Below are 72089 nucleotides of genomic sequence, written 5' to 3' on the forward strand. Positions count from 1 at the left end.
TTTTGGTCTTTAGGACTATAAAATAAACCACCTTTCGTTCCTCTAGGATAACCCACAAACACGCGAACTTCTGTACGAGATTCTAACTTATCAGCATTTGCTTTCAGCACATGTGCTGGACTCCCCCAAATCTGAATATGTCTTAGACTGGGCTTTCGCTTATTCCATAATTCTGTGGGAGTAGAGGATACTGATTTAGAAGGTGCCAAGTTCAGAATGTGCGCTGCTATTTCCAGAGCGTATCCCAAAACGAATTTGGTAATTCTGAACAACTCATCATCGATCTAACCATCTCCATAAGAGTCTTATTCCTTCGTTCTGCCACACCATTCTGTTAGGGTGTACCAGGCGCGGACAACTGGGATTGAATCCCGGCTTCTGATAAGTAATTTCTAAACTCTCCTAAGAGATATTCGCCACCACGATCAGACCGTAGTGTCTTGATACTTTTACCAAGACGGTTCTCCACATCAGCCTTGTACTCTTTGAACTTATCAAAGCACTCAGACTTGTGGCGCATCAAGTAAATGTATCCATATCTCGAATAATCGTCTATAAAGGAGACAAAGTATTTGAAGCCACCTCTTACCTGGATAGACATAGGACCACACAAATCAGAATGAACTAGTTCTAACACATCTTTGGCTCTATACCCCTTGGCCTTAAAAGGTCTCTTGGTCATTTTACCTTCTAAGCAAGATTCACAAGTTGAAAAGTTTTCCATGAACCCAAGAGTCCATCGGCTATAAGCCTTTAAATCCAACTTAAATTAATATGTCCAAGCGTTAGATGCCAAAGATATGTCTGGTTCATTTCCGAAGGTTCCTTTCTCTTATTAGAGTTAGAAGATGTGTTATTAATTTTCATATTTTGCATTGTGAGAGAAATTAGATTTAAAGTATATAAATTGCCAACTAATGCACCAGAACAGATAATAACCCTTTTTCTCTTTATAACCACATTGTCATTAAAAGAAACAGAATATCCATCCAAATACAGTTTAGAAACTGAAATTAAATTCTTTCTAAAATTGGGTACATAAAAACAATTTCTTAAAACCAAAATTCTATTCCTATCAAAAGATAAGTAGACGTCTCCCACTGCAACAGCCTCCACCTTAGTAGCATTGCTCATGTAGATGGTTATTCTCCTTCAAATAGTCGTTAGGTTTCCTGGAACCCCTGCAAAGAGTTGCAGACATGATCGGTGGCTCCCGTATCTACACACCAGGTGCTAGTAGATAACACCGCTAAACATGTTTCAACTACTAGAGCATGAGATATACTTTTATTGTTCTCTTTCCTACGAGGGCAGTCCGCCTTCCAATGTCCAGTCTACTTACAGATGAAGCACTTGCCCTTTGTCTTTTTCATTCCAGCTTTTTGTCCTGTACCTTGAGGTTTATTCACCTTCTTTGTTGAAACAGCCTGTTTCTTTTTCTTCTTGCCTTTCGACTTAGAAGTAGAACCATTTTCAGCATAGTGAATCTGAGAATTATGACGAAATAGCCCTTCTGCTGCCTGAAGTTCTATCAGTAGTTCTGCTAATGAATACATCCTTTTATTCATATTATAGTTCAGGTGGAAATGCTCAAAACTTCTGGATAGCGTTTGGAGAATCATATCGATCTGAGTTTCCCCATCAATTTTTCCTCCAAAGATTTGTATTTCATTTAAATAAGCCATCATCTTTAGGATATGATCCCTTACGGGAGTTCCCTCTGTCATGGTGACTGTCATTAACTTTCTCATAGATTCTTGCCTAGCGACCCGATCCTGGTGACCAAAGAGAACCTTGAGATTGTTCATTATATCATAAGTTGTTGGTAAATCATGATGCTAATGTTGCAGCACATTTAACGTTGAAGCCAAAATGTAACACCGCGTCATCTCATCTCCCTTTACCCATTTCCTATGATTCTCAATCTCCTCTTGGGTAGACTCACCATTAGGCGCATTAGGGCACTCCTCTGACAGTACAAACTTATAGCCCTCAGCAGTTAGAACAATGTCCAGGTTTCTTTTCCAATCTATATAATTGGGACTAGTAAATTTGTTCTCTTTCAGTATGATAGCCAGTGGGTTGAAAGTCATCCTAAGAATCACAAAATAAACTTTGGTCAAGACTCTAAATTTAAAATAATATTGATTCCTCAAACAATACTATTTAAATTAACCAACACCTCAAACACCATGAATTTTGCATGCCACGATAGTGTGGACGTATACAAAATTGAGCATTTGTAAGAGGAGGGGTTTACCCATTAATTATCTTGTCAACCTATGACAAATAATTAATAGTTGGTTTTCCTTTGGTCACACAAATAATAGCAGTGACTCTGACGGGGAGGATACTATTAGACGTGCCTAAGTGTATACCATTACTTGATACTTAGTCCATTAAATAAGATTGTGCCCCTTCCGATGGGGAAGATCACACACTCCTAATTAATTTCCTATAGTCATCCAAAAATGAAAGTTTGATCTAGTGATCCACAAACAAACTCATCTAATATGGAGGAAGGCACTCAGAGCCAATGCACAAGTTTGTTTGCATCACTTACAAACCAGTAATGGAGACCGTGGAATTTAAAAAATAAAATCCCTCTCCCACTTAGTTATTTATGGTGAGGAATTTTAACCTAGTAAGCACACATCACACACATAACAGTAAATAAAAGCAATAAATATGGAAATTAATTTTCCAACTATTATGGCTTCTTCCCATCACTGTCCTTTGCGTACTGTCATCCCTAGGGATCATGCCGTCGGGTCCATCGAGCTTCCTTTTCCACTGCGCCTCTGGTCTTCCAATAGCACCACACCTCGCAAGGATATGATCCGCGACAAAAATAGAATTTTACATATATCGATCCTATATTCAATAAATGAATGTACATGTAATCTAGATCGAAACAAAAATGTAAAATCCTAATAACTAATACAGCTCCTACTGTATTTAATATTACAATCATGCACACATAATAAAAATGCCCTTGACATGTCCAAGGGTCCAATCACACACAATATCTATATGCCAAAATAGTTGGAGTCTGTAACCACAAAGTTAGCACATCCTACTATTATCCTGCCTAAATTATGTATGACATGTGCATAATCTAGTTGAATTCTAAACACACGGAGGCAAACCCTAGCTCTGATATCAATTGTTGGTTGGTCCTAGGAAGATTGTACCGGTTCCACTGTACAAAAATTTTGTACAAGTGTTGAACCTTTCCTAAACAACATATTATGTTCTTTAAAAATTAAATTAGGAATTGCAAACGGAACTTAATATTATTGATTCCAAATTTAACTTATCTGTTCTTAATGGTTTAGACTTGGATCGCAAGCGGAACTTAACACTATTGATCCAAATCCACCTATGTTATAAATTCAATTAAATATTAATTTCTAAAATTGACTTCCAGGACTGCATGACGAGGCACTAGTCCTTCTTGGGTATGGGATCATCCACCACCGCCTAGACAAATCCTTTTAAGGGTATTTAATATTTAATTTCCTTATATAACTCTAAGTTTAACCAAAAAGAACAATCGAATCACAAATTCAAAAAACAAAAAAAAACACAAACTTGAATCACAAATTCGAAACTCTAGAATCATATGCCTCTTGTGTTTGGAATTCATACAAAGAAGAACTAGCATGATGCAGAAAATAATTACAAGTTATACCCCTTCTTTGTATGCTAATAACCTCGAGATCTTTTGCCGTATTCCTTGCCTACTCTTGGACGTCGTGTGGGCGACGATCCTCCAAGATGAACACCACGTAAAACTCCTCCTCCTTCTCAAATATTTGGCCACCACCACCACCAAGGAGCAAAAGAGAGCTTGTGCATAGTGTTGGAGGATCGGTTGGAGGATCGGTGGCCGGCTTTAAGGGGGGTTGGATAGACGGCACCCCCAAATCGTTAGCTTCCTACACTATTGTTAGCTTGTGCAGCGGAATACAAATAAAAACAAACAAGCTAAACTAAATACAAGACAAAGAAAGGAAATGCAAACCAAACCGCTAACACGTTCGTTTACGTGGTTCGGAGATAACTTGCTCCTACTCCACGGCGTGTCCGTAAGGTGGACGATCCCTCAATCCGTCGGTGGATTAGTCCCCGGCAAACTCCGGCTAGCTCAACCTCCTTGTGGGTGGAGAAACCTCACCACAACACTCACCAACAACACTTGGACACAAGGGAACTTTGAGCACTTTGGTGACTACTAATTAGGCTTTAACCAAGTCTAATTTCGTCAGGTTGACCGGCCATCCCAAGCTCCCTCTTATAGAGCTTGGGGAAATTAGCCTTGCTGATTTGCCCGTTACCAGTTGACTGATCCTTGCACCAGTAGACCGGTGCCAACCCAACGTCTCTCTCAACGGCTAACTATCAGTCGACTGGTCCCTGGACCAGTCGACTGGTCCCAGCCGTTTTGGGCACAGAGAGCTTCTGTGCTCACCACCAGTCGACTGGTCCCAGTACCAGTTGACTGGTACAACCCTAAACTTAGGGTTTCCCATCCTGAGTACATTTCTCTCGCACTCGGACCCTCACGACTCACTTGACTCTTCTTTGCAGCCTTGACCTCTTGCCTTCAAGCCTACTTCCTTTGGCTCTCGTCCCTCGGATGCATCCAAGCCCGCGGCTCGTCTCCAATGCCATCCTTCGCGTATGCCTCGAAGTCGCTTCCCTCGGCCCTTGTCCTTGCTGCCTTGTCCACGATCCCTCAGATGCATTCAAGCCCGCGGCTTGTCCTCAATGTCATCCTTCATCGGACCCGAAGCCGTCAACCTGAGTCACATGTGTCACCTGCAGTCCTGCACAACTCAAGTACACATATCAAATAACGAGGGTAAACCTAACTTAAACCCTTTGCCCAAACACCAAAACACATGGTCCCGCGGACCATTGGGATTGCTCCAACAGACTGGTCGTTGCTGTCTTAGCGAACAGAATGCTTCTGTTCGCTCTCAGTTGATTGCATAGTCGACTGGACCAGTCGACTGTCACTTCCAACAGTTGACTGGTCCCGGTTACACACTCACACTCATCCTCTCCAGAGTCTCCCTTGAAGCCCTCTTTCTCGGCCTTCGTCTCTCATATACACCCGAGCCCACGACTCCTCTCCATGTCATCCTTCACGTTGCCTTGAAGTCTGCTTCCTTCGGCTTCACTCCGTTGCTTCTCATCCGCGGCCCCTCGGATGCCCATCCTTCACCGATCTCATGGACCCGAGCCATAGGATGAGCTTCCCAAGCTTAGCCGCACCAAGCTCCTCATGCGTGTTTCACCAAGTTCTGCATGATTCAAACACATATCAAACCAATATGAAACCTAACTTAAATTCTTTGACATACACATCAAAATAATGATCGAACTCCGATCAATCCGGGGTCAATTGCACCAATAGATGTAACCTAAAAAGTCTGATTAAAGGGATACTCTTTGTCACAGGGCCCCTCGGTCATACAATCATTAGATTATACAAGTCATTTCCTAACATTAATTTGGGAAAAACCTTCTAACCTCTAATTAGATATTAGTTTGCAGAGAATCGATCTTCTTGCAAGAGGATCGTTCTAGAAAGTCTGCTTAAAGGGAAACACTCTATTTCGAGGCCCCACGATCATACAATCTACGCTTCTCCTCTACAAGGTGACCAATCCACCACAATCCATAAGCATACACCGCACACACATTTAGTCAAACCTGTATAAGGCACAATACATAAGAATAAGTCATAAATATATCATTGAACAATAAAATAAGCATATACATAGTTCATACACCAACATCACATCAAAACTACTCCCTACATCCTAAGAATCGAAGGTCTACTTCATGGAGAAGGAATAACAAACTAAAGACATGAATAATAACATTCTTACAACCGAAATACAAGAAATGAAAAGAAAAAAAATACTTAGCGATTCTTCAGAAGTAGACAAATCATTGATGGCATGAAGAAGGAGGCTCTAGGGTTTCCCTTAGAGGGGGAAACCCTCTCCCTAGGAAGAGGACAAAGTCCTCTTGTCCCCCATCCCCAATCAAATGGGGTGGATCCCCTTATTTAGGGGTCGAAATCGGACGCGTGACACAGAATGTGCCGCTTGGCACGAGCACCTGTCACTACAAAAAAAAACTCATATAGGAGCAGTTGTTTTGACTTCCAAGAGCGGTTTTCAATCACTTCTACACTTTTATCACCGGTTACAAAACTGCTCCTCTTGTTGTCGTCCCTATATCCTATAGGAGTGATTTTCATAACCATTGGTACAAGTTGGAAAACCACTACTATTATTCTTTGTAAGTACGGTTTAAAACCGATTTTATATGTTGTGCACATAACAATGATTTTAAACCACTTCTATAGCTATAAATTCAGGAGTGGTTTAAATCGTTCTGAAATCATTTAGGTGTAAGAATAATTTTAAACCGCTCCTATACACTATAGATATGAGCGATTTCAAAACATTACTTATGCTAGAAATTTAGGTGCAGTTTCAAATCACGGTTAAATGTCTTATATATAAGAGCACACCAAAACATTGTTAAAGTAAAAAATTTAAGAGCGGTTCAAACCGCTCTGAAACACGTTGGGTATTAGAACGGTTTTAAATTGCTCTTACACATCATGCATATAAGAGCGATTTTGAAACTCTATTAATCCTAAAAATTGAGGTGTGATTTCAAATCACACTTAAATGTGATAAGGAGCATGTCAAAACACTGGTAAAGGAAGAGATTTAAGAGTGATTCAAACCGTTCTAAAATCTATTTAATGCAAAAATAATTTTAAATCGCTCCTACATATCATAAATATAAAAGCGATTCAAAATGCATGGTAAAATATAGAGCTGATTTTAAACCGCTCTAGAACTTATTGGATATAAAAAAAATTTTAAACCACTTACAAATCATAAATATAAGAGCGATTTTAAAATACTGACAAAAAAAAAATAAACTGGGTTTAAAAGTAGCTATTATTGATTAAAATGGGTGGAAATAATTTTACAATATTAATACTTGAAAAGTACAATTGCTGGCTCTGGACTGAAAAATTGGATAAAAATATTTTTGTAATAGAAGAGGCCTATGATAGGATTCAATCCTGCTTTCTGTAACAGAAGACAAATGATGAATAATCAACTAGATTTGAGATAAGATAATTGGGCATATAAAGCGACTATCGTTGAAAGAGGTTTCTAATTACAAAATCCCTTCCAAAAAAATGAAGTTGAGAGAAATAAAATGCCAATTCTTGTGAGGCTGATGCCGCTGATTCGATCTCTAGTTTTTCCTTCCCTCCACTTACTTCTTGGGCAGCAAAGTTTGGTGGATGTTTGACACGAAAATCGTCGCACAGGCTAGGAGCTTGCCAAGTTCCTTATCGTTCTTCACAACCAACTGAATGATGCAGTTCGTATTATCCCTGATAGCGTTTTCATCCAACTCCAACACCTGGACCAAAAAGAAATGTAAACTTCTGTAGAGAAGGGGATCAGTGAAACAACAAAAAAAAAAAGACGATTTACCTCAGAAGTGAGGTACTCGAGCACGACAGAGAGAGAGACCGACGCGCCGAAACTAACACGCTGAGCGTATCGGCCGACTTTAAAGTAGCGAGCGATGCACCCCACAGGGAACTGGAGGCCTGCCTTTTGCAACGGAAACGGTCCAGAGAATCCGGCCTACTGTCGAAACTATTCAGCAAGAGAAAAAAAAAGGCCCTAAAATGGATAGCAGATGGGTAAAGTTGGATAGGACTTTATTAATACCTCGTATGCCCAGCACCATCCCACCATCCCATGGATTGCTAGCGTGGAATATTGAAAGGCATGATGTGCGAAATATAAAAATCTGATGGTCATGATGGACTTTCACATGACAGTAATATTCTGCGCTCTCTTTCCAATTAAGCTGCTTAATTATGAGGGAATTGTGCATGGTAATTTTATTACAGAAGGAATGAATGATAATTTTATTGTAGCAATAAAATTTTATAATTCACTCTCTTTACAACAGTTAAGGGATATTTTATATATTAATGAAAATAAAAATATAAAAAGAAAAATTGATACAATTATAATTAAAATTAAAATTTGAACAATATATTTATTCATTAAAATTTATTTATTTTTTAAACTTTCCAACATAATTTATTTAAATAATAATATATTTGGTTATTAAATATTTTTAATTAACTAAATAAAATAAAATTTGTCTAATAAATTATAAAAAATACTAGTTAAATTGAGTTAATATATTATAATTACCTGTCAAAATTATATTTAACAATATTATTGATTAAATATAACTTTCATCGATAAATATTTAAAATTATAAGTCATATTTAACCATAGAAAATAAGTACAATTAGGCTAAAATTCATCTTGACGAGTAATTCTAAATATTTACAGGTCGAATTCATTTTGGATAGAAAAAAAAATTACCAGTAAATTTAACTTTTCTCATAGTTTCTTGAAAAATAAGGGGCAATCATGGAGAATGAAAAACAGATATGAAACATAGAAATGCATAAATTCTTGAGAAGATGGAAAGAAATAAGAGATCATTTAAGTAAATTAAAGGCATCCATTAACAGCAAGAGGTAATTAACTCATCTATTTTATTTTTATTTTTTATACGTTTCTTTATATTATTAATAAATACTTAAAAATTAAATAAAAAAAACTTTTTAACCATCAACAAGATAAATAATAAGATGTCTAAGACGTAATTTAGAATGTGAGATTCAGTTGTGATATATTATTAGAGATTTTTCTCCTTAATAGATAGTAAATCTGAGAATGTTAATTCTCAAAATAGATTTTTAATATATTTTTTAAATTTATTTTACTGTTCTATACAAAATTGTCGTACGTTGACGAAAAATTTGGATGAAAAATTTTGAAGAGCGAGACTTGGATTAAAAAAACAAATCTAAGACACGTTTTTTTTTATATATAAATGCTCAATCAAAGAGATTGTTCATATCATTAAACACCTTTCTTGTACACGTTTTTTTTTACCCTTGTAATTCATCCATCGACAAGATAAATAAATATTCAATGATTAAATAATAAAAATTTTATATTTAATATTTCAATCCACAAAGTCCATATATAGGATTAATAAGCATTTATCTTTCAAAACAATAGCAAAAATACTTCAATTGCTAATATAAAATCAATGAAAATATTTCAAATTCAATAGATAACTAAACGTGCGCGCTAATATTAAATTTTTTTTTTTAAAATTCCATCGAATTTTTATCTGAATTTGATAGTAAGAAAGTTCTACAATCACTTTCATGCAGTGGTGGATCTAGAGGGGAGCGGGGGTGTGCTTGAGCACCCCTTTGCTCCCAAAAATTCTACCAATATGCTACAGTCCAAGGCGCAGCGAGAAAGAAGACAAGTTCCAGCTCCCTTCTTTGAGCACCCTTTTCCTTTTTTGTCTGAATCCGTCACTGCTTTCATGTGCATTTAATTGAGAACTTGTATGTTGTTACATAATATCTATCAAGATAGCTGTCATCTAGAAAATAAATTTAATTTAATATATGATTCTTCAATATAAGTATTATTAAACATTAGTATTTAATATATTGACTACTTGTGTAGTCAATAATTTAGGCCCACGAGATCTCCAATAGTTCCAGATATTATACTTTGGATGATGTTGGTAAAATTTTAGATATGATGTTTAAAATATTCAATAGAAGTCATTAGTAAACTATTCTTAGAAGTTATAGAAATAAAAATATTTTACAATAGCATTTTACATAGAACTACCGTTAAAATTATCAAATATAAGTAATTACAAGATTATTTCAAACAGTTATATTAATAAGAGATGTTTTTATAAATCGACGTAAAACTATGCAATAGGTACAATTTCAAAAACAATCCTAAAATAATAGAGCAATAAAAGTGGTTTATAGTAGCATTTTACACATGTTAAAAACATTCAATATGAGCAATTTGTAAATTGTTCTTAGAAGTTAGAGCAATAGAAATGATTAATCACAATGTTTGACACATAATCGTCATTAAAAGTACCCAATATTAGCAGTTTTAAGATTATTTCTAATAGTTATATTAATAAAAGCAGTTTACAATAGTGATTTATGTAAATTAGCGCTAAAACTATGCAATAAATGTAGTTTGAAAACCAATTCTAAAACATCAACGTAATATAAGCGGTTTGTAGCAGTACTTTACACAAACTTCTATTAAAAGAATTCAATATAAGTAGTTTGAAAATTGCTCCTAGAAGTTAGAACAATAGAAATGGTTAATAACAATGTTTGACATAGAACCACTACTAAAAGTATCCAATATCAGTAGTTTCAAGATTGTCTTTCATAGTTGTATCATTAAGGGCAGTTTACAACAAAGCTGTGATATCGCTTGTAGGATCGAGGCACGTGAGAGGGGGGTGAATCATGTGTATTTTAAAACTTGTTTCTTTTTCAACACTTAAAAGAGAAGTTAAGTGCAAAGTGTACAGTGGATAAACAGAAACAAAAGAACACAAATAAGATGAACACAGAAGTTACTTGGTTCAGAGTCTTTGATGACTCCTACTCCAAGACCCATGATTCCTTGGATCGTTCGACGGACAATCCACTATAAACCTCTTCCAGAACTATCGGAAGAGGAAATTGAATATAAGTACAAAAAATAAGAAAGTGTAATAGGCTACACTTTCCTTTTGCAAGTATGAAAGATGTACAAGAATATTAAATCATTACCAACACTATGGAATATGAATGGGCTCGTGTGCCGGTGTCAGTTTACAACAGTGGTCGAATGTTTCAGAGCTATAGCATAATAGCATAGCATAGTCGAAGTAGCAGAAGAGTTGTTGAAGCTTGTAGAAGGGATGGATTCATTGTGCTGCTCGACCACTTCTTTTAAAGAGTGTTGAGAGGGTGTCCAAGCTTATCGAAGGCCCCTCCAACCTAAGTTTAATTCCTTAAACCTCGGTCATGATAAACAACACTTCGGCTTCTATCCACTTGAGGGTGTCTTCCAAGCACTCCAAGGCACCTCCAAGCATGCATCAGGGGGCACCTCCAGTGCACTCCAGGGCGCCTCCCCGCAACGCAAACTTTATCTCCTTGAGGGCACCTACAACAGGTTCAGGGTGCCTCCGAGCCTACTCCGAGACACCTCCAATCAGCTTTGAGGTGCCTCGGACACTGTTCATCTGAGGTTAATTTTTACTACTTTAGTCCTACAAAATATGTTAGTCCAAAAATAAAGTGCAACCTATAAAATAAAGTTACCGCAATAATAAAATAATATTATTAATTAAATCCTATCTTTTCAAAATCAGGATCTAGTCATGGTTTCAATTTAAGTTTCCAAAATAGACCAAAGCTGGGCCAGCTCCTAAAGTCATAACTTAGGACTCATCCTCACTAGATCACTCTCCTCAATGACTTCTCTTAATTACCATGTAGAATTACTTGACTCTCTTTTGACCTACTAGATCTTCCCACCAGTTATCAGATCCGTAGAACCAACTAGACTTCGGCTAGTTGTCAAGTCCTACGGACCTAGCTAGACTTCCCACCAGATATTGAGTCACTCCTTGACCTATCGGAGGATCACACCAGCTATCAGGTCCAATAGACCTAGCTAGATTTTAATCTGGTGTTAGGTCCTCCAGACCTATCAAATCCTATACACTTGGTAACGAATTTAGATCACACACCACACCTAACTTTAATCCATTTATTATTTATTAAAACTTAGGTTTAACCATTGGTACTAACTAAACCAACTATTTTAAGTTAAAATGTACTACTATAGCTAAAATGATACGAATTGATATAAATTTCACAACAAGAGAAAATATCTCTTCAAAATCAATATTATCTTGTTGAGTATATCCTTTACCAACTAGATGACTTTGTATTGATTAATCGATCCATCGCCTTTCCTCTTAATTTTGAGAATCCACTTATTCTCAATAACTTTTTGGCTTGGAGAAAGATCGACTAATATCTAAACTTAATTCTTATGCATAGACTTCATTTCTTCATCTATTATAACTTTCCACTTTTCTTTAATTGGGAATCTTAAGACTTCCATGACTATTAAGATTTTTCATTGTCAACTAGAAGAATCATTAATGTCTCATTCTCAATATCAAATATTTTTTGAGTAATCATCTTACAACTACTTTTTTGTAGGTTGAACTATTAAGAAATCATTTCATTAAGGGATAAATCACTCCCACTGAGTTGACTAGATTCAGACTTCCCTTGTGATACCTATTTCGTTGATAAAAGCACCATCCTCCTCAAATAATATATGGAATAGTTTTATCAATGTCATCTTTTGTTGGAAACTTAGTTTTAAGAAAAATTACATTTCTCAACTCTATTTTAGAAATTGATACATCTTATTGCACCAATGAAAACATAACCCTTGGAAGTATGAGTATACCTTAGAAAGATAAACTTTTTATCTCTGGGTCATAATTTTTCATATTTGTTAGTATCATCATAAACATAGGTAGCTGACCCCCCCCCCCAAAAAAAAAACTCTCAGATTACTTAAATCTGGTTTTCTACCTGTCCAACGTTCATATGGTATAGATGGAACAGATTTAAAAGACACTCGGTTAAGTATATAGGTTGTTGCTAATAATGCATCTCCCTAATAGAAAATGGGCAAATTAGTTTTGAGCCATCATAAGTCTAACCATATCAAGAAGAGTTTAATTTTTTTTTTAGTAACCCCATTTTACTATAGAGTTCGTAGGATTGTCATCTGCCAAATAATTCTTTTATCATTATACATTGTCTTAAACTAATCAGACAAATATTCACCCTCATGGTCAGTACATAAGGTTTTAACTTTATGATTAATTGATTCTCAACTTCATTCAAATAACGTTTGAATCAATCTAATGCTTCAGATTTATAAGAAATCAAATACACATGACCAAAATACGTGAAGTCATCAATAAATGTAATAAAATAGGAACCTCCATGTCTAGCCTTTACATTTATCAAACTATAAATATATGAATGAATTAATTGCAATAGAGATTCATCTCTAATAGCCTTATTAAATGGTTTCCTAGTTGCCTTTTCATCAAGACTAAGATAATCTTAGCATATGTGCCTAATGGGCCCTCTTTAGCTAATCTATTCATTCATTTTTATTGCATATGCCATAATCTGGCATATCAAACTTCATCATTAACTTCAGTATCACTAATAAGAGCAATGTTTGAAAAATAACTATCAATTTCATAATTATTATCCAGTTCTACATCAAGAACCATGAAACTATTTGTTAAAAAATCATATCCAATTAATACAGAGTTAATATGAAGTTCTACACACTGGTTGTAAAAGTTTATGCAATATCTCAAATCAAGAAGACAATTAATAGAAATTAAATTTTGTCAAATCTCAGCAGCATAAAGGACATCATGTAGAAACAACATACGTCTACCACATATGTTGAGTTTGTAAGTGTCAACTCCTTTGACTTTAATCCTTGCATTGTTTCTCACATATATCTATATATTACTAGCTAGTACCTAACGATACTTAATGAATATAGGTAGCTTATGAGATACTAGGTATATTACTTATGAATCTATAATTCACAAAGGATAATAATCAGTTAACAATATTGTTTTAACAGCATAATGCTCATGAATGGAAGTTAAACATGGAGCTACCTTTTTTGGCTCAGAACATTTCCAAGCGAAGTGACCCTTCTTGGCACAGTTAAAGAAAGTCAGCTTATTTTAAGTTTCTCTCCATACTTCTTCCCTTCAAATTTCTTATTGTTTGGGCCAAGTCCTGTAGCAGCAAAATACCTGCTCCCTTTCCCTTTCTCTTTCCCTTTCTTGAACCATTTTTTCTTAGTCTTAGACACAACAAAACATTCAGCTACAAAAGTTTGTTTAGAAATCCTTGTAGATTCAATTCTTACCTCCTCCAGTTCAAAATGGTCTAAGAGATCAATAAAAGTCTTGATACTTTCATTGTGAGTTAGATTTTATTTCATCATCTTCCAAGAATCAGAAAAAGAATGGTTTACTCTTTGAACTTGTTGTTTATCAGTCAACTCATGACCAATAGCCTTTAACTCTTAAATTATATTTGTCATTTCTCTCACATGTTGAGTCATGGTAACATTCGGGTGTTTCTTGTAGCTGACAAACTTAATAGTCAGCTATCAAATCTTGCTTATATTGGTACAATTAGCCTATAGGATTTTGATGTTTGACAATGTACCTAAGTCTAGTCAATTTGACTAAGGATTGATCCAAATAGAACTTGTTTGGAAAAGAGAAGTCTAATTAGGACTAAATGACTAGCAAGGGTGAGTCCTAACTGGAGGTTAGGTAGGTGAGAAGTCTACTAAGTGGCTAGTCCTAATTGGAGGCTAGGCAAGGGTAAGTCCTAACCAAGGGTTAGACAAGTGAGAAGTCTACTAAGTGACTAATTCTAACTGGAGGTTAGGTAAGGGGAAGTCCTAGTGAGTAAAGTCAGGTAGTGAAAGTCATAATGAGTGAAGCTAGGACCTAATGAGTGAAGCTATGTGGTGGAAGTTTTGATGAGTGAAGTCGGACAGTGGAAGTCCTAGTGAGTAAACCTAGGCACTAGTGAGTGAAACTAGGTGATGAAAGTCCTGGTGAGTGAAGCTAGGTAGTAAAAGTTCTAGTGAGTGAAGCTAGGTAGTGAAAGTTCTATTAAGTGAAGCTAGGCAGTAGAAAACCATAGAGGGAGGTAACTCTAGGCAATGAGAAGTCTTGGAGGAAGTGAACTTTAACACTGCTTCACCTTACTATTTTATATCTAACTCAGTGTTGCTAGTAAGTCTTAGTCGATCAGGTTGATCAAATACTAAGCAAGACTAGAGAAAGCCCAAATAATTATGGAGGATCAGATGTTTGGCAGGTAAGTCAGGTAAACAACTAGAGGAGAGAGATCTAGTGAGGACAAGTCCCAGTGGGACTATAGGCGCTGATCCAACTTAGATCCATTTTGAAAATCTAAGTTAATACCAAGACTAGATCCTAGTCATGTCAGACAATATCTAATTCATAATTTTATTTAATGTGCTAGCTCTATTTTGTATGTTATTTTTGTTATTAGACTAACTTGTTTTTGCAAGACTTAAATAAAAAAAGTTAATCTCAGATGCACAGTGCTCGAGGTGCCTCGAAGTTGATTGGAGGTGCCATGGATAGGATGGAGGCGCTCTCTCGCAGATAAGTTTTGACCGATGGAGGAGCCTTGGAGGTGATTGGAGGCACATTGGATATGATAGAGGCACCTCAGAGTTGTTGGAGGATAATGGCCAATGTTTGCGATTGGATCAGCGCCATTAGAGGCACCTCAAGGCATTTGAGGCACCACCAATTACCTATAAAAGGCAGTCTCAGCCAGCAACTAATATACACCTTTTCTGCAAGCTTGCACAATCATCGATATCTTGCCATGCCATCTTCATGCTACTATTCTTCTATAACTCTGATATGCCCAACTACTATAGATGGATCAACACTGATAACCGAGCGCAGCCAAATTCTCGTCTTCGTGTTGGGTAACATTTTCAATTAATTTAATTATTTCATAAGGAAGTGTAGGTTTGTTACACTTCTTTTATTTCTATATTCGATTGTGATTATTAGTGGATTACCCATCGAGAAAGGTCTAAAGGACTTAGGTCTTAGAGTAGGAGTCGTCTAAGGCTCCGAACCAAGTAAATATCTCCGTGTTCTTTTCTTTCTTCAATTTCTTACTTATTTGTTTTCTGTTGTGCACTTGTTTTAAAATCGAGAAAAAACAAGAGATTTTAAAATACACATAATTCCCCCCCCCCCCCCCCTCACGTGTAATTGATCCTAAAGCTTATACTCACTCCACTATATTTCTGTCCAAGGGAAACTCACACAGCATGAGCTAATGAAAATTGTTCATACTCATACACTAGCTCATAAACTATAAAACAAATTAGTATACCCTTAGTAGTAGAATCTTTCATCTTATATGCCTTATAGGCATTAAGATCACATCTGTGTGGTGTTGTCGGACCATTAACAGGTTCTTTCACAACTTGATTGACAGTCTCAAGAACTTCTTGTTCGTATATTGAGATGTCATATTTTGTAATTATCCCGATTTAATTTTTCTCCTTTATTGAGTTCAACTATAATATTCTTAGTAGTCATAATCTAACATAAATAAACATAGTATTTAGTAATTCAGTGTAATCAGCAAGTGCATGATTATCATCAAGTAATAAAAATATTAATCCCTAATCAAACGATTTCACCTGCAATCTTCACGTATTGTCAAACATTAAAACCTAAACATACAGACTCAGGCTTGAGCCAACTCAAGCCTAGTCAACCTTGACTCAGGGGATATTGCACCAACAGGCAATACAAATTTTGGTTTAATAGAAGTTCAATCAGATGTTTTTGATACTTCTTCCATTTACTCAATACTATCTATAGTCGACCTTTAGCCAGTATCTTCACCTACTGACTACTCCTTAATCGACTCCTTTCTAGATCCTTATTATGGAAATTTGTCTGTTGATGATTTAGATGACCCCATTTTCGACGAAACAAATCCAAAATTGAAGCAATTGAAGTTTGCGCCAGAGAATGGAAAGAAAGAGATCTACAAATATGAAGGAACTAATTTGGTAGAAGCAAAAGAAATTGCATACCTGGAGATCGTTGTCACTGTCGAGCCTGGATATTAGTATTGAGGACCCGAGGGGGCGTTGGACTTTGGTCTACTTGTGTGCATCATCGATGAGATCCCCCGCGACGAGGATTAGATCTGCATCGACAGAGATGACGACGAAGAACCCACGATGGTCTCAGCTAGAGAGAAGAAAGTGAAAGAGATTTGGGGATTTGGAGCTCACTGAGGTTTGGCGGTGAGAAAAAAAAAGTGAAAGGGGATGGGGATGGTGATCAGTGATGAAATATAAATCCCTATATTTTCTAGATTATTAATTTCGTGCACTCATGCTGTGTCATGTAAAAATTTATTTTCAAAGGCATAATTTTAACGGTCCATAAAAGCACACTGTTAATATTTAATTTTAACATCATGCAATATGTGTTGTCAAAAGAATATTTGACAGCGCATTTTTTATACACTATTATTTATAAAAAATATAATACTATCTACAACGTACTTAATTGGATGTGTCGTAAAAACTATTAATAATGTCGTGCCTGATCATGTGTCATTAATAATGTGCTGCGGAAAGTCATATTTGTTGTAGTGGGGTATACCTTCTATACTCGAAAAGGCCCTAACCACCTTGATTTTAATTTCTTGGGGAAAAGCTTAAGCTCGAATTGAACAATAACATTGAGTGTCCTTCATTGAACTCTCTTCTTATAATATGCTTATCATGTCATCTCTTGGTTCTCTCTTTGTATGACTTGGCATGTTCATAAGCATCTTGAGGTATCTCTTTCAATTCATTCAGTTAAAGTTTTCTTTTCTCTCCATCCATTTTTAGATCAAAATTTAGCCACTTAATTGCCCAATAGGCTCCATGCTCCAATTTTGTCAGGAGATGATAAGGCTTCCCATAAACTAATCGGAATAAGGTCATACTAATGAGAGTCTTGTAGGCATTCTGATATTCCCATAAGGCGTCATCAGACTTAAGAGACTAATCTTTCCTTAAAGTTGGCATTGTCTTTTCCAGAATACTCTTAGTCTCTCTCTTAGATATTTCTACTTGCCCACTTATTTGAGGATGATATGATGTTGAGATCTTGTGGCTAATTCTGTACTTCTTGAGTAGATTTTCAAATTGTCTTCCAATAAAGTGAGATCACTATAAAAAAAATAGGGTTTCAGAGATGAAAAATTCGATCTTTGAAAGTCATTAATCCATATCTAATGAATATTTGAGATAGAATATTCTGTCTCAAAAATCCATTAGTGAAATCCTCGTGGCTAAATTTGAGATGGAAATATTTTGTCTCTAATTTCAAAAATGGATTGAAAAACTATTCATGAATATCGGTTTATAATTTGATTATTAGTCAGTTTCAAATTTCATAACAAATATAATTTTAATCTGTTTATTAATTCATTTATAATTCTATTTATAAATTCTGTCTCTAATTTTATATTAAATCTATCATTAATCTGTCTCAAATAATATATCAAATATTATTTTAATCTATTTATAAATCTATATATAATTTCATTTTTTTAATTTATCACTTAAATTTATATTTTATTTTATTTTATATTTCTCATCTACCTAATATTTTACAAGAAATAATTACACATTTCAAACAAATTAAAAATATTTGAAATAATTAATTTTTAATGCAAAAGTATCCTACAATTAATATTGAAATAAATAAATATTCACATCATCCTAATACATTTAACCATTAATCAAAGATAAAATAATTTAATCTTTATTTTATCTATCAGGGACCAGATCCTTCTGAATATAAATGATTTGTATATTTTTCCTCTTAACTCATTTACGAACCATCTCCTTTAGATTTTTTTTTTTTTCTCTTTGCATACCTTTCTCGATAAGTTGTTCTTCCCTTTGTTTATTTTCTGTGATAATGAGTTCCAATTTATTTTTGCTTTCAATAATTTCTTCCTACATCCTCTTGTTAGTAGCAGGTATGTCTTCAATTTCTTGAGAAAATTTTTTATTCTTGTCACGTCCCGAAGGAGTCCCTGCCCGAGAAATGGACAGCATCCCCCCCTTATGATAATGTATGAAACATGAATACATAGTCACACAGTTATACAAGTATAATAATTACAACCCACATGGCCAGAAACATACATAACCACGTAGGATTATTAGCAGCTCACACGACTGAAACAAAAACACAGCAAAAGGTATAAAGTAGGTCACCCAAATAAAAAATGATAGATTACATACCGAAACGGCTTAAACATAGCAAGTAGATCGTCGAAATATCCTCAAATCGACTCTCCAAAGCCTTTTGGGGTCCTTGGATGGCACCCTTAGAGATTCCCTTTTCCAGATATCTCGTTCCCTTAGTTAGGTATTCCTCCTAAGCCTCCAAACTGAAAAATCAACCTAAAAATCAAGTTTAGGCTCTGCTTGTGCGATCGGACTCGACTGGCACGGCCAAGCCGGCAAACCCTCTATGGGTTAACACGGTTGTGTCAAATTGGCATGACCAAAAAACAAAAACAAAAAACTCATTATGAAGAGCATGGTCGTGGCAGCTGCCATGACCCCCGGGTATTCCTCTTGAATATATCTTTAAACTCCATTTTTGCTTCATTTTCTCACCCTATCAATGAAAATTAGACAAAAATCTATCTCTAAATAAAGAAGCAGCATATGCTACAAAATCAGCATAAAACATGTCATGAATGCTCATGATGTGAGATTAGATGCATGTCAAATGACAATAAACAGTTTATAAGAATTACACGCATTGGTAGATGGTCCATAGCCATCTACATGGTCTAGACAATGAAGTAGCTCCTTTTTCAACTCTACACATGTGATGCACCCTACACAGTTGCCTCCATATATGGTATACTACTTTATTGAGGTGTATCGATAGCAATCAAGTAAAAGCCCAACTCTGGTAATTATCTAGAGTAGGAAAATCCTGTTGCTCGAGAGCCTAGAATAATTTATCAAGCCTCCCAATATATCTTTTGATTCCATAAGCAAGATCATACAATATCTCCTTGATAGCCTCCCTCAGCTTATTTCGTAGCACATTATGATGAGTCATATTGTATATCATCCGTGCCATTTGAAATTAGCAATTACAAAGTCATTACATAACCAACAAAATTAGTAAGAAAATCAATTCATTCTAATTCAAAATATGCATAGAATCAACGCATATAACACAAGCGATCAAGAAAAATAAATTTTCTCAATTTATGGAGCTCCAGTTGACTATCCAGTCAACTGTCGACTTCGAAAATTGGATCTCGAGCAGCCTGAGTGGGTTTAAGTGTATGACGGACTCCTTCCAAGCACTCCGAGTGCCACTGCACTTTATCTACTGAAGTCGGGTCAAAACAGAGCCCTCAAGTTGAAGCCGAATCCAAGTAGGTTCATCTCGGTGCCAACTCGACCAACGTACCCACTTGGCAAACCTAAGTCGCACTATTAACTGAGTAGGTTCATCTCAGTACCGACTTGACTAGCATACCCGCTCGGTAGACATAAGTCGCTCTATTAACCGAGTCTAATTAGTAGGTTCAGAACACCGAGTCTCTCAGTTTGAGAATGATGTCGATTCCTCAAGCTAGTCGAGTCTGAGTTGTTTGAGTCAAGTATGAGTTGTGTGAGCCGAGTCTAAGTTGGTTCCCAACACCCCTTGGCACTACAAATACTCACTTCGGCAACCCAAGTTTGAGTGGGTTGCAGTCACAACACGCCTGAGTGGTGTCTGTGAGAAAATAATCCCTCCACGTCATTAGTTTTTTTTTAATTTTCTTGATAATTAGTTATTACTCGGTCTACCTATTTTTATGGATCTCATCTAGATCCTATTTTTATGGATCTCGTGGTTTGTACTCTTATCATTTGTGATGCTACATAAAGGGTCGTAGAGGCATGTAGAAGGCATCTCGGTGTAAGGTTTCCTTTCATAAGTGAAGTTCCTATTTGTCCTATTTTTCTTGTTTCTTCTTGTGTGTTGTGTGCTTTGGGTGTGCTATTCTATCCAATTCTAGGCCAACATTTGGTATCAGAGCCTTGGCAGTATAGAACACCCAAGAATCCATGATTCCACAAAAATGTCTGGCATCCCATTAGTTGCTGCGAAGGAGAACGGCGGAGTGCCATTTCCCTATCTGATGCTAAGCCCTCACAATTATACTGTGTGGGCAATAAAGACAGAGGCGATTCTTGATACCCAGGGAGTCTGGGAGGCGGTGGAGCCAGCGGAAGGAGCCCAAGTAGATATAAAGAATGACAAAAAGGCACGTGCATACATCTTGCAATGTATCCACGAAGACATCCTTCTCCAGATTGCTAACAAGAAGACAGCGAAGGAAGTCTGGGACAGCCTCAAGACGAGGTACCTTGGTAGTGATCGGGTGAAGAAGGCACGCGTACAAACATTGAAGAGCGAGTTTGACGCCCTCCGAATGAAGGAGACCGACAAGATTGATGAGTTTGCTGGCAAACTCAGCGCTATGAGCAGCAAGTTCTCCGCTCTTGGTGCCACGCTTGAAGATTCATCTTTGGTAAAGAAGTTACTCGATTCTGTCCCTAATAAGTTTTTCCCTATTGTTGCCGGCATTGAGTAGTTTCACGATCTTGAGACGATACCATTTGAGGAGACTATTGGAAGACTGAAAGCGTACGAAGAACGAACACTACGTCTACGCGGCAACACCAACAGCACTGAAGGTGAGCTCCTACTTACTCATGCTGAATGACAAATGCGACAGAAGGGGGACAATGTGGACACTTCGTCAGGAGGCAAGGGGCGTGGATCCAGCAGCCCTAGTCGTAGCAAATGGCGTGGGCGTGGGCGAGGTCGTGGTCGTGGTCATGGTACGCCGAGCCAAGACAGTGCAGGAGGCACTAGCAGCAATGGCAGATGCACTCATGACAAGAGTCATATAAAGTGTTTCAATTGTGAGAAAATGTGGCATTATGCGTCCGAATGCTACAACAAGCGTCGTGATTATGAGGCTCATCTCACTTACGCCACCGATGAAGAGTCAACACTGATGATGATCGTGTCCCACGAGGAGTCTCACACTAGGCGTGAGCGACAGGATATCATTCTACTCAGTGAAGATAGGTTCCTACCGGAGATGTATCGCAACGTTGAGAAAGGAGAAGATAAAGACGTCTGGTACCTTGACAACGGTGCCAGCAATCACATGACTAGCCATCGTGAGAAGTTTCAAGAACTAGATGAAACCATCACCGGGAGGGTGAGGTTTGGCGATGGATCAACCATTGAGATCATGGGCAAGGGGACGACTGCGTTCGAATGCAAGAACGACGACCAAAAGGCTCTCCACGAGGTATACTACCTTCCGAAACTTTGTAGTAATATCATAAGTCTTGGTCAATTGACAGAAGCTGGGAATGAAGTGCATATGAAAGGAGATACCATGAAGGTGATTGATAGGAGCGGGAAGCTCTTGATGCTGGTAAAGCGAACACAAAATCGTTTGTACAAGATAACCTTGAAGACATTCAAGCAAGTCTGTCTCCTAGCAAGGCTAGAAAACCCAACCTGGCTAGGGCACATGCAAAGCAGCGAATCGGTAGTGCGCGGGGCTCTGTCCATGTGCAAGTCTGCAGGAGGCAGACTTGGCATACATCCGAGTCGGGCATGCGCGCAAGGCATGCCAAGCGAGGCAGCAACGCTGGGCTGCCCAAGCCCAAGTCTTACAGGAGGAAGACTTGGCAAACCAGCAAGTGTGACATGGGTGCAAGTCATACCAAGCAAAGGATTGGCAGTGCGCTGGACACATTCCAAGCCCAAGTTTGCAGGAGGCGAACTTGGCAGCGAAGCGGGCGTGGCAGGTATGCAACATATGCCAAGCAATAAAGGCGGACAAATGGGCTTGTCCGTTGTGCGAGTAGATGGACTTGCTCGTGTTGCCAAGAGAACTAACAGACGAGAGTTGTTCGTGGTGCCGAAGAGATCGAGTTGTGGGCCGAGCACTTGGTGTGAAAATAGACTTTGGCGCAGGGCCAAAGAAGCAGAGTCATGGATAACGCGAACAGATGGACTTGTTCATGGTGCAGACAGATGGACTGCCCGTGGTGCCATGCGACAACTACTCGGCTCCGTGACTTAGAATCATGTCAGGATTAGGGGAAGTAATGTGAGAAAATAATCCCTCCACGTCATTAGTTTTTTATTTTTATTTTTTTTATTTTCTTGATAATTAGTTATTACTCGGTCTACCTATTTTTATGGATCTAGATCCTATTTTTATGGATCTCATCTAGATCCTATTTTTATGGATCTCGTGGTTCGTGCTCTTATCATTTGTGATGCTATATAAAGGGTCATAGAGGCATGTAGAAGGCATCTCAGTGTAAGGTTTCCTTTCATAAGTGAAGTTCCTATTTGTTCTATTCTTCTTGTTTCTTCTTGTGTGTTGTGTGCTTTGGATGTGTTATCCTATCCGATTCTAGGCCAACAGTGTCAGCATGCCAGAGCACTTAATTATACCACTCGATAGTCATGCTTTCATGTGCCAAACCTCTTGGCAGTACTCAGTTGTCCATGTCTGAGAAATTCATCATGTCTCTAAGTGCACCTGTGAGACAAGACCATCCGGCATCACTGGACATAACTTGGCCTGTGCCAGTATTATGTGGCTTTGTGTTTTATCGAATCAAACACACTATTTCATTACGAACACTACAAGAAATTTTAGATCTAACCACACCTAATAGACAACAGTTTTTCGAGAAACTGTTGTCTTTTTGCCATTTAACAACGGTTTTATTGAAAACCGTTGTTGTTCACCATAATTTTTTTTAAATGACAACGGTTTTTAAAAAATTGTTGTCTAATGTATGTCAAAGACAACGATTTTTAAAAAATTATTGTCTAATGTATATCAAAGACAACGGTTTTAAAAAACTGTTGTCTTTTAGCGTTGCTTACATGATAATATACAACAGTTTTATTAAACTATTGTCAATTGAATGTTGTTGAATCCAAAAAAAAACAATAGTTTTTTTTAACTTCACGAAAAAAAACTCACGAACAAAGAGTTTTTTTGTTCACGTGAGGCTAGGTCACTGATAATGAGCATTTTTATTAGTTATTTTGGCTCTTAGACTTAGTATTTTTACCTTCTCATAAGCTTAATTTGATGTTTATATTATATTTTGTGAGTAGGAATTCATTTTGGACTTAATTATAAATTTTTTATAAATTGTGGAATTTAATTGCATATTTTGATGTGGTTTTTTAGGAAATTCAAAGAGCCATGGATTAGAGTTGAACCGGATCAAATTTGACTTGATTTGGAGGTCAAATGAGGAAGATCAAGCTAAATTAATGTGGACTGTTGATCAAGATCCAGTGAAATCCTGCCCCTTCATTCAGATCTAAGTGATCCAGCTTTTCATCATGATTTAAAGTGATCTGGACCATTGATCTTGAGCTTAAGGCATCCAAGGGTTCATTCAAGAAGTGGAGCTCCAATTCAAATCCAATCCAAAAGTCCACTCTTCAAACCCAATTTCAAAAGTCCAATTTCATCCTCTTAATGGATCCGGATCCCATTAACCCGAAATCTCAACTTCTCAACCCAATATCCAAAATCCAAAAACCCACTTTTAATCCTATTGATTATTGGATTCGGATTCCTCCCCTTAACCCAAAACCCGAACCCATTAAAAAACCCACCTCCCCTTTTCTTCCTCACGCACGGAACAGAACCCTGGAATCCCTCTTCTCGCGTGATTCTCTTCCTCGCGCCAAGATAGGGCAGCGGCTAGGGATGGCAATGGGTCGGGTTCGGGTCGGATTCTATATCCTCCGTACCCATACCCATCGGGTATAGGATATCCAATGGGTATACCCATACCCATTAAAGGACTGCATATATTTTATACATGTAATTTTTCTTCTTTCTATCGAGCTATTATCATTCAACAAAAACATATTAAAATTAACATCCTATTAAAAAATTTATATATAATTATAAAAAATAGATTAAACATCTATATAGGCCTACTAATATCAACAAAAAATAGTAAATTGATTTTAGAAAAAGAAAATTTTCTTTAATATATGTATATATATTATTTAATCGGGTATTCGGGTCGGGTATCGGGTATTGATAGTCCCTCCATACCCTCCTCCATTCGGGTCGGATGTCGGATCCTCCATCGGGTTCGGGTGAAATTGCCATCACTAGCAGCGGCGACAACTCCCCACACCGCGCCTCCTTCTTTCTTCTCTCCGGCCGGCGGCTTCTCCTTTGCTTTCACTGCCGCCGGCCGGCCAGCCAATACAGTCCACTCTTTTCTTCTTCTCAGATTCCAGCGGCGAGCGGCAGCAACAACTCGGCAGGGGGCAGCAACCTTCGGCGACAGATCCGACCAACTCCACCTTGCCGGAGGGGTTCTCCGGCAAGAACATTCACCTCCGGACGTTCTTCCTTCACTCCTGCCTTCTGGGGTTCAGGCGGCAGCAAGAAGAAGGCAGCAAACGGATTCATCTCCATTTCCGATCAGGTTCCAGCAGAGGGGTTCTCACTGGAGGATTCGTTCATCATCCCCATTTGTGTCGAAGAGTGCAGCGACCAGCAGAGTGAGCTACTGTCCACCGGTTTTGGGGGTTCCGAACCGGGCCTTTCGTGTGACGGCGAAGGGTAGTCGTTGGTATTCAAGAATTGAAGTGTGGATTGTGGTTGGATTAGCTTGGTTTCTCTTATGTTTATTGTCAATTTACTTGTGTTGATGCTTATTGTTAATGCTTGTAGTTAATTTGATCTTTCATGTCTAAATTGCATTAATTACGTTTAATTAGTTTTACGCCTACAACGTGTTCGATGAATTGCTTCAATCAAGAGTTAGGTTTAATTTGATGCATTTTAGTTTGTTTAATTCTTGTTTTGTCTTGTTCTTAAAATTTCGTTAGGTTCTAGTTTTGATTGAATGCAATTAGGATAGATTAGCTTAGGGTTTCTTTAATGTTTTAGGTTTTGTTACATGCTTTAGGTTTCATTGCATTCTTAGTTTCGTTAATGCTTTACTTTATGTTATGTCCATTGATAGATAATCTTGTATCGTAGTGTGACAATGCGATGTAGGAAAATATTCAATGGTTAGTTAGGGTAGACATAGTTAAAATCAAATGATTTCTCCCTTTTGCAGTAACATCCATTTAGTTCTTCACTTCTGACTAATTAATATCTTTCTAGTTCCTTTGCTTTTTGAATTTTGATGTATATGCAAGATCCAATGATTTTAAATCACATTTTCATATTTGACTTAATGTGTAGTGTCCATCTCCATTCAGTCCCTTAGTAGATCAAGAATGTCATGCTATAGAATGTACCTCTTTTTTATTGGAGAAGATGATTCTGTTTCCATTTTGATATCAGGTTCATAAGCAGGGTGTTGCACTTGGAAGATCTGTTGACTTGATAAAGTTTGATGGTTATGACCAACTGATCGAGGAGTTAGATCAGCTATTTGAATTCAAAGGAGAATTGATGGCTCCAAATAAAAATTGGATGATTGTATTTACTGATAATGAGGATGATATGATGCTTGTTGGAGATGACCCTTGGCAGTAAGCATGCTTCAACATTCCTAATGTTCTTCTCTTATGTATATATATCTTCCATTTTCTATGTATAAAATGGATATGTTGACAACTGGTGTTGTATAATTTTCTGCAGGGAATTTTGTGCTATGGTCCGTCAGATTTTTATATACACAAAAGAGGAGGTCCAGAAGATGGATTCAAGTACCTTGAACCCAAAAAATGAAGATTGTCCTGATATGAAAGAGAATGTCAAGGAAACAAAAGGCAGTCAATCTGCATCATCATCTAATTCAAAAAACTCATAGGCTTATCCTGCAATGTAAGTAGGAATCTCTTTTTGTTTAATATAAATTATCGTGATAATCATTTTATCCCATCATTTCCCAGGTTATTGAGATGTTTTATTTGAAAACTATGATAGGTTAGGTCCTTCAATGAAAATTAAACTGCATCCTTTGCAAGAAAGACTGATAACTAGAAAAATAGTTCAATATCGCTACTAGTATTTCATGTTTGGAAATTGATTTAAGCGAGAAGTTTGCAGGCTGACGACATCTTTGCCATGTGCAATTCAATCTTTGTAGGATCTTGAAGCACAAACAAAGTGATTGTTTGTGCTTTATCTAAGTGATTGTTTGAACAGTTTTATAGCATCCATCTTGACAATTAATATAATTTCGAAGATCACTATCAAGGAAGAATGTTCAAAGGAAAGTAAAGGCTATGGAGAAGATCACATAATTAACTACACGGGTAGGTTTCCGTAAGAATTCAACTTTTTCTTGATCTATTCTTATGTAGTCCATGGTACACATTAAAGATTTCACTGTAGCTTATTTTCAGTATTCTAACATGTAAATAAATACACTTCTATGGATCCTCCAAACAATCTAAGTTGTGATGGATTGATATCCCTTTATGTTCCAAACCTTTGTTTTTTTTTGGAGCTTGTAATTTTCATTGCAAACAATCCATATAGTGTATGAATTACATTCAGTCCAGTATAAACTTAGCACTTTCGCTTTAGAGGCAATTTATGGGTTTTATTCTATAATCATGTTTACTAATTGATCAGATTGATTAAGAAGGGCGTTGGAGTAGCTTGGTAAATTTGTTTTGCTAGGTTATGATAAATTAGCATTCAGCAGAATAGATGTTTGGATTTCTTCTTCAAATCACACAGTAATATTTCTCTTGTCATTGGTGAAACAATCAATCCACTCTCATTATAACTTCCACAACAGAAAATTTTATGTTATTTGCCTACTACCAATGCAGTTTAACTGATTTTACATTGACTGAACAAGGTTGATTTTATTTAGGTATCAAACTCTCCCATTTGTTTTAGATATTACATGTCTTGTTTGTTAATTTCTCCAAACCATTATTTCTCAATTTGTTAACAAGGAAACTCATGTTAGCATAGTCATGATCAGAGCCTAATTATAGTTTACAATTATCTGAGTGCTATTGATTAACTGTTCTATCCTTTCTTCTGGTTTTTTTTTTTAAATTTGTGCACTCATTTAGATGGTTTATTATTCTTGTTGTGATGAATTCAGGTCTAGTGAAAATACTGAAGAAGTATGACAAGAGAACAGGAGCACTTATCAGGCAGCCCTTCATCGAAAAGGTGCTGCAGCAGCCATTCTTTACAACTGATCTCCTATACAAACTCGTGAAGGAGTCTGTGGCTATGCTCGACCACCTCTTCCCCAACAACAACCTGTCAATTTCAGCAGAATACGATGGACAAAATGGAGTGCCAAAGTCGGCACAATCAAGTGGGAGGGTTCCAGAGTTGGAGGAGATTAAATATATGCAGAGCTTATACATGAAGAGCACCGTAGCAGCGCTGCGGTCCTTGAAACAGATTAGGAGCAAAAGTTCAACAGTCAAAACAGATTAGAAAATCTCGTGTTATATTGTTCTACCTTTGGTTTAATAGTGTTATCATTTTGTTGGTTGCTTATGAAATTTTGTTGGTTGCTTATGAAATTTCTTCAGAATGTTATAGATATTATTTTTGAATGTTAGAAAATTGTATATTAAATTTTATTTTGAAATTTAGTATTTTGAATGATTTATAATGTTGGAAAATTGTGTATTAATTTTTTTTATTTTTTATCTAAAAAAGACAACGGTTTTTCATCGTTGTCGTAGATAGTTTAAAACTGTTGTTGAAGACCCTGTTATTAAAGGTAGACGCTCAAAGACAACGGTGAAAAACTATTGTCTTTGAAGGAAAAGACAACGGTTTTTCACCGTTGTAAAACTGTTGTCTTTGCCTTCAAAGACAACGGTTAAAAACTGTTATCTTTGGGCACCCCTTTTAACAACACGGCCTTTAACAACAGTCCGAAAGGGGCTACGACAACGGTGAAAAATCATTGTTGTTAGACTTTTTTCTTGTAGTAGAACGACGACGATTATAAAAGTTTCCGTTGATGTTTCATGATATATCGAGATCTACCACAAAACTGACGAGGGTTAAACCATAGAATTCGACATGCATATCATGTTAAAATCTTAAGTTTGTTTTTCATATACTTTCAAACATGCATCATACAGGTATTTTAAAACAACGTAGGATAATGCCAAAAGTTCTATACCTGCATATTATGTTTGATCATCATGGACAAGTAAATGAATACTTTCCATTTTGCGTTCATTTCTTTCATGCAAGTCTTATCATGCATTAATAAAAACTTCATCTTCTCCTCCTGCACTTGCATCGTCATCACCCTACGATCTCCTTTTTGCACCCATCGATTAGAATCAGAGGAAATCTCTATTGGAAGAAGAAATGCACTTTACGTGGTTTACATGGAAGAGGAGAATAAGACAAAAAGAATATGAACTTAACTTGAGTTCATTAATTAAAAAAATTAACATATTTATAGGCTTATTAGATAAATGTTAACTCTACATTTATCTCTCATACATTAAATCTAGATTATTTTTCTTTTACAATGAACTCTCATTCTTATCAATAATTGTCACCTCATCTATCCATTATTTGCCATCTCATGTTATTCTATCTCTATCCACAATTCCATAATATTCTATCTCTATCCACAATTAAGTTTAATTTCTAACACCTCCTCTTAAAGTTGATTTTGTGACTCCAAGTAAATTTTGCATCTTGATGAATTCTTCAAATTTGAGTATCTTGATAAAGATATCAGCAACTTGATCTTAAGACTTGGTGTATTATATTTGTACCTCTTTTCTTATAATGCACTCTCTGATATAGTGATAGCGTGTATCAATATGTTTGCTTCTATCATGGAAGATTGAATTTTTTTTAATAGTACTATTGCAGACTTATTATCAACTCGAATCTTGGTTTCCTCTTCTTGTGGTAAACTTAGCTCATTCAATAAATTTTTGAGTCAAATAGCATGACAAATACATGAAGTCGTAGCCACTTATTCCACGTCACAAGTAGAAAGTGTGACAATAGGCTTTTCTTTGATACCTAAGTGAAAGTTGTATTTCCCATAAATAATACAAATCTTGTAGTACTATTTCTATCATCCATATCTCTATATCCTTAAAGTTTGAAATTATTAGATGATGAATAAAGGAACCCAAAATCTATCATACTTTTGATATAGTACAAAATTCTTTTAGCGATTTTAAAGTGAGCGGTAGTTGGCGTCTCCATGTAGCGGCTAACAAGTTCAATAGCATAAAGGTTATCATTGTAAGCTTCCAACCAAGCTCTTGAAAAGTGTTGGATCAACTTTTTCTCCTTCATCATGCTTTGATAGCTTAACTCCACATTTTACTAGGATATTTATGAGCTTACTATTATCCATCTTGACTTCTTTAATATCTCTCTTGCATAACCTTCTTGTGAGATGAATATTCTATCTTTATTTTGGTTCACTTTGATGCCCAGACATTATGACATGAGCTCAATATTAGTCATCTCAAACTCCTTAGTCATTTATTCTTTGACTTCTCCAAATATAGTTAGATGGCTTCCCGTGAAGATCAAGTTATCGACATATAGGTAGGCAATCAAAACATCTTTATTTTTATTTTGAATGTATAGTGCATGTTCATAAGGACATTTTATGATGTCTTTCTCTTGTAAGTACTTGTATATCCTGCTATTCCATACCCTTGTTGCTTGTTTTAGCCCGTAGAGATTCTTCTTCAATTTTAGAACTCCGTCTTCTTATCCTTTAACTTTATAACATGATGGATATTGAATATAGACTTCTTCTTCAAGAATTCTATTTTAAAAAAGTATATTTTATATCCATTTGATGTATTCTCCACTTATTTTGTGATGCTAAAGGAATTATTAGTCTGACAAATTCTAATTGAGCAACGAGAGCAAATATCTCACCATAGTCAATACCAGATCTTTGACTATAGCTTTTTATTACCAATCTTTCTTTGTATCTTTCAACTTCTCCTTTGGCATTCTTCTTTATTTTGTATACCTTGTATACTCACTTCACACTAATCGCCTTATGTCATTTAGGAAGTGGAGTTAACTCTCATGTACCATTCTTCTCAATCACATTGATTTCTTTATCCATCACATCTTTTCAATTTTTGTTCTTTATAGCTTCTTGGAAATTCATAGGCTTGCAATCGACAAAGAGACAAAATAGAGTAATATCATCTTGATTTTCAGTTACCTCATAAAGGTCACATAAGCTCCTAAAGTATGGTACTCTTTCACTTGAAGTTGATACAAATGAATTTCTTTTAGTACTTGATATTGGTGTTACTATTAGAGTAGTAGGCTCCCCTCTTGTTTGCTCCACCCTTGGTTGCTCCATATCTTCTTCTTCAAAGTATGGCAAGAAGTTATAATCTTCATTTTGAGATTCCCAATTTAATTCTCTTTCTTTATCAAATACGACATTCCAATTGATGATTGTCTTCCTAGTATTTGGATTGTATAGCTTATATCCTTTTGAGTTAGTATTATAGCCAATAAAAATAAACTTCTTACTTTTATCATCCAATTTGCTTCTTGCTTCTTTAAGTATATGAGCATGGCCTATACTCCCAAAATCTCATAGATGAGAAATCTCAAGCTTCCTTCCACTCTATACTTTTTGTGGTATCTTGTCCCACACATTCCTTGTTGGTGACCGGTTGGATAAGTATATTGCATGTGCAACCACTTCTTCCTAAAGTTCTTTTGGTAGCCTCTTGCTTTTGAGAATGTTCCTTGCCATGTCAAGAATGGTTTGATTCTTTCTTTCCTCCACTCCATTTTGTTGAGGGAATCTTGGAACTATGAGAGGTCATCGTATTCTGTTCACTTCACAAATTCTCCTCCTCGATCATATCGAATAGCTTTGATCTCAAGACTACTCTCCTTTTCTAGAGTAGCTTTAAATTTCTTGAATATGCCGAAGACCTCTGATTTTTTGCTTCAAGAAATACATCCAAGTTTTTCGAGAAAAGTTATCTATAAAAAAAATGAAATAATTACTCTTACCAAGTGAACTTGGCTTTATCAGACCGCAAACATCTGTGTGTGTAAATGCAAGCGACTTTTGGGTTCTTGGCTTGACTCCTTTGGAAAATATTTTCTAAATTGCTTCCCAAGTAGACATGCTTCATATAATTGGTCAGGATGTTTAATGCAAGATTGTCTGCTCACCATCTCCTTCTTTGAAAGCAATTATAATCCTCCAAAATTGAGATACCCAAATTGAAGATGTCATAGTCAAGTAGTGTCTTTATAACAAGTTTTGAGACAATTGGTAACATCATTTTGAATATTAAACAAGAACTTTCTATTTCTTGACATGGTACCTTAGTAATTAATCAATCAATATCATCTTTCAAGATGATCATATTATCTTTTAGATAAATATCATATCCTTTTTCCAAGAGTTGTCCTAAGCTCAAAATGTTGTTTTTCATATTTGACACAAAGAAAACATTCAAAATAGATTCATATTTTCCATTCTTCGAACAGATGAAAATGTTACCTTTGCCTTTCACATTGATCTTTGATTCATCTCCGAAGGATACCTTATCACCAACTAATTCATCAAGCTCTATGAACATACTTCTTTTTCCACACATATGATTGTTTGTACCAGTATTGAGATATCACATTGAATCTTTGCCTCTTTCATTATAATTCTTTGTATGCTAGAAGTAGGGTGTCATCTTCTTCTTTCCTTTCTTCCATATAGTTTGTTGTTTCATATAATTTATTCTTGGGTGATCTACATTCTTTAACATAATGCCTAAATTTGTCACAATTGTAGCACTTAACTTGAAATTTATCATACCTCGAGTTTGTGTGCCCTCTTCCATATCCTCTTGTTGAATTTTCTCCTATTCCCTCAAGATGGTCTAGTAATTGGAAAGCCATTCTTGTTGACTAGTGGGGTCTCGGTATAGTCGAGGTAAATGTCTCCCTCATACATTAGTCATTATTCCAAGTGCTAGTAGTCATCCATGATTTATCTCATTTGTGTTGACCCTAGGACGAGTTGGTCGGGTCGCTAGGGGCGAGCGCAGTTGCCTCTTGCCAACTTTTTGAATTTTCTCCTCTTTTATTATTGTTGTTGGAAATCCATCCATATTCACTAGCACAACCTCATCTATATCCACGACCCCTCCACGTTGACTTCTATTGTTAGAGAAGCTTCCATCCTTCTTAGTTGGCTGAAGAGAAGCCTTAAGAAGTTGTTGAGTAATCTTTACATTAGTTTTCTTCTTTTCTTCATGGGCATGTAATGATCGCAAGAGTTGTTCTATCATCATGGCTTGTAGATCCTTGGTCTCTTCGATAATAGTTATAATACTATCAAATCTTGAATCTAGTGATAAAAAAATTTCTCAATGATAGTCACTTCTTCTAGTTTCTTACCATTTCTCTTTAATTGATTGGAAATAGAAAAAATAATCAAATATCAACTTGCCTTCCTTCATACTATGAGCATCAAATTGACTTCTTAATGTCTAAAGGCGTACCTTTTGTTGGTGCAATCGACCTATGCTTGATCGGTACGATCATGGTTTTGATGTATGTGTCAAAGAGTTTAAGTTAGGCTTTCATATGTGTTTGATATGTGTGTTTGAGTCTTGCAGGACTTGGTGAAACACATGAGAAGCTTGGTGCAGCTAAGCTTGGGAAGCTCATCCTAGGGCTCGAATCCTTGAGTCCGTGAAGGATGGTGTGGAAGACATCCGAGGGACTGCCAGATGAGGAGCAACGGAGTGGAGCCGAGGGAAGTGGACTTCAAGGTAACGTGAAAGATGGCACGGAGAGGAGCCACGGGCTCGGGTGCATCTGAGGGACAAAGGCCGAGAAAGAGGACTTCAAGGGTGACTCCGGAGAGGATGAGTGTGAGTGTGTAACAAGGTGCAGTCCAGTCGGTTACAACTTTTAGCAGTCAACTGCACCAGTCGACTGTATGTTTTCACAATCGACTGCATCAGTCGACTGTTAGTTTTAGCAGTTGATTGGCTGAGAATAGAAACATTCTGTTCGCTCAGCAAATAACTACCAGTCGACTGCTAAAACTAGCAGTCGATTGGTAAATGACTGTTGGCAGACCGTTGGTGTTGCAAAGTAGTCGTTGGCTACCTCCAACTGTAGCACCAGTCGACCGATGGTTTTGCCAGTCGAATGGTGCTGAGATGAGTTGATATGATGATCAACTCTCTCCTTTTATTTAAGGGAAGCTTTGGGGCTTGAAGGAGGTTACTCATGCTTGTTGAATAACTCCTTAGCAATTGTACAAAGCTTCCAAGTCATTCTCTTCCTCCTAATCTAAGTCTTCATCTTGTAAGAGGAAGAGAGCTTTGTGAGAGGTTGTACTCCACTGAGAAGGAGTAAGAGCTAGCCGGAGATTGTCGGGAATTGACCCACCGAAGGATCAAGGGTTCGTCAACCTCAAGGACACGTCGTGGAGTAGGAGCAAGCAATCTCCGAACCACGTAAAGGATTTGTGTTAGCGTTTGTGCTTTCTTACTTGTTCTTATTGTTTTTGTTTAGTATATTCCGCTACGCACTAACACCTTGTAGAGAAGAAAGGAAATTGGGGGTGACCTAGTTATCCAACCCCCTTCTAGCCGGCCACCGATCTCTCACAAGTGGTATCAGAGTGAGGACGCCCTTCAACGGACTAATCGCCGAAAAGAACACTTCATCAAAATGGTCGGCTCAAACATTCATCCACCCAAATTTGAATGAGACTTCTCTTGGTGGAAGAAGAGAATTGAGGTATTTTTCGAAATTGATTTTGACATAATGCTAATCATGGAAAATGGTTTTGAAGTGCCTAGGGATCAAGACAATAAGATACTTGAGAAAACAAGGTGGAGCAAGAAGCAAAGGGAAGAACATTTAGAGAATTCTAAAGTCATACATCATCTACTAAATGTCCTTCCCCAACAAGAAGTAACATGGGTTGGAACCTACTCAAGCGCCAAGGAGTTATGGGAAAATCTAGTGGAGCTTCATGAAGGGACATCGGAAGCGAAATTGACAAGAAGAAACCTCCTTTGAACTCAACTCACCAATATCAAACTTGAAAAAGGGGAAAAGGTATCAATTTTACATTCTAGAATTAAGGAAATTTTAAATGGACTAACAAGTGTAGGTGAAACACTTACAAACTGAGACATCATAATGAAAGCCATCAATGCTTTCCCAAGAACCTCAACATGGAGCTCCATTATAGATTCATTCTACATTTCAAAGGATCTAGAGAAGAGCTCGCTAGATGAATTTTTCTCAACTATGGAGCTTCATGAGACACGAGTTGAAGGGCTAGATGGAGAAAGATCAAAAGGAGTAGCCCTTGTGGCAAACAAGGGAAAGGGGAAGAAGAAGAAAGCTCCATCTCCATCATCTTCCGATTCCGAAGAATCAAGCGCTTCAAATGGATAGCGACCAAGAGGCGTATATGGTAAGAAAAATGAGAAGAGCATTTAAAAAGTTTTCAACTAACAAATCTCATGCTAGGAAAAGCTTAAGAAGCAAAAGTAGAACAAGGAGGATCATTTGCTACAATTGCCAAGGAGAAGGACACATAAGAGATGATTATCCTCTCTTGAAAAAGAAGGAAGGAAAGAAGAAGGAAGAGAAAAAGACAAAAGAAAAGGGGAAGAAAGTCAAAAATCTAAAGGCTACATGGGATGATGCATCATCATCGGAGGAAGAAGAGCACCATGTAGTCAATTTTACTCTAATGAGAATTGATGATGCAGCCTCCACCTCATCCGAACAAGAAGAAGGAAGGAGCTCAAGTGAAGATGAAGAGGGGAGCTCAAGTGAAGGGGGAGGTCAAACTTCGGATTCGGACTTCTCGGTAAGTGAGGTACATAACCTTCCTACTCATATTTTAATTAAAATTATTTCAAGTACAAATGATGAATTGTTCAAGGCTAAAAGGAAAAACAAGTCTTTGAAACATGATATTAGCATGCTCGAGGAAAAATTAGAATCCATGTGCTCTAAGGACAACAATATGCATGCTTCTTCTAATTCTTCAAATGATTCATGTTTAGAAGAAGAAAATATGAAATTAAGGGAAAAGGTAGAATACCTTACCAATGCCCTTAGAAAATTTGAAATTGACTCTAAAATCCTAAATATGACCATTGGGAGCCAAAAGGCAAGTTTTAATAAAAATGGGTTAGGATACAATGAACCCAATAATGAAAAGACCTACCATTGTCTACTTGCTAGGGGCAATCAAAAACCAAAACCATAGATAGAAAATGCATCCCCAAGGAATATCTGGTTAACCCAATTAGAAAGAATTTCTATTGGGTGTCAAAATCAATCCTCAAGGGTTAGAGGATTTTAGGTCAAGTCAACCATAGAAATCATAATTCAAATCCTTGAAAAATGGTTGACTTGAGAACTTAAGGGGGAACACTTAGCCTTGATAGAAATTCATGATCAAAAGGGCTAAGTAGAGGTTACCTTTATCTCACAATGATTTTCATTATTTTCTAACCATAAATGTGAGATGATAGGATGATACAAATAATTCATTTATGCTTATGGCATTTTGATGAGTTATGAAATGTATCAATTGTTAGTGATCATAGGCCAACTATGGGGAAAGAAAATGTTTAATTAATGAACATCTTGCCCATAGATCATAGTTGGACATTTCAAATGTTTTGAAAACAATTCTATATTTTATTTATAGTGGATAGTTATTTTAAAACATATGAATTCAAAACTAGGGTTTAATTTGATACAAACTTGAGTGTTTTTCAAAGTGTTTGAGTTTTTATCAAAACTTCAAAAATATGATGAATTTTCATGAAAACATATTTTTCCTTGTTAAAGAACATTATAAGAAATATGTGTTCAAAATTTCATGATTTTTTAATTTTCTGAAATTTTTTATGCATTTCTAAAGTTGGCCTCAGAATGCTGAAAATTGATTTGGGTTTATGCCAATCGACTGCGACAGTTAGCAGTCGACTGGTGGTTCTTTTTCAGCACCTTCAAGAGCTGGTTTTGGTTCATTTTAAGTCCACATTGATCCCTTGGTATGTGTACATGTTTAGTACAATTTTTGATGGTGTCAAAGGGGGAGAAATGGGAAGGGTTAAGTTAGAAACCTACTTGTGTGCAAACTTAAAAATTAAGGTTGAGAGCATATGTTAAGGGGGAGCTTGGGTATTATGCTTCATGTTTACATATTGCTCTTAATTTTCATGTTGTTATTTATGCCTAACTTAAACATATTGCCACACATCAAAATGGAGGAGATTGTTGGTGTAATCGACCTATGCTTGATCGGTACGATCATGGTTTTGATGTATGTGTCAAAGAGTTTAAGTTAGACTTTCATATGTGTTTGATATGTATGTTTGAGTCTTGCAGGACTTGGTGAAACACATGAGAAGCTTGGTGCAGCTAAGCTTGGGAAGCTCATCCTAGGGCTCGAATCCTTGAATCGGTGAAGGATGGTGTGGAAGACATCCGAGGGACTGCCAGATGAGGAGCAACGGAGTGGAGCCAAGGGAAGCGGACTTCAAGGTAATGTGAAGGATGGCACGGAGAGGAGCCGCAGGCTTGGGTGCATCTGAGGGACAAAGGCCGAGGAAGAGGACTTTAAGGGTGACTCCGGAGAGGATGAGTGTGAGTGTGTAACAAGGTGCAGTCCAGTCGGTTGTAACTTTTAGCAGTCAACTGCACCAGTCGACTGCATATTTTAGCAGTCAACTACATATTTTAGCAGTCGACTGCATATTTTAGCAGTCGACTGCACTAGTCGACTGCTAGTTTTAGCAGTCGACTGGCTGAGAATAGAAACATTCTGTTCGCTAAGTAAACAGCTACCAGTCGACTGCTAGTTTTAGCAGTCGACTGGTAAATGACTATTGGCAGACCGTTGGTGTTGCAAAGTAGTCGTTGGCTACATCCAACGGTAGCACCAGTCAACTTATGGTTTTGCCAATCGACTGGTGCTGAGATGAGTTGATATGATGATCAACTCTCTCCTCTTATTTAAGGGAAGCTTTGGGGCTTGAAGGAGGTTACTTATGCTTGTTGAATAACTCTTTAGCAATTGTCCAAAGCTTCCAAGTCATTCTCTTCCTCCTAATCTAAGTCTTCATCTTGTAAGAGGAAGAGAGCTTTGTGAGAGGTTGTACTCCACCGAGAAGGAGTAAGAGCTAGCCGGAGATTGTAGGGGATTGATCCACCGAAGGATCAAGGGTTCGTCCACCTCAAGGACACGCCGTGGAGTAGGAGCAAGCAATCTCCGAACCACGTAAAGGATTTGTGTTAGCGTTTGTGCTTTCTTGCTTGTTCTTATTATTTTTGTTTAGTATATTCCACTACGCACTAACACCTTGTAGATAAGAAAGGAAATTGGGGGTGACCTAGCTATCCAACCCCCCTTCTAGCCGGCCACCGATCCCTCACACTTTTTTCCCTTTTCTTCTCCTTGATACGAGACTTAGGGTTTTTCCCATGCTTGATTGGCCAAAATAGTACCCTTTTCTTCTCCTTGATACGGGAAGCATCCGACGATCGAACATGTGTTTTGATTATGTCAAAGGGTTCAAAGTTAAGTTGTCTTGTTATCTAACAAGGTTTGTTGAGTTTGCAGGAAAGTCTTAAGTTGCCTTAAGAAAAAGTCTTAATGGATTCTAGGCAAATGGAAAATCCTAGGGGATGGTAACCCTAGATGGTGGAAAATTCTAGTTGCGGTTAGGCAGGTGGAAAACTCTAGGAGGTGGTAACCCTAGGTCCTGCGGGGTAGTAACCCTAAGCGGAAGAAAATCCTAGGGGGTCGTAACCCTAGGCTGTGGAAAACCCTAGGGGGTGGTAACCCTAGGTCCTAGGGGGTGGTAACTGATAACATGTATTTTTGTGCATTATTTTGGCTCTTATTACTTAGCATTTTTATCTTCTCACATGCTAATTTTGTGTTTATATTACATTTTGCTAATTGAATATATTTTAGACTTAATTGTAAATTTACTATAAATTATGGAATTTAATTTCATATTTTATGTGATTTTGTAGGAAATATAGAGTCATTGATTAGGGTCGAGGCAGATCGAATGTTTCTTGATTTGGAGGTCAAACGGAGGAGATCAAGATGAATTAATGTGGACCGTTGATCAAGATCCAATGAGATCCTGCCCCTTCAGTCAGATCAAGTGATCCATCCCTTCATCCTCATTTAAAGAGATCTGGACTGTCCATAAAGATCATCCTCATCCAAGTCCAATTCATCTCCAATTTGGATCAAGAGAAGAGCCCAATATGAACCAACAATTCAACTCTTAAAGCTCACTCTTCAAGCCCAATTCTAAAAATCCAATTTCAATTTCTTACTGAATTCGGATCTAAGCTCTAATGGATATCCTTTCCTTAACCCAAACCCGAAATCATTAAGAAACCTTACCTCTTCATGCGGATTCACGTTAGCCCCGATCCTTCTTCATCGCGCGTTTCTTCTCGGGCAGCTAGGGTTCACGTCAACTCTTCCCATCGCCGACCACTTCTTCTTCCTTCTCTCCGGCCGGCAGCTTCTCCTCTTCTCTTCACTACCGTCGACTGGCCATCCCAGCCCCACTCCTCTTCTAGATTCCAGCAGCGATAGCAGCAGCTTTCTCAACGGGGCAGCAAGTAGACGGCAACAGCTCCAACCAAATCCACCTAGCCGGAGGGGTTCTCTGGTGAGATCCGCCACCTTCCGGCAACCTTCTGGCAGCTCTTCAATCTGGGGTTCAGATGGTGGAGCAAGGAGGTGTTGGAATGTATACTGAAAGCCTAAGCTTTGTAAACATTTATTATGAATAAAGAATCACATTTGGTCTAATTGTCTACATTTGTTTGTAGTTGTTCATTTAATTTATATTGTAGATAACATATTATGTGGTGTCACATACAGAAGATGATGTTATCAGTACCTTATAAATTATAAACAGTAGCTCACGACCAAACTGGAAAATGAACAAACCATTAGAAGGTCGTAGTGTAATTAGGTATTAGTTTATCTTGACTATATAATTACACTAGTACACTCAGAGTGTATTGAGTAGGACCATTTGAGGTCGTTTCTTTTATACTGACTTTATAAAGGAACAAAGACCTCAGTTATTATGGAAGTGTGTGCTCTTAATCCTAATATAATAACAAGCACATATATTTGATATTTATTTCTTTAATTTATCAATGGGTGAGATTTAGTTCGTTGAATCAATAAACCCGATAAGTTGGGAAATGGTATTACTTATAGTGTGTGTTGTTGATTATAGAAGGAAACTGTGTCCTAGAGATACTAGGTTGATAATGTCCTCAAGAGGAGCTCATAAAGATTGTCATGTTAAACCCTGTAGGTGGACTTAGTCCGACATGACAATAAGGTTGAGTGGTACTACTCTTGGACTTAGATATTAATTAAATGAGTTGTCAGTAACTCACTTAATTAGTGGACATTCGATATCTTAAACACAGGGAGACTAACACACTCATAATAAGAAGGAGCCCAAAAATGTAATTTGGGATTGGTGCGATAGTTCAATGATAGTTCTCTAGTGGAATGAATTATCATTGATAAAATTAAGTTGTGTGTTCGGGGCGAACACGGGATGCTTAATTTTATCGGGAGACCAAAACCAATTCCTCCTCTCGGTCCCTATCGTAGCCTCTTATTTATAGAGTTCTATACCCACCTTCTATACCCACCCAATAGGGGCTGGCCAAGCTAGCTTGGGAACCAAGCTAGGGCCGGCCTAGGTATATTATTGGGTGGCCGGCCCTAGCTTGAACCCAAGCTAGTGGGGGCCGGCCAAATTAAATTAAAAAGGGATTTTAATTTTAATTTTTATTATAATGTGGAAGATATAATTTAAAGAGAATTAGAATTAAAATATCTCTCTTGTAAAAGATTTACAAAAGATTAAAGAAAGAGATTAGATCTCTTTCCTTATTTGTAGATTGGAGAGATGTTTTATTTTCTCTTTAAAATTATTCACATGATTAATAAAATTAAAATTATAGATATTTCCTTTTATTAACCATGAAGAGATTTTAAAGAGAAATTTTATTTTTTTAAAATTTCCGGAAACAAATTAGGAAGTTTTAATTGTTGATTAAAACTTGTCCTCTTTTGTTTTCCAATGATGTGGCCGGCCACTTGAAATTGATTTGGGAAATTTTATTTTATTTCTCTCAATTAAATCAAGTCAAGGAAATTAAGGAAAATTTATTGTAATTAAATTTCCTAATTTGCCTAGGCCAAGGAATATAAAAGAAGGGGTGAGGGTGCCTTCATGGGACACAACCTCTATTGTTTTCTCTCCCTTTTTCCTTGGTGTTGTGGCCGGCCATTACCCTCTCCCTCTCTTCCTCTTGTGGTGGCCGAATACTTCATCTCTCTTGGAGTTCTTGTGGTGGCCGGATACTACTTGGAGAAGAAGAAGAAGGAGAGAAAGTTAGCATCTCTTGGAGCTTGGTTAGTATTTTGATTTTCTTCTTTGGTAAAGTTCTTCCTTTGTGGCCGAACCTTGCTTGGAGGAGAAGAAGGTGGTTGGTGGTTTCTCATCTTGGTAGATCGTTGCCCACACAACGTCCGAGGTTAGAAGAGGAATACGGTAGAAGATCAAGACGTTTTTCTACAAGGTATAATTAGTAATTTTATTTCCGCATCATGCTAGTTATTTATGGAAATAATACCAAATACAAGAGGCTTATGATCTAGTATTTCGAATATGTTTTTCGATGTTGTGTTCTTTTGTTTTCTTTCTTTTCCTTGTGATTTGATTGTTCCCTTTGGTTAACCTAAAGTTATTTTAGGAAATTAAATATTAGCTTTCTATTAAAGGTTTTGTCTAGTCGGTGGTGGTTGCTCCCATATCCAAGAAGGTCATGTGCCTCGCCACGTCAGTACTGGGAACCTTTTATGGAAATTAGTATTTAATGGAATTAATAACTTAAGGAGACTTGGGTCGAACGTGTTAAGTTCCGCAGGAGATCCAAGTTAAAACCTAAAAGAACAAATAGATTAAGTTTTGGATCAAACGTGTTAAGTTCCGCAGGCGATCCAAAATTTAATTTAAAAGAACACATGGTAGCTAGGAAAAGGTTCAGACCTTTGTACAAAATTTTTGTACAGTGGAACCTCTAGGTTTTCCGAGTAGCAACCAACAATTGGTATCAGAGCTAGGGTTTTGCCTCTGTGTATTTGGTATTTAGTTTAATTATGCACATGTCATACATAATTTAGGCAGGATAATAGTAGGATGTGCTAACTTTGTGGATGCAGGATCCAACTATTATGGCTTTTAGTTAATTATGTGTGTGATTGGACCCTTGGACATGTCAAGGGCAATTTATATGTGTGTGCATGATTGTATTAAAATACAGAGTCTGTATTTAGTTTTATTAGGATTTTATTTTTGATCTAGATACATGTACATTCCTTTTATGGAATATAGGATCAAAAATGTAAAATTCTATTTATGTCGCGGATCGAATCTTGCAAAGCGTGGAACCTTCTAAGGACCAGAGGCGCAGCGGAACTAGGAGCAAGATGGATGCGACAGCTAGACCCGGTGGCGGTGGCCAAATTTGGCAGCAGCTTGGGATGACAACACACGGAGGACAATTAGAGATAAAAGCCATAATAGTTGAAAATTAAATTTTCTATTTATTGCTTTTATATTGTGCTGTGTGTGCATGTTAGTTTACAAGTTTAAGTAGACTAGCATAGTTAGAATTCCTCATTTATAAATAACTAAGTGGGAGAGGGATTTTTAAATAAATCCCATGGTCTCCATTACTGGTTTGTAAGTGATGCAAACAAGCTTGCGCGTTGGCTCTGAGTGCTTTCCTCCATAACGGATGAGCTTGTTTGCGGATCACTAGAACAGACTTCCATTTTTGGATGACTATAGGAAGTTAATTAAGAGCGTGTGATCTTCCCCAACGGAAGGGGCATAATCTTATTAATGGACTTAGTGTCAAGTAATGGTATACACTTAGACACATCTAATAGTATCCTCCCTAACGGAGTCACTGCTATTATTTGTGTGACCAAATGATACCAACTATTAATTTTATTTGTCAAAAAGTTAGGTTGACAAGATAATAAAATTAATGGGTTAAAACCCTCCTTTTACAAATGTTGAATTTGTATACGTCCACACTAACGTGGCATACAAAATTCACGGTGTTATGAGGTGTTGGTTAATTTAAAATAGTATTGTTTGAGGAATCAATATTATTCTAAATTTAGAGTTCTGACCAAAAGTTATTTGTGATTCTTAGGATGTCTTTCAACCCACTGTCCATCATACTTCAACAGAATAGACTTACTGGACCAAACTACATAGATTGGAAAAGAAACCTGGACATTGTTCTTACTGTTGAAAGCTATAAATATGTACTGACTGAGCACCTACTGGTGAATCTACCCAAGAGGAGATTGAATATCATAGGAAATGGGTAAAAGCAGATGAGATGGCGCGGTGTTACATTTTAGCTTCAATGTCAAATGTATTGCAACATCAGCATCAAGATTTACCAACGGCCTATGATATTATGAACAATCTCAAGGAACTCTTTGGTCATCAAGATAGGGCTTCTAGGCAAGAAGTCATGAGAAAGATAATGACAGCCACCATGCAAGAGGGTACTCCTGTAAGGGATCATATCCTAAAGATGATGGCTTATCTGAACGAGATACAGATCCTTGGAGGAGAAATTGATGGGGAAACCCAGATCGATATGATCCTCCAAACGCTATCTAGAAGTTTTGAGCAGTTTCGCCTGAACTATAATATGAATAAGAGGGTTTATTCATTAGCGGAACTACTGACAGAACTTCAAGCAGCAGAAGGATTCACAATGCTCAAATTCACTATGTCGAAAATGGTTCTACTTCTAAACCGAAAGGAAAGAAGAAGAAGAAACAAGTTGGTTCAAGAAAGAAAGTGAATAAATCTCGAGTACGGATTTAAAGTTGGAATGAAGAAGTCAAGGGCAAGTGCTTCATCTGTAAGCAGGCAGGACATTGGAAGGCGGATTGTCCTCGGAGGAACCAAAACAAAGGTATATCTCATACTCTAGTTGTTGAAACATGTTTAGCGGTGTTATCTACCAAAGACCGTGTGTAGATACGGAGCCATCGATCATGTCTCAATTCCTTGCGGGGTTCCAGAAACCCGACGACTATCCGAAGGAGAAATTACCCTCTACATGGGCAATGCTACTAAGGTGGCAGTTATTGGGAGACGTCTACTTATCTTTTAGTAGAAATAGGAATTTGGTTTTAAGAAATTGTCTTTATGTACCCGCTTTTAGAAAGAATTTAATTTCAGTTTCTAAACTATTTTTAGATGGATATTCGTTTCTTTTAGTAACGATGTAGTTATTAAAAGAAATAAAGTGATTATCTGCTCGTGCATTAGTTGGCAATTTATATACTTTAAATCCAATTTCTTCCACAAAGCAAAACATGGAAATTTATAACTCATCTTCTAATTCTAATAAGAGAAAAGAACCTTCGAAATGAACCAAGCATATCTTTGGCATCTAAGGCTTGGTCATATTAACTTAAGTAGGATTCAGAGGCTTATAGCCGATGGACTTTGTTCATTAGAGTTGGAAAATTTTCCAACTTGTGAATCTCGCTTGGAAGGTAAAATGACCAAGAGGCCGTTCAAGGCCAAGGGGTATAGAGCCAAAGAAGTGTTAGAGTTGGTTCACTCTGATTTGTGTGGTCCTATGTCCGTCCGTGCAAGAGGAGGTTTTGAATATTTTGTCTCTTTCATAGACGATTATTCAAGATATAGATACATTTACCTAATGCGCCGCAAGTCCGAGTGCTTTGATAAGTTCAAAGAATACAAGGCTGATGTGGAGAAACGACTAGGTAAAAGTATCAAGACACTACGGTCGATCGTGGTGGCGAATACCTCTTAGGAGAGTTTAGGAATTACTTATCGAGGTCGATTCAATCCCAATTGTCTGCACCTGGAACACCTCAACCGAATGGTGTCGAAGAACGACGGAATAGGACTCTTATGGAAATGGTTAGATCGATGATGAGTTATTCAGAATTACCAAATTCGTTTTGGGGATATGCTCTGGAAACAGCAGTATACGTTCTGAACTTAGTACCTTCTAAATCAGTTTCTTCTACTCCCATAGAATTGTTGAATGGGCGAAAACCCAGTCTAAGACATATTCGGATTTGGGGTATTCCAGCACATGTGCTGAAACCAGATACTGATAAGTTAGAATCCCGTATAGAATTTCGCGTGTTTGTAGGATATCCCAAAGGAACGAAAGGTGGTTTATTTTATAGTCCTAAAGACCAGAAGGTCATTGTTAGCACCAATGCCCAGTTTTTAGAAGAAGACTATATAATGGATCACAAGCCCAGTAGTAAAGTTGTTTTAGAAGAACTTAGAGAGGACATGTCTACTTCAGTACCAACAGTACAAGATGAAGTACCACAAGAGACTGCAACACGTGTCACACATGATACACAACCACAGACAGTGCCTCGTCGTAGTGGGAGGGTTGTAAGGCAACCTGAAAGATTCATGTTTTTGGGAGAGTCTTCGGACTTGATCCCGGGTAAACATGAACCTGATCCCAGGTCATATGACGAAGCACTCCAAGATATAGATGCAGCATCTTGGCAAAAGGCAATGAATTCTGAAATAGAGTCCATGTACTCTAATAAGGTCTGGGAGCTTGTAGAACCACCTGATGGTGTAAAAGCCGTTGGATGCAAGTGGATCTACAAAAGGAAAAGAGGGACAGACGGGAAGGTAGAAACCTTCAAAGCTAGGCTTGTTGCAAAAGGGTACACTCAAAAAGAGGGAATCGATTATGAGGAGACCTTTTCACCGGTAGCCATGCTTAAGTCTATCCGGATACTCTTATCCATTGCTCATATGGATTATGAGATTTGGCAAATGGATGTCAAGACAGCTTTCCTTAATGGAAGTCTTGAAGAGAACATCCATATGAAGCAACCAGAAGGGTTCATTGAAAAAGGCAAAGAGCATCTAGTGTGCAAGCTCAATCGGTCCATTTATGGACTGAAGCAAGCTTCAAGGTCTTGGAACATCCGGTTTAATGAAGTAATCCAGTCATATGGATTTATTCAAAGTCCGGATGAGTCTTGTGTATATAAGAAGTGTAACGGAAACGTGGTGGTATTTCTTGTACTATACGTAGATGATATTTTGTTAATTGGCAACAATGTCAAGGTATTATCAGACGTAAGGGTATGGTTGTCCAAACAATTTGATATGAAGGACTTAGGAGAATGTGCACACATTCTTGGGATCAAAGTTATAAGGGATCGTAAGAAAAGAATGTTGTGTCTATCCCAAGCTTCATATATAGATACAATCCTTGCTCGTTTTAGCATGCAGGATTCCAAGAAAGGTTTCTTACCTTTTAGACATGGAGTAGCTCTATCTAAAGAGATGTCTCCAAAGACGTCGAAAGAGATAGAGGACATGAAAGCAGTTCCTTATGCTTCGGCTGTAGGAAGCCTAATGTATGCAATGCTATGTATGAGACCCGATATCTGCCGTGGGCATGGTCAGCAGATATCAGAGTAACCCTGGACAAGGACATTGGACTGCGGTAAAGCATATATTGAAGTACCTGAGAAGGACTAGAGATTATATGCTAGTTTACCAAGCAAACGATCTGCTCCCTGTGGGTTACACGGATTCAGATTTCCAATCAGATAGGGATAACAGTAAGTCTACATCAGGCTATGTGTTTACTTTAGGAGGTGGAGCCATTTCATGGAGGAGTGTTAAGCAGAAATGCGTTTCGGACTCAACCATGGAAGCTGAATATGTAGCAGCCTCTGAGGCAGCTAAAGAAGCAGTATGGCTCAGGAGCTTTCTAATGGACTTAGATGTGATTCCTGGTTTGCCCAAAATCATCGCAATTTATTGTGATAATAGTGGTGCAGTTGCAAACTCGAAGGAACCACGAGCTCATAAGGCAAGTAAACATATAGAGCGCAAGTACCACCTGATACGAGATATTGTGAAGCGAGGAGAAGTTGTCAATCACCAAGATTACATCTGCGGATAACCTGGCAGATCCTTTCACTAAGGCCCTTCCGGCGAAAGCTTTCGATCGGCATGTGGAGGGAATGGGAATCAGATGTATGGTAGAAGATATGGCAGCTTAGTCATTAGTATAAGTGGGAGATTGTTGGAATGTATACTGAAAGCCTAAGCTTTGTAAACATTTATTATGAATAAAAAATCACATTTGGTCTAATTGTCTACATTTGTTTGTAGTTGTTCATTTAATTTATATTGTAGATAACATAGTATGTGGTGTCACATACAGAAGATGATGTTATCAGTACCTTATAAATTATAAACAGTAGCTCACGACCAAAATGGAAAAGGAACAAACCATTAGAAGGTCGTAGTGTAATTAGGTATTAGTTTATCTTGACAATATAATTACACTAGTACACTCAGAGTGTATTGAGTAGGACTATTTGAGGTCGTTTCTTTTATACTGACTTTATAAAGGAACAAAGACCTCAGTTATTATGGAAGTGTGTGCTCTTAATCCTAATATAATAACAAGCACATATATTTGATATTTATTTCTTTAATTTATCAATGGGTGAGATTTAGTTCGTTGAATCAATAAACCCGATAAGTTGGGAAATGGTATTACTTATAGTATGTGTTGTTGATTATAGAAGGAAACTGTGTCCTAGAGATACTAGGTTGATAATGTCCTCAAGAGGAGCTCATAAAGATTGTCATGTTAAACCCTGCAGGTGGACTTAGTCCGACATGACAATAAGGTTGAGTGGTACTACTCTTGGACTTAGATATTAATTAAATGAGTTGTCAGTAACTCACTTAATTAGTGGACATTCGATATCTTAAACACAGGGAGACTAACACACTCATAATAAGAAGGAGCCCAAAAATGTAATTTGGGATTGGTGCGGTAGTTCAATGATAGTTCTCTAGTGGAATGAATTATCATTGATAAAATTAAGTTGTGTGTTCGGGGCGAACACGGGATGCTTAATTTTATCGGGAGACCAAAACCAATTCCTCCTCTCGGTCCCTATCGTAGCCTCTTATTTATAGAGTTCTATACCCACCTTCTATACCCACCCAATAGGGGCCGGCCAAGCTAGCTTGGGAACAAGCTAGGGCCGGCCTAGGTATAATATTGGGTGGCCGGCCCTAGCTTGAACCCAAGCTAGTGGGGGCCGGCCAAATTAAATTAAAAAGGGATTTTAATTTTAATTTTTATTATAATGTGGAAGATATAATTTAAAGAGAATTAGAATTAAAATATCTCTCTTGTAAAAGATTTACAAAAGATTAAAGAAAGAGATTAGATCTCTTTCCTTATTTGTAGATTGGAGAGATGTTTTATTTTCTCTTTAAAATTATTCACATGATTAATAAAATTAAAATTATAGATATTTCCTTTTATTAACCATGAAGAGATTTTAAAGAGAAATTTTATTTTTTAAAATTTCCGGAAACAAATTAGGAAGTTTTAATCGTTGATTAAAACTTGTCCTCTTTTGTTTTCCAATGATGTGGCCGGCCACTTGAAATTGATTTGGGAAATTTTATTTTATTTCTCTCAATTAAATCAAGTCAAGGAAATTAAGGAAAATTTATTGTAATTAAATTTCCTAATTTGCCTAGGCCAAGGAATATAAAAGAAGGGGTGAGGGTGCCTTCATGGGACACAACCTCTATTATTTTCTCTCCTTTTTTCCTTGGTGTTGTGGCCGGCCATTACCCTCTCCCTCTCTTCCTCTTGTGGTGGCCGAATACTTCATCTCTCTCGGAGTTCTTGTGGTGGCCGGATACTACTTGGAGAAGAAGAAGAAGAAGGAGAGAAAGTTAGCATCTCTTGGAGCTTGGTTAGTATTTTGATTTTCTTCTTTGGTAAAGTTCTTCCTTTGTGGCCGAACCTTGCTTGGAGGAGAAGAAGGTGGTTGGTGGTTTCTCATCTTGGTAGATCGTTGCCCACACAACGTCCGAGGTTAGAAGAGGAATACGGTAGAAGATCAAGACGTTTTTCTACAAGGTATAATTAGTAATTTTTATTTCCGCATCATGCTAGTTATTTATGGAAATAATACCAAATACAAGAGGCTTATGATCTAGTATTTCGAATATGTTTTTCGATGTTGTGTTCTTTTGTTTTCTTTCTTTTCCTTGTGATTTGATTGTTCCCTTTGGTTAACCTAAAGTTATTTTAGGAAATTAAATATTAGCTTTCTATTAAAGGTTTTGTCTAGTCGGTGGTGGTTGCTCCCATATCCAAGAAGGTCATGTGCCTCGCCACGTCAGTACTGGGAACCTTTTATGGAAATTAGTATTTAATGGAATTAATAACTTAAGGAGACTTGGGTCGAACGTGTTAAGTTCCGCAGGAGATCCAAGTTAAAACCTAAAAGAACAAATAGATTAAGTTTTGGATCAAACGTGTTAAGTTCCGCAGGCGATCCAAAATTTAATTTAAAAGAACACATGGTAGCTAGGAAATAGGTTCAGACCTTTGTACAAAATTTTGTACAGTGGAACCTCTAGGTTTTCCGAGTAGCAACCAACAATTGGTATCAGAGCTAGGGTTTTGCCTCTGTGTATTTGGTATTTAGTTTAATTATGCACATGTCATACATAATTTAGGCAGGATAATAGTAGGATGTGCTAACTTTGTGGATGCAGGATCCAACTATTATGGCTTTTAGTTAATTATGTGTGTGATTGGACCCTTGGACATGTCAAGGGCAATTTATATGTGTGTGCATGATTGTATTAAAATACAACAGGAGCTGTATTTAGTTTTATTAGGATTTTATTTTTGATCTAGATACATGTACATTCCTTTTATGGAATATAGGATCAAAAATGTAAAATTCTATTTATGTCACGGATCGAATCTTGCAAAGCGTGGAACCTTCTAAGGACCAGAGGCGCAGCGGAACTAGGAGCAAGATGGAGGCGGTGGCCAAATTTGGCAGAAGCTTGGGATGACAACACACGGAGGACAATTAGAGATAAAAGCCATAATAGTTGAAAATTAAATTTTCTATTTATTGCTTTTATATTGTCTGTGTGCATGTTAGTTTACAAGTTTAAGTAGACTAGCATAGTTAGAATTCTCATTTATAAATAACTAAGAGAGGGATTTTAAATAAATCCCATGGTCTCCATTATCGGTTTGTAAGTGATGCAAACAAGCTTGCTCGTTGGCTCGAGTGGCTTCCTCCATAACGGATGAGCTTGTTTATGGATCACTAGAACATACTTCCATTTTGGATGACTATAGGAAGTTAATTAAGAGCGTGTGATCTTCCCCACCGAAGGGGCATAATCTTATTAATGGACTTAGTGTCAAGTAATGGTATACACTTAGACACATCTAATAGTATCCTCCCTAACGGAGTCACCGCTATTATTTGTGTGACCAAATGATACCAACTATTAATTTTATTTGTCAAAAGTTAGGTTGACAAGATAATAAAATTAATGGGTTAAACCCTCCTTTTACAAATGTTGAATTTGTATACGTCCACACTAACGTGGCATACAAAATTCACGTGTTATGAGGTGTTGGTTAATTTAAAATAGTATTGTTTGAGGAATCAATATTATTCTAAATTTAGAGTTCGACCAAAAGTTATTTGTGATTCTTAGGATGTCTTTCAACCCATCGTCCATCATACTTCAACAGAATAGACTTACTGGACCAAACTACATAGATTGGAAAAGAAACCGGACATTGTTCTTACTGTTGAAAGCTATAAATATGTACTGACTGAGCTGTCCTGATGCACCCATCGGTGAATCTACCCAAGAGGAGATTGAATATCATAGGAAATGGGTAAAAGCAGATGAGATGGCGCGGTGTTACATTTTAGCTTCAATGTCAAATGTATTGCAACATCAGCATCAAGATTTACCAACGGCCTATGATATTATGAACAATCTCAAGGAACTCTTGGTCATCAAGATAGGGCTTCTAGGCAAGAAGTCATGAGAAAGATAATGACAGCCACCATGCAAGAGGTACTTCTGTAAGGGATCATATCCTAAAGATGATGGCTTATCCGAACGAGATCAGATCCTTGGAGGAGAAATTGATGGGGAAACCCAGATCGATATGATCCTCCAAACGCTATCTAGAAGTTTTGAGCAGTAAACTATAATATGAATAAGAGGGTTTATTCATTAGCGGAACTACTGACGGAACTTCAGCCGAAGGATTATTTCGTCAACATGCTCAAATTCACTATGTCGAAATGGTTCTACTTCTAAACCGAAGGAAAGAAGAAGAAGAAACAAGTCGGTTCAGAAAGAAAGTGAATAAATCTTGAGTACGGATTTAAAGTGGAATGAAGAAGTCAAGGGCAAGTGCTTCATCCGAGGTGCAGACATTGAAGGCGGATCGTCCTCGTAGGAACTAAAACAAAGGTATATCTCATACTCTAGTTGTTGAAACATGTTTAGCGGTGTTATCTACCAGCACCTGGTGTGTAGATACGGGAGCCACTGATCATGTCTGCAATTCCTTGCAGGGTTCCAGGAAACCCGACGACTATCTGAAGGAGAAATTACCGTCTACATGGGCAATGCTACTAAGGTGGCAGCTGTTGCAGTGGGAGACGTCTACTTATCTTTTAGTAGAAATAGGAATTTGGTTTTAAGAAATTGTCTTTATGTACCCAGTTTTAGAAAGAATTTAATTTCAGTTTCTAAACTGTTTTTAGATGGATATTCAGTTTCTTTTAGTAACGATGTAGTTATTAAAAGAAATAAAGTGATTATCTGTTCTGGTGCATTAGTTGGCAATTTATATACTTTAAATCCAATTTCTTCCACAAAGCAAAACATGGAAATTTATAACTCATCTTCTAATTCTAATAAGAGAAAAGAACCTTCGGAAATGAACCAAGCATATCTTTGGCATCTAAGGCTTGGTCATATTAACTTAAGTAGGATTCAGAGGCTTATAGCCGATGGACTTTTGGGTTCATTAGAGTTAGAAAATTTTCCAACTTGTGAATCCTGCTTGGAAGGTAAAATGACCAAGAGGCCGTTCAAGGCCAAGGGGTATAGAGCCAAAGAAGTGTTAGAGTTGGTTCACTCTGATTTGTGTGGTCCTATGTCTGTCCAGGCAAGAGGAGGTTTTGAATATTTTGTCTCTTTCATAGACGATTATTCAAGATATAGATACATTTACCTAATGCGCCGCAAGTCTGAGTGCTTTGATAAGTTCAAAGAATACAAGGCTGATGTGGAGAAACGACTAGGTAAAAGTATCAAGACACTACACTGAGATCGTCGAATACCTCTTTAGAGAGTTTAGGAATTACTTATCGAGGTCGATTCAATCCCAATTGTCTCGCACCGAACACCTCAATGTAATGGTGTAGCGAACGAAGGAATAGGACTCTTATGGAAATGGTTAGATCGATGATGAGTTATTCAGAATTACCAAATTGTTTTGGGGATATGCTGGAAACAGAAGGCTCCGAACTTAGTACCTTCTAAATCTGCTTCTACTCCCATAGAATTGTGGAATGGGCGAAACCCGCCTAAGACATATTCGATTTAGTAGTCCAAAGACATGTGTCAAACCGATGTCGATAAGTTAGAATCTCGCATGTAAGTTCGCGTGTTTGTAGGATATCCCAAAGGAACGAAAGGTGGTTTATTTTATAGTCCTAAGACTAAGGTCATTGTTAGCACCAATGCCCAGCTTTTAGAAGAAGACTATATAATGGATCACAAGCCCAGAGTAAAGTTGTTTTAGAAGAACTTAGAGAGGACATGTCTACTTCAGCACCAACAAGACAAGATGAAGTACCACAAGAGACTGCAACACGTGTCACACATGATACACAACCACAGTGCTTGGGAGGGTTGTGAGGCAACCTGAAGATTCATGTTTTGGGAGAGTCTTCGACTTGATCCGTAAACATGAACCCCGACCATATGACGAAGCACTCCAAGATATAGATGCAGATCTTGGCAAAAGGCAATGAATTTCAAATAGAGTCCATGTACTCTAATAAGGTTTGGGAGCTTGTAGAACCACCCGATGGTGTAAAAGCCGTTGGATGCAAGTGGATCTACAAAAGGAAAAGAGGGATGACGGAAGGTAGAAACCTTCAAAGCTAGGCTTGTTGCAAAAGGGTACACTCAAAAGAGGAATCGATTATGAGGAGACCTTTTCACCGAGCCATGCTTAAGTCTATCCGGATACTCTTATCCATTGCTCATATGGATTATGAGATTTGGCAAATGGATGTCAAGACCTTTTCCTTAATGGAAGTCTTGAAGAGAACATCCATATGAAGCAACCAAGGGTTCGTTGAAAAGGCAAAGAGCATCTAGTGTGCAAGCTCAATCGGTCCATTTATGGACTGAAGCAAGCTTCAAGGTCTTGGAACATCCGGTTTAATGAAGTAATCCAGTCATATGGATTTATTCAAAGTCCGGATGAGTCTTGTGTATATAAGAAGTGTAACGGAAACGTGGTGGTATTTCTTGTACTATACGTAGATGATATTTTGTTAATTGGCAACAATGTCAAGGTATTATCAGACGGAAGGGTATGGTTGTCCAAACAATTTGATATGAAGGACTTAGGAGAATGTGCACACATTCTTGGGATCAAAGTTATAAGGGATCGTAAGAAAAGAATGTTGTGTCTATCCCAAGCTTCATATATAGATACAATCCTTGCTCGTTTTAGCATGCAGGATTCCAAGAAAGGTTTCTTACCTTTTAGACATGGAGTAGCTCTATCTAAAGAGATGTCTCCAAAGACATCAAAAGAGATAGAGGACATGAAAGCAGTTCCTTATGCTTCGGCTGTAGGAAGCCTAATGTATGCAATGCTATGTACGAGACCTGATATCTGTTTTGCTGTATCAGAGTAACCCTGGACAAGGACATTGGACTGCAGTAAAGCATATATTGAAGTACCTGAGAAGGACTAGAGATTATATGCTAGTTTACCAAGCAGACGATCTGCTCCCTGTGGGTTACACGGATTCAGATTTCCAATCAGATAGGGATAACAGTAAGTCTACATCAGGCTATGTGTTTACTTTAGGAGGTGGAGCCATTTCATGGAGGAGTGTTAAGCAGAAATGCGCTTCGGACTCAACCATGGAAGCTGAATATGTAGCAGCCTCTGAGACAGCTAAAGAAGCAGTATGGCTCAGGAGCTTTCTAATGGACTTAGATGTGATTCCTGGTTTGCCCAAAATCATCACAATTTATTGTGATAATAGCGGTGCAGTTGCAAACTCGAAGGAACCACGAGCTCATAAGGCAAGTAAACATATAGAGCGCAAGTACCACCTGATACGAGATATTGTGAAGCGAGGAGAAGTTGTCATCGCCAAGATTGCATCAGCGGATAACCTGGCAGATCCTTTCACTAAGGCCCTTCCGGCGAAAGCTTTCGATCGGCATGTGGAGGGAATGGGAATCAGATGTATGGTAAAAGATATGGCAGCTTAGTCATTAGTATAAGTGGGAGATTGTTGGAGTGTATACTGAAAGCCTAAGCTTTGTAAACATTTATTATGAATAAAAAATCACATTTGGTCTAATTGTCTACATTTGTTTGTAGTTGTTCATTTAATTTATATTGTAGATAACATAGTATGTGGTGTCACATACAGAAGATGATGTTATCAGTACCTTATAAATTATAAACAGTAGCTCACGACCAAAATGGAAAAGGAACAAACCATTAGAAGGTCGTAGTGTAATTAGGTATTAGTTTATCTTGACTATATAATTACACTAGTACACTCAGAGTGTATTGAGTAGGACCATTTGAGGTCGTTTCTTTTATACTGCCTTTATAAAGGAACAAAGACCTCGGTTATTATGGAAGGGTGTGCTCTTAATCCTAATATAATAACAAGCACATATATTTGATATTTATTTCTTTAATTTATCAATGGGTGAGATTTAGTTCGTTGAATCAATAAACCCGATAAGTTGGGAAATGGTATCACTTATAGTATGTGTTGTTGATTATAGAAGGAAACTGTGTCCTAGAGATACTAGGTTGATAATGTCCTCAAGAGGAGCTCATAAAGATTGTCATGTTAAACCCTGCAGGTGGACTTAGTCCGACTTGACAATAAGGTTGAGTGGTACTACTCTTGGACTTAGATATTAATTAAATGAGTTGTCGAACTCACTTAATTAGTGGACATTCGATATCTTAAACACAGTGAGACTAACACACTCATAATAAGAAGGAGCCCAAAATGTAATTTGGGATTGGTGCGGTAGTTCAATGATAGTTCTCTAGTGGAATGAATTATCATTGATAAAATTAAGTTGTGTTCGGGCCAACACGGGATGCTTAATTTTATCGGGAGACCAAAACCAATTCCTCCTCTCGATCCCTATCGTAGCCTCTTATTTATAGAGTTCTATACCCACCTTCTATACCCACCGTAGGCCAAGCTAGCTTGGGAACCAAGCTAGGGTCGGCCTAGGTATATTATTGGGTGGCCGGCCCTAGCTTGAACCCAAGCTAGTGGGGGCCGGCCAAATTAAATTAAATTAAAAAGGGATTTTAATTTTAATTTTTATTATTATGTGGAAGATATAATTTAAAGAGAATTAAAATTAAAATATCTCTCTTGTAAAAGATTTACAAAAGATTAAAGAAAGAGATTAGATCTCTTTCCTTATTTGTAGATTGGAGAGATGTTTTATTTTCTCTTTAAAATTATTCACATGTTAATAAAATTAAAATTATAGATATTTCCTTTTATTAACCATGAAGAGATTTTAAAGAGAAATTTTATTTTTTTAAAATTTCGGGAAACAAATTAGGAAGTTTTAATTGTTGATTAAAACTTGTCCTCTTTTGTTTTCCAATGATGTGGCCGGCCACTTGAAATTGATTTGGGAAATTTTATTTTATTTCTCTCAATTAAATCAAGTCAAGGAAATTAAGGAAAATTTATTGTAATTAAATTTCCTAATTTACCTAGGCCAAGGAATATAAAAGAAGGGGTGGGGTGCCTTCATGGGACACAACCTCTATTGTTTTCTCCCTTTTTCCTTGGTGTTGTGGTCGGCCATTACCCTCTCCCTCTTCCTCTTGTGGTGGCCGAATACTTCATCTCTCTTGGAGTTCTTGTGGTGACGGATACTACTTGGAGAAGAAGAAGAAGAAGGAGAGAAAGCATCTCTTGGAGCTTGGTTAGTATTTTGATTTTCTTCTTTGGTAAAGTTCTTCCTTTGTGGCCGAACCTTGCTTGGAGGAGAAGAAGGTGGTTGGTGGTTTCTCATCTTGGTAGATCGTTGCCCACACAACGTCCGAGGTTAGTAGAGGAATACGGTAGAAGATCAAGACGTTTTTCTACAAGGTATAATTAGTAATTTTATTTCCGCATCATGCTAGTTATTTATGGAAATAATACCAAATACAAGAGGCTTATGATCTAGTATTTCGAATATGTTTTTCGATGTTGTGTTCTTTTGTTTCTTTCTTTTCCTTGTGATTTGATTGTTCTCTTTGGTTAACCTAAAGTTATTTTAGGAAATTAAATATTAGCTTTCTATTAAAGGTTTTGTCTAGTCGGTGGTGGTTGCTCCCATATCCAAGAAGGTCATGTGCCTCGCCATGTCAGTACTGGGAACCTTTTATGGAAATTAGTATTTAATGAAATTAATAACTTAAGGAGACTTGGGTCGAACGTGTTAAGTTCCGCAGGAGATCCAAGTTAAAACCTAAAAGAACAAATAGATTAAGTTTTGGATCAAACGTGTTAAGTTCCGCAGGCGATCCAAAATTTAATTTAAAAGAACACATGGTAGCTAGGAAAAAGGTTCAGACCTTTGTACAAAATTTTGTACAGTGGAACCTCTAGGTTTTCCGAGTAGCAACCAACAGGAGGCAACCGACAGTCCATTTCTGACCAGCTTCCAGCAGAGGGGTTCTGGCTGGAGGATTTGTTCATCGTCCTCACTGTTGTCGAAGCGTGTAGCAACCATCAGAGTGCTACTGTTCATCGGCTTTGGGGGTTCCAAGCCGGGTCTTTCGTGTGACGACGAGGGTAGTTGTTGGAATCGATAAATGAAGTGTGAATTGTGGTTGGGATAATTAGTTGTTTTCTGTTCATTGCTTATGTTTATTTGTGTTAATATTTTGTGGTTGAATGTTTGTATTGAACTAGATTTTCTATGTTTGAATTGCACTAATCTTGCTTCATTTGATTAATGCTCACAACATGTTCGATGAAATGCTTCAACCAATAGTTAGCTTTATTTTGATGCATTTTAGTTCGGTTAATTCTTGCTTTGTCATGTTCATTCAATTTCATTAGGTTCTAATTTTGATTGAATGCAATTAGGATAGATTAGCTTAGGTTTCATTACATGCTTTAGATTTCATTTTATGCTTTATTTCATATTGTCTTTTATTTCTGTAATGGTAGTTAGGTTAGACTTAATTTTAATTACTTGCATTGTCTTCATTTATTAGATTAGGTTTCATTTAATGTTTTGCTATTTCTTTCCTTAGTATAATTGTATTGATAGTTAATCCATAGCGTAGTGTGACAATGCGTTATGGATTAATTATTCGCACATAGTTAGATTTCATTCCACATTAGAGTAATTTCCTACATGTTCTACTTTTCATTCGTTAGATTTAGAATCAAAAATCCAAACCCCCATTTTCATATTAAAAATCCCAAAAAATAGAAATAACATACGATCCTAAGTTTACCATCTTATCGTTACTTTCGTTGGCGGATGACCCGAGTCATTCCTATGCTACATTAGCGTAGGAGGGGTTTGGTACTTTATTGTTTGATGCCAAATTCACGACAAATTGGGTCATAATCAGAAACCCTAGGTCCTAAGGGGTGGTAACCCTAGGCAGAAAATCCAGTCAGTTTGGAGGACCGATCTGGCAACAGGTAAACTCTCCTGAGTGGAGTAGGTGAGGATGCATTCCCCGGTGAGGGAACAGTAGGCGTCGGTTCGACCTAGGATTTCCGGAGGTGAAATCCGAAGTCAGAACCAGACAGTCCGGAGACTGTCAAAATTACTTATATTTGTCTTATTTTATTGTGCTAACTTTGTTTTACAGGGTATACTTTATTTTGTAGACTAGCATGCCTTGCAGGACAGAAATTGTACAAGAAGGCCTTGAATGAATAGTCCCGAGGCACCCTCCATGGATCTTGGAGGCGTCTCGGGTGTCTTGGTCAACAGCCTCGTAGCAAGGTGCGAGGGTGCCCTCCTTGGAGCTTGGAGGCACCCTGGACGCTGGCGCAAGGGCTCCCTCCATGGAGGTTGGAGGTGCCCTCGGGCGGATAAGCGGGGCAGTGCAGAGCTTATCCACACACGACAGACTCAGGACTTGGAGGCGCCCTCAACAGCCTACTTAAGACAGATTCAAGTAGCGGCTTAACAAGAACCTGGAATCACAATCTTTCTTCCGTGTGCTGCTCAAAGGATGATCCGACAAAGCTGTAACTCGACTCCGACGACCTAAAGCTTCAAGTTTACTGATTTTAGTCATTGTCAGTATAATTTACTACATTTAAATTAACTATACTTAAGTTTTAATTTTCCGAATTGATAGTGATTGCCCAAAGTAAACACTCAACGAGTGTGGTCCTTGGAGTAGGAGTCGCCACAGGCTCCAAACCAAGTAAATCTTAATTACTTGTTTTCATGATAATTTTAAATTTTTCGAGTCAATCGGAATCGGTAAAATTGCCATCTTCCAATTTGCTTTATCGATCGAGTTTTTTTTCTTCATTTCTCAAAGTCGGTGCAACCACCACTCGAGTTCTTATTATATTCTCTTACTCCTGCACTACTAAATCCAAGACCCAGTCTTGGAATCTTTGCTGTTTTTTTTGTGTGTACGAGGTTTCCTCTTAAATGGCTCATCAAGAAGGCTATAGCACAGCCCGCCCGCCGCTCTTCACCGGCGAAGACTTCAGCTACTAGAAGGGTCGAATGGAGTCCTACCTCCAAACCCAATTCAAGATGTGGATGATCATCAAAACTGACATCTCACTCCCACTTGACAGCACGGGAAAACTAGTATCATGCGAGAACTAGGATGCAAGTATAATAAAGAAGGTTCGAGGCCAACGCCAAAGCAACATGTACTCTTCAATGCGGCTTAACCAAAGAAGAAATTAACCGAGTCAGCCTATTCTCAAGCGCAAAAAAACTATGGGAGAAGTTGATCGAGCTGCACGAAGGCACCTCCGATACGAAAGTAAGTAAGTGCAATTTAATTTTGAATAAATTATATAACATAAAAATGCAAGAAGGTGAGACGGCTAGCCAACTTCACGCATGGATTCAGGATCTGCTGAACGGTCTCCATGGAATCGGTCAAAAGGTAGAAAATCATGACATAATCAGGTATACACTCAACGTCTTTCCGAGGAATACTTTGTGGGCATCCATGGTAGATGCTTACAAAGTATCCAAGGATCTTTCATCAATTAAGTTAGACGAATTATTTTCAGAATTTGAGTTACATGAACAGATTAATGCACACTCAACCGAGAAAGGTATTACTTTGGTTGCAGGTATGAGCAGAATTCGAGAACCAAAAGCAAAGCGTAGAACTAAACCCGAGTCTGAAGATGAATCAGACTTAGAAGATGATGACGATGAGATCACAACCGAGATCGTCAACCTAATACGCAAGCTCTACAAAAAGAAGATAGGTTTCACCAAGAAGGACATCAAGAAGGTGATTCAGTCCAAAACGGTGCAAGCAAATCCAAAAGGCAAGTTCGAAGTAACTTGCTATGGCTGCAACCAAAAGGGGCACATCAAAGCCAATTGTCCAAACCAAAAGGAAGCAAAGAAGCAGAGGAAGAAGAAAGCACTGCAAGCAACATGGGATGAGTCTTCTTCAGAAGACTCCGACGAAGAGCTTGAACAGACGAGCTTCCTCGCGCTAACGGCCTGGGAACAACTCGAAGAATTAGAATCCAAGAGTGAATCGAAAATTGAGTCCGAGCAAAGCCACGAATTTGTATCCATTTTTTAAGAGCCTAACACCACTGTAAGAAACTCTCAATTAATTAAGTTACATAATTTAGTTAATTACCTTATACGTAAGTTGGCCAAATCCAACGTCCGGTTCAAGTCACTCTAAAAGAAGGTAACAATCCTTAAGGAGGAGACTAAATTAAGTCCTTTAACTGAGCTAGTTCAAATTGGAAGCTCAACTCAAGTCCAATAACTTGAGGAAGAAAACTCCAATTTGAAAACTCAAGTCAAAGAACTTAAAGACACGTTGGAATGGTTCACCTTGGGTTCCAAGAATCTTGACCTGATTCTTGAAAAACAAAGAATCGTCTACAATTGATCCAGACTTAGATTTGTTAGCTAAAGCCCTAGAGCCAATCATTTGATGATTATATTTTGGACTTATTGTATCATATTCTATATTAATAAAGGCATTTGTTTTTGGTTATTATACTTACTTGTATTGGTGCCAAATAAACTAAGTATAATAACGTCCTTGAGTAGATGGTTCTCACCTATATCAATCGGTTAGTTGAACCGATAGTGAGATGATATAGGGAACACTACTCTTAATCATTCCTAGTCGAGTATTAACATTCAGGGACAATGTTAATGCAATAAGACTAGCATGTAGGTCAACTCGATGACTTGATCTCACAAGTCATGGATATAGAGATATCAAGTTGACACATGGGTATGCATTAGAGAATGTATACTGAATGACCCGCCATGAGAAAGTATCATGGATCGTTATATGAGTGTCATATACTTTCTCATGTGCCTATTAGTATGACTACTAGTCCTTAGACCTGAAGTCACCATGGATCCCTACATAAGGAGTTATGTAGTTTGGTTTCGTCAAACGTCACCCGTAACTTGGTGGACTATAAAGGCGATTACTGGGTATGTAACGAATTATACAGAGGGATGTGAGTGATGTAGATGAGATCTATCCCTCCTATATGACGGGAGTGACATCGATATTCTTGATAGAGTGAGACCACGAAGTGTATGGCCATACCCAAATGAGTCAATATGAGATATTGATCTCATTTGATTGAGTGAGTCTACTTGGAGTTCAAGATTTAGATTGATTAGAGGATGACACGGTCTATGCCTCACATTGATCAATTTAGATGTCTAGGATAGAAGGACACTTGTCATATATTGTGAGGAGTCACAATTAGTAGTCACAAGGTAATGTTGGATCTCAACATTCTTGTAACTTGGGTAGCAATGATGTATTGCTAGATGCCGCTCATTTCTTATGTTTCTAAAGGAGTTTAGAAACATTGCCAATGTTACAAGAACCTATTGGGTCACACACAAAGAATAAGTGGATGGAGATTAGGTTCATATGATGAACCAATTGGATTAGGTTCATATGATGCACTAAAGATTGGATTCAAATTAGACTTATTGAGTTAGACTCAATTAGATTCAATTGTTGAATGAGTCTAATTTAAATTTGATTCATTGAGTCAATTTATATTAATGAATTGAGATTCATTAAATTGAAATTGACTTGAATCAAATGTTGGATTTAACTCAACAAGGAAGAAATTGGTCAATTTTGACTTGACCAAGTAGAAGTTGAAACATCATGTTTGACTTGATGTATTGCCACATCATAAGGATGACTCATCCTTGCCACATCACCTCCACCTCATGAGGCATGCCACCTCATGGGGGTTACACCCTCCTCTTGGCTTTAATGTGGCCGGCCACATTAATGGGGAGGTTACAAGATGTGGTCGGCCACACATTAGTGGTGGAGGTTTTGGTTGTGTGGTATTATGGTGCATTCAATTCATTCTTCTTCCTCCATGCTTCTTCCTCCTCTCCCTCTTGCTGTTGTCGTGGGGTTTTTTGGAAGGTGAGAAGGTGTTGAGTTTCATTCAAGAAAAGATAAGAGAGTGTGAAGGACACAAGAAGAGGATACTACTAGTTGAGTATGTGAGAGTCTTCTTGTTTTTCTCTCTTTTCTCCCTTTTCAAATTCTATCCGAGAGCTCTAGAAAGTGCTATCACACTTGGGGCTCTCTTCTCCATCCTTGAGTGCTAGAGATCACTCCTTGTTCATGTGGATATCACTAGAGAAGTATCTACCTTGATACTTTGGAGATCCGACACGTACCTTGGACGAGCGGGAATTTTGCGAGGGCACGCTTCAAAGGTAAAAGCTCTGAACACATAGATCTAGGAGTAGATCTAAAGTTTTTGAAACTCGTACATGTATTTCATTCGGTTTTTCCTTGCACGGATCTACGGCTTTGGGTGATTCGGGGTTTCCGCGACGCGAAAAGCGGTTTTCGCGGCCCGAAAAACCCAACAGTGGTATCAGAGCCACGTGCAAGGCTTGTATGAGTTTAATTTTTTGATTTTATGAAAACTAAACCTTCTGTGATTTTCTGTAAAATTTAGTTTTTTATGTTTTTATGGGTACTTTTTCCGTAGAAGCGAAGCACAAGTATCTCGGCACTTGTAGGCTTCGGCTACCGGGAAGTTTTTCCTTAAACGGCTTCGTTTTGCCCAAATCCGTTTGGCACAGCGGGCTTGGGTGCCATTAGATCGTAAAGGAGCAACTCACGATGGTTAGATCGTGGGTAGGGGTACTGCCCCTAACCCCGCAAGGGGATTTGCTCCGCGATTGCACCCGAAATCGCTAAAAACGAACCTGTCGGGAAGATTTTTCCAAAACGGCAATGTCTCGACCCAAATTGTTTTGGGACAGCGAGTTTAGGCACTGTTGGATCGCAAAGGAACCCTCGCGATGGTTAGATCGCGGGTAGGGGCGCTGCCCCTAGCCCCGCAAGGGGATCCGTTCCTCGATTGCGCCCGAAACTGCTAAACGGGACCGCCGGGAAATTTTACTCGTAAAAATTGTAAAAAAAATTAATTTTTAAAATTATAGAAAATTATGAAAATATATAATTTTAAATTATATATTAATTTTGTGATAGTCATGGCCCAAAAACCCAATATGATTGGATTGTGTTGTAATTCATAATACGGCCTACGTGCCGTTATGTATTTGCGCATGTTGTATGTTTTTATTTTTCCGCGACCTGCGCGTCGTGCCTTTCTCATATATTCTGGTTGTAAATTAGATTTAGACTCGAATGTAACTCGAGTTTCAAATTGTAATGTACAAATTGGAGTGGTGGAGGGTCCACACGAGACGGAGTTCCGAGGCGGGAACGAGCAACACAAGGTGGTCAAAGGGAGGAGCTTGGAGAAGCTGTTGACCCTAGGTTGACCATTCGATCTTCTCATTGGCTTGAGAAGATCGTAGTGGGGCCATGACTAAATAACAAATAGATTAATTAGTTAATTGCTTATGTATATGATGCATGTTTAATAAGTAATTAATTAATTAGTGCCTTACGATTAGATTAGATCTAAGTCGTGCACATGATGCACCCTTGCGATTAGATTAGATCTAAGTCGTGAACAAGATGCATCTTTTTCGATTAGATTAGATCTCGATCGAACCAACTCGTAATGCCTACCATGCCGTGATACCTACCACTACCTCGATCGCATGCTGTTGTTGAATCTGCCAAAGCAGAGCAACACATACTATCTTGGTAGGGTACGGAGGGACAATCTTGGTCCCGCCTATCAACGCATGGGTGAATACAAACTCAATCAGATTGAGTGTTCCTAGTTTACTCGGTTGGATCGAGTACAACTATAGGCATTCTTCCAATGGTTGGAAAGGTAGGACAAAATCACGTTTATATTAATTCTCGGGCGTATTAGCCAAAGCTAACTCGAGTTTTAATGCGGATTTTATCCTATAAACAAGAGTTGCATAGAGATGTAATTGGTAATCGTTACCTACCGATCATACTAAGTCTTGGGCGTATTAGCCAAAGCTAACTCAAGGGTTAGTATGATGTGGATCTTGTCCCACATGAATTATAGAATTCAGTGGGAGCATCATTTAGTTAAAGGCCTAATTAAATGATTAAGTATATGATATTTATTTCTACTTTTATTCTGTTGTAGATAACCATGACGTCAAATATGAACACCTTCTCCCTGCGATCTGTCCTTGAGAAGGACAAGCTCAACGGAGCAAACTTCCTGGACTGGTACAGGAACCTAAGAATAGTTCTCACTCAAGAACGTAAACTGTACGTTCTGGAGCAGCCCATTTCGGAGGCTCCTCCTGCCACTGCCACACGAGCAGACCGAGATGCTTACAAGAAGCATCAAGATGACGCATTAGATGTGTCCTGTCTTATGCTCGCAACCATGAACTCTGAGCTTCAGAAGCAACATAAGTTGATGAGCGCTTACGATATGGTTGAACATCTTTGTCACCTATATCAAGGACAAGCAAGGCACTGGAAGAGGAACTCCAAAGAATACCTGGAAGATCTTACGAAGAAGAGAAATAAGATTTCTACTTCAGGTATACATGTTATAGAAGTCAACCTCTCTATTTCTTCATCGTGGGTATTAGATACCGGATGTGCTTCGCACATTTGTACTAATATACAAGCGCTGAGAAATAGCAGAGCATTGACGAAGGGTGAGATAGACCTACGAGTAGGCAATGGAGCACGAGTTGCTGCTATTGCTGTAGGAACTTATCATCTATCCCTTCCCTCTGGGGTTGTACTAGAATTAGATGATTGTTGTTATGTGCCTGCCTTGACTAAGAACATAATTTCAGTTTCTTGTTTGGACAAGAAAGGATTTTCGTTTATAATAAAGAACAAATGTTGTTCTGTCTATTTAAACGATATGTTCTATTGTAGTGCACCTCTGATGAACGGACTATATAATCTAGACCTTGAGAGCTCTATCTATAACGTTAGTACCAAGAGGTTCAAATCGAACGATATGAACCACACCTATCTCTGGCACTGTCGCTTAGGTCATATAAATGACAAGCGCTTATCCTAGCTCCATAAGGATGGTTTGCTGGACTCATTTGATTTTGAATCATATGAGATATGTGAGTCATGCCTACGAGGCAAGATGACCAAGACTCCCTTTAGTGGGCACAGCAAGAGAGCGACTGATTGGTTAGGACTCATACATAGTGATGTATGTGGCCCTTTCAATGTCGCTGCTAGAGGCGGTTATAGATACTTCATCACATTTACTGATGACTTCAGTAGATATGGTTATGTGTACTTGATGACACATAAGTCCGAATCCTTTGAAAAGTTCAAAGAATTCAAGAGTGAAGTACAGTACCAGCTTGGCAAGAGTATTAAAATACTTCGATCAGATCGAGGTGGTGAATATTTAAACCATGAGTTTCGTGACTATTTAGCTGAGTGTGGGATTCTATCCCAACTCACTCCTCCTGGAACACCACAGTGGAATGGTGTATCCGAAAGGAGGAATCGTACCCTATTAGATATGGTACGATCTATGATGAGTCACACAGATCTTCCGACATACCTTTGGGGTTATGCTCTAGACACGACAGTTTTTATACTCAACCGAGTTCCATCCAAGGCCGTGATAAAGACACCATATAGGATATGGACTGGGAGAGATGTCCAGGTGTCTTTCATGAGGATTTGGGGTTGTGAGGCTTACGTTCGACATCAAGTCTCAGACAAATTAGGACCCAAATCTGACAAGTGCTATTTCATCGGATATCCCAAGGAAACTAAGGGATATTACTTCTACATTCCCAGTCAGCACAAGGTAGTTGTGGCAAAGACTGGGGTCTTTCTAGAAAGGGACTTTGTTTCTAGAAAGACTAGTGGGAGCACGTTCGATCTTGAAGAAGTTCAAGATGCGAATACTAGCACTGAAGCCTCGATGGAAGTTGAACTGGAACCACAAAGTGTTGTGGATGATGTTCCACAAGGAGTTAAGGAACAACAACCAGTTCAAGTAGACATACCTCTTCGCAGGTCTGATAGGGTACGTCGTCAGCCTGAGAGATACTCATTTCTCTTGTCTGACCATGATGACATTGTGCTCATAGAGGATGAGCCTACCACCTATCAGGAAGCTGTGATGAGACCAGATTCCGAGAAATGGCTAGAGGCCATGAGATCCGAAATGGAATCCATGTACACCAACCAAGTATGGACTTTGGTTGATCCACCTGAAGGGGTAAAACCCATTGGGTGCAAGTGGGTTTTTAAGAGAAAGACTGACATGGATGGACTTATCTATAAGGGTCGCTTGGTAGCTAAAGATTTCAAGCAGATTCATGGTATTGACTATGATGAAACATTTTCTCCAGTAGCGATGTTTAAGTCCATTCGGATCATGCTTGCTATTGCACCCTACCATGACTATGAGATATGGTAGATGGATGTCAAAACCGCGTTTCTAAATGGAAACCTGCTCGAGGATGTGTACATGACACAACCTGAGGGTTTTATAGATCCACAGCATACTAGCAGAGTATGCAAGCTGCATAGGTCCATTTATGGACTAAAGCAAGCTTCTCGGAGCTGGAATCTTTGATTCGATGATGCAATCAAACAGTTTGGTTTCATCAAGAACGAAGATGAACCTTGTGTCTACAAGAAGGTTGTAGTGGATATAGTTGTCTTCCTCATATTGTATGTGGATGACATACTACTCATTGGGAAGGACATCCCTATGCTTCAGTGTGTCAAGACCTGGCTAGGGAGTTGCTTCTCAATGAACGACTTAAGTGAGGCATCCCGCATTCTAGGGATACAGATCTATAGAGATAGATCTAAGAGATTGCTTGGCCTAAGTCAGAGTACATACATTGACAAGGTACTCCTACGGTTTGCCATGCAGAACTCCAAGAAGGGATTTCTGCCTATGTCACATGGTGTGAGTCTTTCGAAGACTCAAGGTCCCTCTTCTAGAGAGGAGAGAGACCGTATGGATCAGATCCCTTATGCCTCAGCCATAGGATCGATCATGTACGCCATGCTATGTACTCGACATGATGTCTCGTATGCTTTGAGCATGACGAGCAGATACCAGTCAGATCCAGGTGAAAGTCACTGGATAGCGGTCAAGAATATTCTTAAGTACTTAAGACGGACTAAAGAATATTTCTTGATATATGGAGGCAATGATGAGCTAGCTGTAAAGGGTTATAGTGATGCTAGCTTCCAGACCGACCAGGATGACTATAGATCGCAGTCAAGGTTCGTATTTTGCATTAATGGTGGTGCTGTCAGCTGGAAGAATTCGAAGCAGGATACAGTAGCTGATTTTACAACAGAAGTCGAGTACATTGCTGCATCAGAGGCAGCAAAGGAGGCAGTTTGGATCCGCAAGTTCATCACTGAACTTGGGGTGGTTCCTAGCATTGCTGACCCCATTGAGCTCTATTGTGACAACAATGGAGCTATAGCACAGGCGAAGGAACCTCGCTCACACCAGCGGACCAAACACATACTACGGCGCTTCCATCTCATTCGAGAGATCATCGAGAGAGGAGATGTGAAGATTTGCAGAGTACCTACAGAGGCTAACATCGCAGATCCCTTGACCAAGGCTTTGGCACAGAGGAAGCATGATGGTCACACTAGGTCATTTGGGCTTAGAGCCTACACTGATTGGCACTAGTGCTAGTGGGAGATTGTTAGCTAGAGCCCTAGAGTCAATCATTTGATGATTGTATTTTGGACTTATTGTATCATATTCTATATTAATAAAGGCATTTGGTTTTTAGTTATTATACTTACTTGTATTGGTGCCAAATAAACTAAGTATAATAACGTCCTTGAGTAGATGGTTCTCACCTATATCAATCGGTTAGTTGAACCGATAGTGAGATGATATAGGGAACACTACTCTTAATCATTCCTAGTCGAGTATTAACATTCAGGGACAATGTTAATGCAATAAGACTAGCATGTAGGTCAACTCGATGACTTGATCTTACAAGTCATGGATATAGAGATATCAAGTTGACACATGGGTATGCATTAGAGAATGTATACTGAATGACCCGCCATGAGAAAGTATCATGGATCGTTATATGAGTGTCATATACTTTCTCATGTGGCTATTAGTATGACTACTAGTCCTTAGACCTAAAGTCACCATGGATCCCTACATAAGGAGTTATGTAGTTTGGTTTCGTCAAACGTCACCCGTAACTGGGTGGACTATAAAGGCGATTACTGGGTATGTAACGAATTATACAGAGGGATGTGAGTGATGTAGATGGGATCTATCCCTCCTATATGACGGGAGTGACATCGATATTCTTGATAGAGTGAGACCACGAAGTGTATGGTCATACCCAAATGAGTCAATATGAGATATTGAGCTCATTTGATTGAGTGAGTCTACTTGGAGTTCAAGATTTAGATTGATTAGAGGATGACACGGTCTATGCCTCACATTGATCAATCTAGATGTCTAGGATAGAAGGACACTTGTCATATATTGTGAGGAGTCACAATTAGTAGTCACAAGGTAATGTTGGATCTCAACATTCTTGTAACTTGGGTAGCAATGATGTATTGCTAGATGCCGCTCATTGCTTATGTTTCTAAAGGAGTTTAGAAACATTGCCAACGTTACAAGAACCTATTGGGTCACACACAAAGAATAAGTGGATGGAGATTAGGTTCATATGATGAACCAATTGGATTAGGCTCATATGATGCACCAAAGATTGGATTCAAATTAGACTTATTGAGTTAGACTCAATTAGATTCAATTGTTGAATGAGTCTAATTTAAATTTGATTCATTGAGTCAATTTATATTAATGAATTGAGATTCATTAAATTGAAATTGACTTGAATCAAATGTTGGATTTAACTCAACAAGGAAGAAATTGGTCAATTTTGACTTGACCAAGTAGAAGTTGAAACATCAAGTTTGATTTGATGTATTGCCACATCATAAGGATGACTCATCCTTGCCACATCACCTCCACCTCATGAGGCATGCCACCTCATGGGGGTTACACCCTCCTCTTGGCTTTAATGTGGCCGGCCACATTAATGGGGAGGTTACATGATGTGGCCGACCACACATTAGTGGTGGAGGTTTTGGTTGTGTGGTATTATGGTGCATTCAATTCATTCTTCTTCCTCCATGCTTCTTCCTCCTCTCCCTCTTGCTGTTGTCGTGGGGTTTTTTGGAAGGTGAGAAGGTGTTGAGTTTCATCCAAGAAAAGATAAGAGAGTGTGAAGGACACAAGAAGAGGATAATACTAGTTGAGTATGTGAGAGTCTTCTTGTTTTTCTCTCTTTTCTCCCTTTTCAAATTCTATCCGAGAGCTCTAGAAAGTGCTAGCACACTTGGGGCTCTCTTCTCCATCCTTGAGTGCTAGAGAGCACTCCTTGTTCGTGTGGATATCACTAGAGAAGTATCTACCTTGATACTTTGGAGATCCGACACGTACCTTGGACGAGCGGGAATTTTGCGAGGGCACACTTCAAAGGTAAAAGCTCTCAACACATAGATCTAGGAGTAGATCTAAAGTTTTTGAAACTCGTACTTGTATTTCATTCGGTTTTTCCTTGCACGGATCTACGGCTTTGGGTGATTCGGGGTTTCCGCGACGCGAAAAGCGGTTTTCGCGGCCCAAAAAACCCAACAAGATTTAAGGCTAAACGAAAATACATGTCTTATTTATTACTTGTAAATAGAGCTAATAAAAAAAAGTCCAAGCATGGGTCCCTAAGTCAAACTTGATTAATCAAGTTGGACTTGGCCAATATTGGGTCCCCAAGGATCAAATCCACTACCTTGATAGACCCTACCAAGGCTATGATCTAGGGGGAGCCAATAGGAAAACTATTTTTATATATAAATAGATTTGTTTGATACTTGTCTTACTGCTTTCATTATGCATGCTTAGATTAGGTTGGATAAGAACTTAGGCGTGATTTATACTTGACTAGTTAGACCTAGTAGTTTAAAAAGAAAAATTAAATATCCAATTTCTTTGAAAGCCTTTGTCTAGAAGTGGTGGATGATCCCATACCCAAGAAGGCCTAGTGCCTCGCCACAGCCTGAAAGTCAATCAATGAAATGAATATTTAATTGACTAATTGAAAAACCTGAGTCTAACTCAAATGTAAATTAATCCTTAGATAATAACTTAAATTGAAGATAAAACTAACCATCCCATAATAACCCATAAAGTTCCCTGATTGCTAATCTAGAAAATGACGAGATGGACCTAAGTTTAAAGTAGTTAACCAAACCCAAATTAATTAATTCAATTAAGTTAACTCAATTAATTTCAAAAAATTAATTTCAAAATGTTAATCTTAATTTCATAATGTTAATTATTTTAAAATCATAATTAAATTATAATTATTTTTAAATTATAATTATTTATAAAATTATAAGTAATTTCAAAATATTATTTATAAAATCTAATTGATCTTAAAATCATAATTTATCTCAAAATTAATCATAATGAATTTAAAAAATCTTAAATTTTTTTATTATTAATTTTCAAATCATAATTAAATTTTAAATTATTAAATCTTAGATTTTCAAAATCTTAATTATTTTTAAAAGATAATTAAATCATAATTAATATGAAAGTTTAAAATTTCAAACCTAATTAATTTTCAATATATTTTCAAAATCTTTAATTATTGTCAAATGTTTAAATTTAACTAAACTTATATTTTAAAATTTAAAATTCAAACTCATTGAAAATTCAATCTTATATTTTAAATCTCAATTTCAATATTTTTAAATATTGATAAAATTAGAATAAATTTAACTCCGTCTCACACAAACTCATAAGTTGAACATGCTTGATAACATAGGATGAGTGAGATGGAAAATCAGGAAAATAAATAATAATCTTTATGTTTTATGATTTACATGCTTGGAATCTAGGATTCCCAAACCAAAATTATTTAATTAAATTTTTTTGGCATTAATTAAGGGAGAGTGAAAGAGGAAATTTAATTTTTTTTAAAAAACTATTTTTGAAAATGTTGGAGCAATATCTCTTAGGTCAAGGTTTACCTGGTTGACCAAGCTTGAGTCTTGGTCATGGTTTCGATGTTTGCCAATACAAGCAGACGACACATGAACAATGCAGGTGCAGTTGTTCATGTGGGGAGATTGTTGGTACAATTCTCCACTGATCAGGGCTTGATCAGTTTGGTTGAAGAAGAGTCAAGTAGGTCAAGGTTGACCAGATACTTGACTGGGAAGTCCTAACTGGGATGTTAGGCAGAAGGAAAATTCTGGTGAGTGAAGCCAGGTAAAAGTCCTAGTGAGTGAAGCTAGGCAGGAGAAAATCCTTGTGAGTGAAGCCAGGTGAAAGGACTAGTGAGTGAAGCTAGGCAGTATGAAAATCTTGGTGAGTGAAGCTAAGTGAAAGCCCTTGTGAGTGAAGCCAGGCAGATGAGAAGTTCTAGTGAGTGAAGCTAGGAAGTATGAAAATCTTAGTGAGTAAAGCCAAGTGAAAGCCCTGGTGAGTGAAGCTAGGCAGGTGAAAGTCCTAGTGAGTGAAGCTAGGCAGAAGGAAATCTTGGTGAGTGAAGCCAGGTGAAAGATCTAGTGAGTGAAGCTAGGCAGAGAGAAAATCCTGGTGAGTGAAGACAGGTGAAAGTCCTAGTGAGTGAAGCTAGGCAGAAGGAAGTCCTGGTGAGTGAAGCCAGGCAGATGAGAAGCCCTAGTGAGTGAAGCCAGGCACGGGGAAAATCCAGATGGGTCAAGGTTGACCAGACATCTGGTGAAAGTCCAAGTAGTTCAAGGGATTGACCGGATATTTGGCACGAGGAGAAAAGTCCAAGTGTGTCAAATGGATTGACCAGACACTTGGTGAGGGAGTCCTAGAAGGTCAAGGGTGACCAGATGCTAGGTATGATGTACCAACAGGTCAAGGTTGACCGGATGTTGGTTTGAGAGGCTTGGGACTTGGTTTTGGGCAAAAACCAGCAGCTGGATCGATCAGCTGATCGATTGGTTGGAGCCCAATCGATCGCCCGATCAATTGGGGAGTCCCCGTGAGAAGCCTTCGTCCCAATCGATCAGTGGATCGATTGGGAGGAAGTCGCGAGCGCACAGAAACCTGCTGGATTGATCAACCGATCGATCCAGAGGCCCCAATCGATCAGTGGATCGATTGGGAAGCTGCGATTTGTCACGATAAGCCCTGGATCGATCCGTTGATCGATCCAGACATTTCCCGAGAGCACAGAGGTGCTTTGGATCGATCAGTGGATCGATCCAAAGCCTCCCCGATCAATTGGGAGCAATCCAATCGATCGGGATCCGACCGTTGGCGCAGATAAAGGCCGTTGGCGTGCGTCTTCTTCTGCAG

General features: G+C 37.9%; 1 long non-coding RNA gene across 1 annotated transcript; it reads left to right on the forward strand.

Annotated features, from left to right (window-relative positions):
* The first annotated feature begins 26013 nt into the window (after positions 1-26013).
* On the forward strand, positions 26014-26948 carry LOC122006629. The gene is made up of 3 exons (XR_006118735.1): positions 26014-26322; positions 26432-26617; positions 26883-26948. It is a non-coding gene; the product is annotated as an uncharacterized LOC122006629 (long non-coding RNA).
* The last annotated feature ends 45141 nt before the right edge of the window (positions 26949-72089 follow it).

The sequence above is a fragment of the Zingiber officinale genome, chromosome 1A, assembly GCF_018446385.1.
Source record: "Zingiber officinale cultivar Zhangliang chromosome 1A, Zo_v1.1, whole genome shotgun sequence".
Classification (NCBI taxonomy): Eukaryota; Viridiplantae; Streptophyta; class Magnoliopsida; order Zingiberales; family Zingiberaceae; genus Zingiber; species Zingiber officinale.